Source organism: Porites lutea, chromosome 4 (genome assembly GCF_958299795.1).
Source record: "Porites lutea chromosome 4, jaPorLute2.1, whole genome shotgun sequence".
In the NCBI taxonomy this organism is placed as follows: Eukaryota; Metazoa; Cnidaria; class Anthozoa; order Scleractinia; family Poritidae; genus Porites; species Porites lutea.
In genome coordinates, this window is record NC_133204.1 from 13,475,781 (window position 1) to 13,545,780 (window position 70,000).

General features: G+C 38.9%; 5 protein-coding genes across 5 annotated transcripts in view; 1 reads left to right on the forward strand and 4 right to left on the reverse strand.

Annotated features, from left to right (window-relative positions):
- Positions 1 to 4,582: 4,582 nt before the first annotated feature.
- Positions 4,583 to 12,419, reverse strand: LOC140936038 (uncharacterized). The gene is made up of 4 exons (XM_073385615.1): positions 12,261 to 12,419; positions 10,420 to 10,504; positions 10,174 to 10,323; positions 4,583 to 5,261 (listed from the first exon to the last, which is right to left on the reverse strand). Exons 1-4 carry the CDS (start codon positions 12,315 to 12,317, stop codon positions 4,738 to 4,740), a joined length of 816 nt encoding a protein of 271 aa, XP_073241716.1. The 5' UTR covers positions 12,318 to 12,419; the 3' UTR covers positions 4,583 to 4,737.
- Positions 12,420 to 32,280: 19,861 nt separating this feature from the next.
- Positions 32,281 to 40,237, reverse strand: LOC140934232 (uncharacterized; the record flags this gene model as incomplete). Its single annotated transcript, XM_073383894.1, has 6 exons — positions 32,281 to 32,972; positions 33,350 to 33,499; positions 34,016 to 34,138; positions 35,440 to 35,562; positions 38,140 to 38,262; positions 39,934 to 40,237. Coding segments are annotated over 6 exons (1,344 nt in total), but the record flags the coding sequence as incomplete, so codon positions are not given.
- Positions 40,238 to 40,241: 4 nt separating this feature from the next.
- Positions 40,242 to 45,846, reverse strand: LOC140934233 (uncharacterized; the record flags this gene model as incomplete). Its single annotated transcript, XM_073383895.1, has 9 exons — positions 45,697 to 45,846; positions 45,303 to 45,399; positions 44,319 to 44,537; positions 43,006 to 43,382; positions 42,521 to 42,688; positions 42,028 to 42,138; positions 41,620 to 41,736; positions 40,674 to 40,764; positions 40,242 to 40,279 (listed from the first exon to the last, which is right to left on the reverse strand). Coding segments are annotated over exons 1-9 (1,305 nt in total), but the record flags the coding sequence as incomplete, so codon positions are not given.
- A 156-nt stretch (positions 45,847 to 46,002) lies between these two features.
- On the reverse strand, positions 46,003 to 51,751 carry LOC140934234 (uncharacterized). The gene is made up of 4 exons (XM_073383896.1): positions 51,642 to 51,751; positions 48,985 to 49,340; positions 48,494 to 48,658; positions 46,003 to 46,125 (listed from the first exon to the last, which is right to left on the reverse strand). Exons 2-4 carry the CDS (start codon positions 49,081 to 49,083, stop codon positions 46,003 to 46,005), a joined length of 387 nt encoding a protein of 128 aa, XP_073239997.1. The 5' UTR covers positions 49,084 to 49,340; positions 51,642 to 51,751.
- A 13,870-nt stretch (positions 51,752 to 65,621) lies between these two features.
- The window catches only part of LOC140934235 (uncharacterized), a 19,167-nt gene continuing 14,788 nt past the window's right edge, over positions 65,622 to 70,000 (forward strand). Inside the window, exon 1 of the mRNA XM_073383898.1 lies at positions 65,622 to 65,814. Coding sequence (XP_073239999.1) covers positions 65,622 to 65,814 — 193 coding nt within the window. The remainder of the gene's footprint in view (positions 65,815 to 70,000) is intronic.

Genomic DNA, 70,000 nt, shown 5'->3' on the forward strand with positions numbered 1-70,000 from the left:
TTGAAAGCTTTCAGCACGATTGATCAACTACAAGATTCTTTTGCGCAGACTATCTAGTTGTACCTAGCTCGTAAACAAGTAGTCAATAACGAGGGACCCACATTATATAGCAAGGACTAGGAGTTTCAGCTCCGTACATCGATCGCCGTTGAACCCGAGATAAAATTAAATGCAATAATGCAAAATTGATTTGAAATACGCGTAAATACCTAATTTTCTTTGCACCAGCTTCAATCAGTGGCAGAGAAAAATGCTTTAAATATAATTAATACTTTTACCTCACAAATTATTAAACTAGTGGTAGCGGTGGCAGCGTGGCGCAGTGTTGTTAGGAGCTGACGTCATCATAGTGTTGGTTCAAATACCGATGAAGCTACAGTCGAAGCTCCCGTAAGCGACCAGCTCTAGTTATGAACACCTTTCTTTACGAATTATTAAAAAGTTTCTTAGACTCTCGTAATCGACCACCCTCTATTGTTTTACCATGCGTTTGCTTACGAAAGCTCATTCTCGTAAGCGACCAGCTCTAGTTACAGCCACTGTTTCGAATTTCCGAGGTGGTCGCTAACGAGAGCTTCGACGGTATTTTCTTTTTCTTTGTCCTTTTTTTATCTTTTTAGTTCCTCTGTTTTGTTTGTTTATTGAACTTTTTTTGTACGCTTTGGGTTGTTTCCCTTTATTCTCACTGCTGAATCTTTCTAGGCTCGCGAGGTTTTTGAGATAACGTATTTGTTGTGGTTGTTGTTACATATCAATGTAGAGAAGATCATCACAGTCAAAGACTGCCAGGCTTGCCAGGATTTGAACCCTGACCTTTGCGATACCGGTGCAGGGCTCTAACCAACTGAGATGGCAAGACAACTGGGAGATGGTCATTAAATTGGTTTATAATACACCCAGGAAAAATGAATTATATCAATTTCACATATTGAAACTACCGGATGAAGAAATAAATGTAAGAGGATCATCGCAACAACTGGGAACTGGTCATTAAATTGGTTCATGAATTTCGTATATTGAAACTTCTGCAGTTGCAAAAAGGAGTACCAAGAAATAGGCTGCAAATCAAGAGATCTCATGTGCAAGTAGAATAGGTAATGACGTCATTTCGTTACTATGTCAACTCTGATGTCATTGTAACACTGATCATAGGAAATATTCATCCTTGTTTAATACAGCTTTGGTGATCATCTTTCCAAGTCTTTGTAAAGGCAACCTAGTGTATACTCAAACTTAGGAGGTTTTGCCGCTGAAAAACCCTATCGAGCCACCTGAACACCGGTCAAATGAGTACCTATAACGCTACCGGTATGAATTCTACACGAATGTCATATCCAACCAGACAAGAATTAGTCAAGCGATCATCCCGTGGTAGTGGTCCAGGAGAAAATCCCCCGTCAATATTTATTTAATAAGTCGCTTGCGTGACTAAACAATGTCTCGTCTTCTTCATTGTCTGCTTTCTGCCTGATCGCAGGTTAGTGCAATTACAGTCGAACCATCCGTAAGGCCACCAGCCAAAATGCGAAGATTTGGTGGGTCGCTTACGAAAGTCAAACTGCAATTGTCTCTTTCGAGAAGAGGTGACTAAACTGGCGATACACTTACTTTTTGGAAGAGAACTTATTGCATGTAAAGTTATGATATGTGTTTTTCCGTGTTGTCACTAATTCATGTAGTTCTTCGTATACTCCGAGCAGCGTAGTACATACAGTGAACTTAGAGATCTTACATTGTGTCTAGTGATCGCTTAAAGAGATTAAAAGAACGGAAAATTACGTAACCGCCACCCTAAATAGTGGTCGTTTACAAGGGGTTCTAACCATAGGGCTTCCTGTGCAAAAAAAATTAGTGTTTCGGTTAGATGTGTCGCTTATGGGAGTTGGTAGACTAAGAGCAGTCTCTTATTTCTCTTTTGAGTCACAGTATATCGAGAGCACATTTGAGAGGGGATCCGGGGGGTACTCCCTATAATGGCCTGTACGGGGAGGTTCCGCCCGAAGGGGACACCTTTTTCAGGTTCCAGGTATATGAAAGGGTAGGGATTTCACGAGCTGAGGTACATGTGAGGGTAAGTAAATCTGATATTCGGTGTATAAAGGACAAAAAGGGCAGTTAAAAGGGATGCCGCGCTCTAAACAAGGAAGGTGAAAGAGGGACCATTTGTCAGTAGAAGGTATAGGAAAGGGGTACCTTTTCTGTCAAAAATGGTATATAAAAGGACAAGGCCTTAACACTCTCTATGGATCCTCCCCGGATAAAACATAATTAGGTAGCCTCCCGTCCCCTCCCCCTCCGGAGATGGGAGAGGCGAAGGCGCGAGGAACGAGGCAAAATTAATTTGCATAGTTTTCCTTTTTCACTCGTCGCGCGTGGCTCTTGGGAGTTCGTGTCACTGGTTACCCTAGATACATATATTTTTAATTTTTTTTTAGAAAGGTAGACAGTTTGAAATGCCAGCTTAATATACGGGAACCTTAATTACGTCCCTTAACTCAAACGATAGTCCATCCCTTGGGGTCAGTAGCAACTACTTACAGGAAAAAGATTTACGATGAATTTTTTCATCAATCTGGATCATCACTTATTTCCTGTTGATCGGTGGGGGAGAGAATGGAGAATCCCCTCGGAAATACGTGAGGAACTTCAGGGCGGAAAAACGTTCTGCGCAAGCTTCTGCGCGTCCCCTATCGCAGGTTCAAGGCGGGCTTTTCTGTGCGTTGACTGTGTTTGTTTGTTGCTGGAGTTCTGAGCGAAGTGCACGAGGTGCGAACGTTTGCTCGCTGTAAAGCATTTTTATTTGACGTGTTTGCTTTTTTTTCGTCGCTTGAAAATTACTTTGGATTCACAACAACCAATGTTAAAGGAAAAACGGATAATTCCGTCAGTCTGAGGAGGAATAAAAGGTTATTTTTAAAGAGGCGAGTATGTTTTCTGATTGTGCATCCGATTAATTTATCAGTTGATTTCGCCGGGTTGAATTCAAACCCGCTTGTATTCTGTTATTAGTAGTTACGGTTACTTTTTTTACATCCCCTGATTTATTACCTTTGCAGAACCGGCTTTATCTTTGTCTTCAGTCAAAGAACCATATTGCTGTTATAACGCATCAGAGTGAACAAACTTGTGCGCTTATTAAACTTTCTCGGAAAAAGAAGGCCAGCAAGCTTACTCAAGATCATTTTTCTGTTGCTCAAGTAATAATAGTCAGAGTTTTTTCATTTTTCATTACATTGTTTTGTTTTCCAGTGCACTGTGAAAGTTTCTGTCCTTTATAACAATAACTTTCTGTACGCAAATTGTCCTTTTCACTCGCTGTGAACTGAGAGAACGACAACTGCCGGCAGTGACTTCAAAACAATTGACTCTTTTCCCGTAAACAATTGCTGCAGCTTGATTTGACTGAGGCGAGCAAAACAAACCCTTATGCGCAATTTTCTGAATTTTCTAATGATCGGCTGAGTTTAATTTGCTTAAACGAAGACCCTCGCATGGACCAGTCAAGCTTATTGAAAATAGCTACATGGTGAATCATGGCTTGGCTGCCAAGTTGCAGGTTGTTTTCGTACAGAAAATTCATTTCTTCATTGTCAGCAAGAAGTTTTGAAATAATGTAACTTTAACTTTGTTTGAAGGAAATCCTATTTACAAGTAGGTTTTTGATAGATGTTATGCGTGTTCAACTTGACAACACAAAGCCAAATTTATATATCCGCGCGAAACGAGCAAGTTTAAAAACTATAGTTGCTTTGAAACCGATTTTTGGGAAGATTTTACTAGATAAAGATTGACCTTTTTTCTGCCCACATATATCAACGCAATAACTTCTACATTGAGGATTTTGCTTATATTTTAGTGATCTGCGAAACTACGAGTGTCCGATCGAACCAGGGTTTTAAAATATCAGCTCGAGTGCGACAAAGTTCAGTGACTTCAAACACATTGTGGGCAAGCGTTAATTTTTTCGGGCAAATCACTGTCGAAAGGTATCTTGTTTTTGTGTCCACATTGGAGCTCCGGACCTTATATATCCAGGAACTTCCTTATATGAACACATTTTGTGAATGCATCTTGAAAAAAATCGGACCTACGCATGCACATTTCCAGTACAACGCAAGGAAATTAATGCCGTTAAAGTCCGTTTTACTATGAGGTATTCTTCGAGAAAATTAAGTAACGACAAGGTTATAACCACAGCTTGCAACTTTTGAAGACAAATTGCCTGTTCTTTCCAGGTTATGAGTGGAAACATTTTATTTTTATGCAATAAAATATTTGAAATCCCGCCAGTTTTTCAAACCCGGTCAGGGGATCTGGGCAAAAAAGTTCACGCATGCTCATTACGTTTTTCCGCCCTGAAGTGAGGAACACGGATATAATTACAAACATGCTATGGAGCTAGTTTGACTGCTGCAGCAGACTATTTAGGTAAAAAGCTGTCTACGTTAAATTGCATATTTCTATGATTTTGGGGGTAAGAAGGAAAGCAGACACTATTGAATTACCCACTTTCTTTGTTTTTATTGTATATAATACCATGCCACGCCACAGGGTGTTATTTTAATCCCCTTTCACTTATATGACCATTCAGGAACCCATAAGCTCCTGGCCATTGCAGTACCTCTTCCTAGTTCTTATCTTACATCATGGTGTTGAATAATGCCTAGTACGCGTTAAGCTTCCTTAAAAATAAAACTACCCTTAAACCTTGAGGACGACTTCCGTTATGGTGACTTCCTATCGTACAAAGACTTTCCAAAAATCGCCAGAGGACACTCCCACACTAAAATCGTCGCATTCCCACCTGCCAGATGGTGTTAGAAGCCAGTGGTAAGCTGAAGCTGCAAAAGCAGTGTGGTCGTATAATCTGTTCTGATCTCTCTCGGCGCCCCATTTGCCAACTTTGAAAGAACCTCTTTGGTATCCCCAATCCTTGCAGACTCTTGCTAACCGCGAGTTATCATTGCTCATGATCACAAACGAGCCACAAGAGGCAGGCATTACATCTGTCTCACCACTGAGGTATTTCACAGCAGCTTCACCTGTACTGTTAGCAGCCGTGGTGATGTGAAATGTACGACCTCCTCTTTTTTTGCAGGTGAATCTTATCCGAGTGAAATGCAAGTGATTTCTCAGCTCCTTCATGGCGCTTTTTGTGAGTACCATCTCTTTGCTGCTTACTCCGCGGTACGATGTCTTAACTGGCAACTGAGTGGGAGATGAACCGTGCGAAACAACGTTGGATACAAGAAGCCATCCCCCTGAAATTCGATAAATGTTTATCATTCGTTTATCAGTCATGTGGGCCAAAACAAGCAGTAATGTTTAGTTCAAAATAATTCACACGGCGGAAACCCACGGTGAAGCCTCCCACGGGCAGGAACGAGTGACGAACCCCTAAAAACTTGGGAGGCTACCCACTGTGAGCCTTATCAATGTTTTACAATATAACTCAGGTGAACTGTACAGTACCGCAACTGATCCCCGTGCACCGTAAATGGTCCTCAGACCGAAAATGATCCCCAAAATGGACCGCAAATGATCCCCATTGTCGACCACAAATGATCCCGAGAGGAAAATCCGAGAATGGTCAGGACTTAATAAAGTTACTGGTTCATCGTGTCACGTTTATTATCGCAACAAAACATTTTAATTCAACTGAATTAATTTAACAAATAAATGCCAAGACTGAAAAACAAAGAAACCGTAAACAAAACACAAATAAATGCAAACAAAAAAAGATTTTAAATGCAACCAGTAAAACAATAGCTCTTGCTTAATTGCTGGTTTTAAAACATTAAAACTTAACTGAACTAAATTTCACATACTGTAGTTCAATTAGATGTAATACAGTGTAAGAAGAAATTGCTCAAATCCGATCTTTCGGAAACTTCGTATCAACTTTAGAAAATGATAACTTTTGTAACGGCGAAAATCTCTGAAAACGACCCCAGATAAAAGCTCGCTCTAGTACACTGAACCCCATCAGGATAATTCTTTGCTTATAGGTACAAAATTTTCTACTTAATCGTTCCTTCGTTTCTGTTTCCCTAATTTTGTATCTTTGTAACTGTCTGTGTCTCCAGCAGCCAAGACACGGAAAATGAATATACAGGTTTGCGCCGACAGGGTCCTTAGCACTAGACGCAACATTTTCACGAGTTGTAGTTGCTTAATGTATTTCGAAATAAACCAAAAACCTCTATAAAGTGATAAATACAGGGGTCATACTCCGGGGTCATATTTACCTATTCCTAGGCGTTAAAATGAAAGAAAAATTTCTTTCCTAACGTCTTTCCTGTCCTATGTGTTCCCAGCAACGAAACATCAAATGCTTGAATAACGAAAGAAGAATAAAATGCCAGAAGAAACAGTATTGTTCATTGATTGTTCTACGCGATGTGCAAATTCTCAGCACTTTCACCATCCATGCCTACAATATATTCCATTCCACTACTTTTCACTGGATCACTTACAGTCGACAATGGGGATCATTATTTTGATTTAGAAGTCGCATTTCACGTGCGACGAATATAATGCATTAATTATAGAAACCCTTATCCATATTGGATAACAATTTTTTTTTAGTGACTGGGAATATTTACAACAAACTGAGTTAAATTTGTCACCATTATATACGACGTCTGAATCAACTGCCGTTTATTTCATTATTTTCATCGACTAAAATAGGTGTTCGGCATTCATAAGAAATTCCATGTTTGAAAGGGGCCTAACATGTTTTCAGCTGAGTGGTTTGCAGGCTGTTATTGAGTTGTTTTTTTCTTTTCAGTGAGAGCAATTCCTATCTCTTTGTAAATCCATTTTATTAATCGGCTTGTGCCACAACTTAAGAATCAGCTGTAATGGCTGATTTTACTTTCCCTTTGACATGACTTGTAAATCAAAAAGAGCAATCAATTTTCATCCACTCATTTCAATAAAAGCAAATGGCATCACTTCTCACTATAACAGAAACCCATGAACGGTGACTTCGTCGTATAAATTTGCGGCACCGAAGAAAGACGAAAAAGCTAACCCTTTTTGATCAAATTATTTTAAGGTTTAAACTCGAAGCTTTATATAGGGTAAAATAATTATAATTTACTTTTACCGGTAACACTTGCAACAGCAATAATAATAATAATAATAATAATAATAATAATAATAATAATAATTATTATTATTATTATTATTATTATTATTATTATTATTATTATTATAAACTCCTAAGCAAGGTACCAGTTAGGGGGAGAGGGGAAGCCACTGAACCCTTCAGTTACTGTTTATGGATGACTTGAAGCTGTACGGGAAGGATGAATGTGAGCTTGACTCATTTTTCAATACAGTTCTGGTGTTCAGTACTGATATAGGTATGGAGTTTGGTATTAAGAGGCGTGGCGTTCTCATCTTAAAGAGGGGAAATGTTAAGAAAAGTGTGGGGATTACCTTGCCTGATAATTGCAAAATGAAATCAGTGGAAGAAGATGGTTATAAGAACCTGGAAATTCTGGAATATGACGATCTATTACAAGGGCACAAGAAAAAAGATTTGAAGGAAGAATATTTCCGGAGACTAAAGACAGTCCAATGTCAGTGGGAAAAATACGATACTTGCAACAAATTCATGGGCTCTGTCACTCGTGAGGCATGGAGCTGGAGAAGTAAACTAAATTAAAGCTGAACTAGAAACCTTGGATAGAATAGAAACAAAAAACAGATAACTGTTTATAGAATGCTGCATCCACAGCTTGATTTTGACCGAACCTACTTTCGAAGAACTTCTGGGGGCCGTAAATTGATTGGCCTGGAGGAGGGTGTTCGCGACGAAGAGATGGGGTTGGCCTATTACATTCTAAACAGCACGGAACCACTGCAAAAAAAGGTAGAACGTGAAGAGGTATTGAAGAAAGAAATTGAGGAAGACCACAAACAGACAAAGAGAAGAAGGAGACTTTAGAGAAGATTGAGAAGTGGAAGACCAAGCCCCTTCAGGGCCAGATATTGCGTCAATTAAACAGGACAAGTCAGAGGTGAGAGGTCATGCGATTGGCTGAAGAAGGGCGATTTGAAAAAGACTGAGACTGAAGGTCTTATAACTGCCTCACTGCCTGCGAGCAAGCTCTCCCATTTGGGCGAGCGAAGCGTGTCTCGCGAGAATGCACGAGCGAGCGGCGAAGCCGCGAGGGGCAGCGGAAAGGAGAGCTAGCAACGATCTCTCATAAAATTTCATTTGTACTTCGCCCAGACGAAGGGAAATACAATTGGCTGAAAATGACGTTCCGGAAAACAAAGTTGATTGATAACAGGCCAAGCTGGCACCCCCTTCGTCTGTGTGACAAATGTGGTTCTCAGGGGGATCAGATTGGTACCGAGAACTTGTTTCAGCCCTCAAAGCAGACGAGGGAGCTCGTTTGATTTAGTTCTCGCTAAAAGAATATTGCGAGCCGAGGATAAGTTGGACCGAGTTTATAGTTCTTGTGGAAGGAAAATGAAAACCCTTCATCAATTGTATTCGTTTGTGTCAAGCGCCTTGTTTAGTTCTGAAAACGAGAATGAAAGTGAAGAGAAACTCAAGCGCCTTGTTTAAGTGCTACCTTCCAACGTCTGTTTCTTCGCCCAATTGAATTCCACTGGGTAGAAAAATTCAGAAACATGTACTTGACACTCGTGTAGTTTGACCGTAAAGAAGGTCAAGAGAAAGAGTTGGAAGCAACTGGAGTACAACTTAAGAGAAGCAAGTCCAGGAAAACGCTATTCTTTAGTTCCGGAACGGACAAATATATTATGTTTTTGTCGGTGATTGCGACGAGGAGTAGTCTTTTACACTGCAGTATGGACGACGTTTCAAAAGTAAACGAAACGAGAACCAAAGTATTGAGTTCTCATCCCAGCGGACACGTTGAAGTTCGATGTCCCCGTGGAAAAATAGCATATCATTGATTAAAAACATTGCTTTGATGCTGTTGCAAAAGCAATTCATAAAATAAATAAATAATTCTACGCGCCCTCGGCTGTCTAAACTTGACAGGCGATTGTCACATTTCTACTCAGCGGTGCGTTTGCGGTGACCGTTTTCACGCTTTGCGGAGTCCCGGGGTTTCCGGGGTGCAAATGAAAATTTATGAGAGATCGTTGCAAGCTCTCCTTTCCTCGGCCCCTCGCTCGCACGACGTTCTAGCGAGGCTCGCTTCGTTCGCCCAAATAGGAAAGCTTGCTCGCAGGCTACTTCACAACATCAGGCACTGAGAACGAATGCAAGCAAGGCATCCTTTGAAAAACAGGAGGTGTCTCCGCTCTGCAGATTGTGTGGAGAAAACGATGAGACACGAAATCATCTCAATTGCGAGTGCAGTAAGATAATAGTAACAATAATGTTGCACGAATTATTCACCGGGAAATTTCAAGGAAACATATACAGTAAACACCAGCGAATAAGAACCTGATGGATTGAGAACCTTCTGGCAGAAATTTGCCTCTTTAATACCCCAAAACACAAGAACCTGTTTAGCCAAGCAAGATCAAGCAGGTTCTAATATGTCGGTTACAGTTGGATTATGATAAACAATTTAAAAAGTATAACAAGAAGGAACTTTTTAAAGAATTAGGAATTTAGGAATACGAGATTTTATTCTTTTTAACTCGTTTCTTTTTTTAATATCAGAGACAGATAATTTTCCTTAGTCATGACTTAATTTAAAACGCTGGACTACCTGCAAGCGTTATTGATCGCATCTGTGCCGCAAGGAGTGTATTTGGGAAATCGTTATTGACACAGTGATTGTATTTTTAGAATTTATATAATTTTTAATGTTGTTTAGTGCTTAATCCTTCATTAAATATTTTTGTAAACTATGTACATATTTTTAATTTGAATAGAATTGTTGTTTATTATTTAAAAAAGAAAATACTGTAGTACTAAACTGTAAATAAATTCTGTAATCAGTTTTGTTAGGATTAAAAAATTAAATTGTGACTAAAAACTGCAGTCTTGAGGACTAAACCCAAGTTAATTTACTTTTCTGGTAATCAACAATCTATTATCTCCTTCATAAAAATAAAGAAGCAAATTAAGAATGTACTTAGCCTAAATTGCAAATTCTGTATGAGGAAGTTACGTGGGTTCATCTGAAGAATGTGTTACAACAATTTCAGACTTTCAAGAACAGATCTCACCTCCGTCAATTGTCATGTCGCAATAAACGTTCAACGGGTTTCCACTGTTCTCAGGGTCAATCCAGTACCTCCCTTCTCCTTTAGAGTCACCAGAGTCCCGGATGCTCTTACAGGAATGAGCAGGCAGCTTGGAATTCCAACCCCACCTTGCTGCAGCAAATAATAAAAAAATGACTATATATGGCAAAAATTCACTCCGCCGTGAAGCGATTGTAACTTCAAATTAAATAGACCAGCGTTACTCACGAATTTCGCATCTTTTTCCTTTGTAGTCCGGATGACAATGAGCGGGTTGTTTCTTCCTGTTGGAGGGCGAATCGTGGCAGGAAACCTGAGGAATTAATTTGAAAACCGAATTGAATTTAGAGACATCAAATAATATCTGAAAACTATGGATGACGCCATTATATGCTTTAGTTTTCACCAGTTTTGTTTGCAATATTAGTAAATATGTTGATATATATATGTATACCTTTTCTCTATTTCCTTCCATAAACATTATTTACCGTGTGAGTAGTAACAAACATATACTTTAAGCTGCTTCAAGCCACAGGCAAACCGGTACGACAAATCATATTATTGAAAAGAAAATGTTATCAAAAGTACTATTTAAGCAATAGAAAACGTTTTCCGTGTTTGCATAGCCTGATATAAAAACGAGAGGGGTTGGGAGTATTCGAGACAGTTATGCAAACCCTCGACTTCGTCTCGGGTTTGCATAACTGTCGAGAATTCTCCCAACACCTCGAGTGTTTATATCCGGCTATGCAAACACAGGAAAAAAGATTTCTATTGCTTTTATAAAATAACTCTCCCGAGAAAAAACGCTAAACTCTCTGTATGGCACTGATTAAAAGAGAAATTCTTACCAGGCGCAAAATCTCGTCCACGAAGTCTTGCACGCGTAATCAGTTCTTGTTTTGCAAAAAGATGCTTTGCAAAATACGGATTTTTCTCGCTTAAAATTTCAGCTTAAGCGAAGAAAAATTGACACACCTTCTTTGTAACGATTTTCCAATTTTCAGCCGACAAAGGAATGGGTAAATAAAGTAAACTTGTCGAGTTTTAAACTCGAAAACTTTTTCAAATTCGTGCTTGCGTGATTAGCCCGCGAAAAGCCAAACAACTTGACGCCACAACCATGTTTACATACTCTCATGCAAACACTCCTCTCGGCCAATCAGAGCGCGCGTACTATCTTAGTTATTTTATAATTACGATATCAGAGTTCTGAAAACATGACTACTAAAATTCTTATAATATCAGTAACTTCATAAGGACGCCTCGAAAATCAGAGATTTTAAGCCGGAAGTTTAAGAACTTAAATATTTGTCTGTTACTGTTTTGAAATACGATAAAACCGAACAGGGTGACCGTCGTAAACAACAAGTTCTTAAGTTGTTTTTGGTTAAGGTTTTTTCTAGAAGTTTTTTTTATAATAAAGCTCAGCTATAACGCGCACTCTGATTGGTTGAAAAAGGATAGTTTAGGATAGTATAAAACACGGAGCTAACTGCCGTCTTAAGGACTAAACCCAAGTTAATTTGTCATCATCGCGAGACTACAAGATCACCTCTGCGAAGTGGTCGGCGGATCTTATCTTATTTTCAGATTCAGTTTTTTTCGATCGGAAGCTAAAGCAGTTGTTTTCAAATTGTCAGTCTACCACGGCTATTGAAAACTTAAGGTTTGAAATATATTTTCGTTTTAGTCGAATTCAAACATACAGAATTTTTCAATTCTCACGGAGATTGTTTGCTAAACACCAAACTTTAAGTTCCTAGTGTTGGATTTTCAGTAGCTGGTTAATTATATAAGATCGCACAAAATTCGGCTCTTATCAACTGTAGTTTTTTGTTTATTTTTGTCATAGTAATATCGATTTTCCTTAAAACTACATTTCGACAAATTTCAATCCATAGCCAATTACTGGTGAAAATTTTAAAGCGATCCGACAAGGAAAAGCCCTCTTTTAAGGGGATTGAAAAATATCGATATGGCCTCAGGAAAACTGTATCGAAACACCGTAAGGCTTCTTTATTTGTTAAGTGAAAAGCCATGGTTGATGTTCAATCATTAGAACTGACCTTTACAGGTCCATAATAAGAGGATCCGTTCATCTTTTTGAAGCTTTCCGGCGTCATCTTCCATGTTTTGTTGTTCAGCTCACAAAGTCGTTCTGCAATATCTGCACCAGGATGAACATTAAATGACTTGCAGCTGTTATTTCTGTGGCATTTTTGGTGACATTCAAACTCGTCAACAACGGTAGACGTATTCATAACATGATCAACTAAAATATGGTCTGAAAGACAAAGTAATGAAAAACGAAGGAATATGAAACAATCAGTAGGGTTAAATATGAACCAGGGACATAGAGTTTTTTATTGAATTAAACTGTACATTTTATGATAAAGTATATTCTTATACAAAGGTATTGAAAAAGGTCTCGAAAAACGTTTTATAAAGCCGCAAGTGTTAACTTACCAGTCCGAGTTTCAAAAACGCTCGCACAGTAGTCCGAGTTAGATAACACCAGCAAACTTGCGATCAGAACGTTAACAGTCAGAAAAAACAAATGAGCCGCGAAGTTGCCATCGACAGAAAATTTTTTGCTGAACTTCACTGTAGCTACATGTAAGTGCACTATTACGTTTCAGCCTTATACTTTGAGTGTTCCGTTTCAGTTTGTTTTAACTCTATTGCAGTGGCAGTTCCCGGACGGCGCAATTTGTTAATTCATGAGTGTATTTGGAACGGCTAAATCAAAATTTGAAAATCGAGCTTAACTATATTTTCAACTAAGCCTGTAAAACAAATGAACTTTTTTGTTCAAGGGAACGTCTCATGAGTTAAAAAAGCCGGTAATATGAAAAAGCAATAATATGCAACGAACGAATTCTATTAATAACACGCCCCAGAGAACATTTGCATTACCGGCTGTCAGAATCCAGGACGGGTATTCTTACATGTGACTGCCGAGCTAAAAGATATAAATTATTCTGAAACACTAATGCCGATTTACGGCCAGACTCAATCGAAGCTCAGGGAAATAAATTGGCTATTGCTATGGTATGTCTATTGTGCATTCATAGGGAAATAGAGTGGGGCAATTGAACCATAGGGGTAAAATTAAAGAGATGGATGACTGAACCAGTTTTTGGCCTGAATCCATCAGCTAAGTGCAGTGTTGATATTATATTTGATTATTGTCTCTTTTCATCTTTTTAGTCGAGGGATTCTTAATTAATCGACCGCCACTAAGCTAGCCCAAATACGCTGCGTGAGCAGGTTGCATTTCCCAAAATGCAAAAATTTAAGAATGGACGGGGGAAGATCGATCTATGGTTCAACTTGGACGTTACGTAAGCGTAACGCGACTGTTGTCAATTAAACCCTCTATCCTCCGAATTCCGAGTGACACTCCACGCGAAAACCAATTTCGTTCTTCCAGTGAAAAAGGGGTAAAGGGTGTTTTATTTGTTGTTGTTATGTGGTTTGGTTTTGTTTGAATTCGTTACTGAATTTTGCAAAGCGTTTTTTGACATTTATTTAGGTTATAGATACTAATGAAATGCCAGGATTTTTCCTCTTACTAAAAAATCATATCTTCATCGCGCGCAGTGAAGATAATATTTTTATTTTTCACGTGTGGGGATATTTGGTGTCGCCATGGTTACTAAAATGATTAACCAATTACAAGAGAGCTTCCCGTTTTTAATAGAGTTTTCGAAGTTTTCACGAAAAGCTGAACTCGTCCGGACCCTGTGGAACAGGCTAAACATTTTTATTTTCTCATTGGTTTATTGATTAAGGCTTAGTTCACACACCAGATAGCTTTTCGTGTCGACACTCTCTTCCCCGCAGATGCATCCGCAGATGAGCTTTTATGAAGGAATTTCATCACTATCTATAGAATAAACAGAACATTAAATGGCCGCTTGGGGATACGAATTTTATCTTCTCGTGCTGAAGTATCTCTCACTCGTTCGCTTCGTTCACTCATGAGAGATACTTTCAGCACTGGAAGCAAAAATTCGTATCCCCGCGCGGCCATGTAATATCCTCTATACATAGGCTTCGGTCACCATTAAATACGACAAAATAATTAAAAAAGGTCGCGAAAGAAATCGCGAAAAGTTCGCAGACTGAAAAAAAAAGCGTAAATGTGGATCGCAGCTAACACAGGCTCCGTACGGGTACAGAGAGCACAAATGAAGCGTAACGCCACCGTTCTCAATCAAACCGTCGATCCTCCGAATTCCGAGTGATACTCCACGAGAAAACCAATTTCATTTTTCCAGTGAAACATGGGTAAAGGGTGGTTTTGCATTAATTCGTCAGTGAATTTTGCAAAGCATTTTTGTTGGCTTGTCATTAGGTTAGGTTCGGACCCCATTAAGTTCAAAATAATAATTAAAAAAGGTCGCAAAAGAACTCGCGAAAAAACAGGCTCCATACGGGCACAGAGAGCACAGACAAGACTTAAAAAAGCTGCCCTAACCGAGTTAAATGGGGAGAAAGATCGAAGATGTTGTCTAATTTGGATGTTGATTGTCATTGGCTAGGAAACTAAGAAATCACTCGGCTGGTTTTGCAATTTAGGCAGGGGGAGAAGTTGAAGTTTTTGTGAGACGAGTCAAATTGCTATTTTGGTCGACCTTACTTCAGTTTTGGGTCACAACCGTCGAACTTGGCTAAGCGTCTAACTAAGTTCAAAGGTAACAAAGGGCGTGAAACAATTTTACAGTCGTCGGTAGAAGCCTGCTTTGCAGAAACCCGTTGATAACAGACAATTCTCATTGTTCCGTTAAATTGCACAGTATATTCTTGAATTTGTAATGAATAAACAAGAACAAACGGAGGCATATGCAGAAAACAGTAGTGTTTAACATGAACCTAGAACATACATTTATTCAGTTTTATAGCAGAACAATGTTATGACCTTTCGTGATAAAGAGATGTACTGGCTTGCAAATTGCGATTTGATACAAGCGCGAATCGTCAAAAGTAAAAAAAAAAAGTGATAAAAGTTGTAGGTAAGTTTAACACCAAATATAGTCGGGAAAAGGAAATGGATTTAAAATGCTTATTGTGGGAGTTCGTCATTTCAGATTTATTAAAATGGCTAGTATTAAATAGATGGAATAAGAAACCGTCTACTTTAGAGTAAACCCCGTTAAATAACGGTATTTTGTTTGCGCCCAGAGACACGACAAAGTTTTCGAAAACCGTTCCGTAAAGCCACACGTTTTAACTTACCAGTCTGAGTTTCAAAAACGCTGGCACAGAAGTCCGAGTTAGATATCACCAGTACCACTGCCATCAGAACATTAACAACCAAAAAGACTAAACCAATGAGCCACGAGGCAGCCATTGACGGAAAAATGTTTGGCTTAACTTTGCTGTAGCCACGTCTGTTTGCACCAGAAAATACACACCAGCCTTATACTGTGGTTGCTCAGTATCAATTTGTTTTGTTTTTGAACTCCTTTGCGTTGGCAATTTCAAGCAAAGCAATTTATAATTCATAAGTGAATCTGTCACTACTAAATAAACATGCTTAAAAAGATTTTACTTATAATAGTTGAGCTAAACTTCATTATCAGGGAGGCCTATAAAACAAGTGTAGTTACTTTTTTGTTCAAGGGAACGTCTCATTTAAAAAGAAGCACAGTAAGATGAGAAAGCAGTAATGTATGCACCGGGTGAATTCTAGTAATAATACTGATTCCCTCAGGGAAACCTTGCATTACCGCCTGTTAGAGTCTAGGACCGGGGTCCTTAAATGTTACTGAAAATTGAAAAGTGAAACTGATAATTTTTCATTATTCTGAAATACTATTGATTTTAAGTCAGACTCAAGCGAAGCTGAAGGAAATAAATTAACTATTGCTTGTGCATATCTATTGGGCATGCATAGGGGTAAAATTAAAGCGAGACTTGATTGAACCAGTTTTTGGCCTGGCTCCATCTGCTAAGTGCAGTATTGATATAGTATTTACAGTAATTATTAAGAGCAGTTGTCTGTAAGATTCGAACTATATTGAAAAGTCGCTGCCACACTATCTCGCCGAATTGGCTAAAAATTGGCATGTAGACTTGATTTGGGGTCTTTTATAAGGAATAGGTAACTTTAGGTTCTAATTCCTCCTATTTGGGAAATTATCGACATGGCCGGTTTTTGGGTGCCTCGGACCGGCGCCATATTGATTAATAGCAGATGTTTTTGAGCCTTCGACTACAACCCTGACTTCAAAGCTAATCTTCCTCTGCCGATACACATTGAGAGAACTATCCCTCTTTATTGTATTTTTAGAAACTACTTCGAAATTGATAACGTTTTCGCAACGATCGATTAAACTTTTGCTTAGTATACTTTTTGAGTTTTTTACGCCTGCAAAATTTCACAAATTCAAAGGCGTATATCTCCCTTGCCACATCGCATTGAAGCTTGCCACTCTGCCTGAATACTCATTGCTTGTAGTTAAATCGAGTTCGTTAATAAAAAAAATTGGGCAAATTTAACCGAGCAGAAACAAAGTAATGAATGGAAGAGTGTTCTGACGACTTTGTCAATAAGCTTTGCACCGAATACTCGCCAGGTGTTGCCAACATAATAATCGATAATGGAGTTTCTGTCACTAAATCTGAGTGATCTGTATGATAAAATTAGCCTCTGTAATATTAGCGATAACTCTGCTGCGAAAAACAGTAAAAAAGGGCAGATTGTATAAGGAAAAGGAAAATGAATTTGTTATATTTATGCTACGACGCGTAAACAAAATGCAACCATCACAGTCGAACTGGAATTTTCCTGATTTTCCTCCAGTTCCTTTATCGAAACCAGAGCTTTTAAAATTAACGATAATAATGAAAATTGAAATGTATTACCTTACTCGACGACAAAGATGCCAATTTCCATCTTGATCGAAAAAAAGTAATACAGTATTTTCCCACGCATATCGCGGGTCGTCACGTTCCTTGCATTGCGTTACAACTCACGTGAAACCGCCTGCCTTTCAAACAACTGAACTGAAGAATCCGTGAAAATCTTAGCCAGGCAATAAATAATCGAAGTTGATATAAGTTTTCTTTATTGTAGTGAGCGAGGATGCGATGATAGTTCCAGCTACATGTGTTTACAGCGTTTGAAGATTCGCTCAAAACTCATAAGACATGAGCCGTTGAAATAAACATCATTACTTCCGGTTTTACAAATTGAGCGTTGGCAAAGTAATAAATAGACTCAATCCATCTTGTACACCATTATAAACGGTTTCGTGCAAAATTGTCAGGTATTTTGTTCCAGTCACGAAGCTCGTTTTGAGGAGATTCTTGGTTTTTCTATAAAGTGTTTTGTGATAAACGGGAAAATTGGTTTGGAATGGGTTGAGAAGAATGAGGGATGAGCACAGGAGATAAAAAAATCCAGTCATCCCACCGAGGGGCTTTGATACTGTGCGCAAATGCCCCACCCTAAGGACAATTCCAGATTTTCGTTTTCTTGAAAAAGCTTAAAATCTAAGTAAAGAAAACAACAAAGAAAATTCAGTTAGCGACCAGAGTGCCGATATCGCGAACAATAAGGGTGTTCTTTCATGGAGTGATTGAAGTTGTGTCTGCAGTTTAATGCAAAATCATTCACCATGCTCACGTACCTTTCGACAACATAGGTGTACCGATCGACGTAATATCAATGGTAAAAAACGAACGCTTTTTACTGTAGGAAGATGACGTCATTATACAAAAGGCGTCTTCACTTTGGCATCCTCAATTTCAAACCGTCAAAACCTAATTTTCTCTGCTTGTCAACTGAAAAACGCCTCTAAGGACAAGCAGTGGTAATGTGCTTGTTATGCATCAGTCAATTCCACCTGCGCCCAGCCCCCCCCCCCCGGGTAACTGCGGGGCATTTGCCCGCCTTGTCAGTCCCGGGGGTGGGGCATTTGCAAATGTTGCACTGCCCGGGGGCCGGGCATTTGCCAACCTCCGGGCCAATCCCGAGCTTTTGTCACGCACGCGGTTTCCTATCAGAATATAAGGTTTTACTGGAAGAAAAGCAGATTGACTCATTTGTCAAGGACAGAAATAAATTGTAGAGGGTTGTAAAGGCATTTTCTCGATTTTAAATGTATGTATGCATTTCTTCATTGCTTATCAAGCCAGAATTACGTAGCGAAATTGGAGCTATCGATGTGAATCAACGTTTTTTGGTTATTGAATCAAATTTCTGTTGATATTATTTGAAGAACATCCTTTCATATTTATAAAACTATTCATAACATATAACTTTACAGCGCTCTATTAATTTTAATGTCAATAATTTTATACCAATACTAAAACCATATTAAAACTGGTGCATGTCGTCGCGGCGTAAAAGTCTTAATTAGAATCCTCGCGCTATTACAAAAGAAGACGTTAATTAAACCAAAAAAATCGCATATTAAAATGCTTAAAACAGCACTATTTGACTGTGCGATCAATGAAAAATGTTGCAGTGTTGACGGAGGACGGGGCATTTGCCCTCTTTTTTCGTCCCCACCCCGGGGAATTTGACAGCTCAAGAGTCCCCACCCCCGGGAATTTGCCATCCAAGGCAAAAAAAGTGCTAATGCCCGGGGGTCAGCCCGGGGGGGGGGCCTGGGCGCAGGTGGAATTGACTGATGCATTAGTAAGACGTCCAGCCTAAGGAGACATTCATAATTAACTTGAATTGGTCAATGCATCAATAAACAAATACTTTCTCCTTTAGCCTTAGGGACAGAGTTCAAAAGCCCAAAATATTTTTATCTCAGCTCTAGCATGTGTTGTCTAGCGATTTGCCTTGAGCTTCTCTGAATTTTCCAGATCAAACAAGCTGTGCCCATCGTACATAATCTTGCCTGCGCTCCCTTGAAAAATTGCACCTGATCAGAAGCCTTCAAGTTCATCGTCTGCCGCGACAACTTCATGATCTATTTTAAGGGGTGATTTTCTGGAACTATCCTGTGGTTTGTCCTTTCTGGTCGTCACTATATTAGCGTGCGCGTTTCAATTTCTCTCCAGCAAAAGTCTCTATCAGGAGCGTAGCCAGGATTTTCCAGGTGTGCGCACAAAAACTTACCCTAACTTCACACTTGGTTCTCCCGTAACGTTTCACCATTACATTTGCCAATTCTGTTAACTAGGTGAGGTTATGCGTGGATGGAATGGCACTTGCAATCGGTGAGAAAATTAGGTTAAACACTTTGCCCTCAAGGACGGCTCCCCCGTTTTGCTGACACTTTCTACCTTAGAAGGGAAAAGTGGAGCTTTGCCTTCCCCACTCCCTGTAAACAATGTCGTTCGGCTGTTCAAACTTAAACTACCCAACTTTAATTTTTAATAAAAGTATAAAGGCAGGAATCCAAACTGTTTGCAAATGTTCTTCAAAATGTACGCCATTTAAATGGCGTCTTTCACTGATTTCAACACGAAGATTTTGAAGCAATGTCTAGTGAGTACGGGGGCTAATGCTCCATCGCAAAAATTTGAAATTAAAAAGTCTGAAAAATCTTGTATAATAGGAGTACACATTTTTACTTATTTTATAGAGTTGTGAAAAAACACAAAATTGTTTCTTCTTGAATTTGTTATACTCTCATTCAGTTTGAGTGTTTTCAGTCTTTCCGATACGCCCGTCAGGTATCGGAAATTACTGTAAATGATCGATTAAGCGCCGCGGCGCTTATTTCATTTTCCATGTTAAGGCCGAGCGCTTATTAGGGAGCGGCGCTTATTTCAACTACAGGTGAAACACAAAGGGGAATATAGAGAGAACTACGAGTTGGGCAAGAAAAATTACAAATATGCACACCTCGAACTGTTATATGAACCAGGTTTCGAAAGTTTCCGTACATTAAAACCTTAGAACTCACGAGTGGGTCGTGGTCTTGTTTGTCAAGCAATATGGTTTTGATATCTTTTCATATCAAGCGCCGTAACAAAGGTGGGGCGTTTATTTGTAAATCAAATTAGCGCGGCGGGGCTTATTCCAGAGCGGCGTTTATTCGAGTAGCGGCGTATAATCGATCCTTTACGATAATTTCCCTTTTCTTCGGAAAAAAAGGAAAAAAAAAATGAAAGATTTCCCCCTAGTCCCCGTCTTAGACGCTTTCATGTGCATTGGTTAAATTTTCTTTTCATAATAACCTACTATGCTGATAATCACGCATTCTGACGTCATTCATCCTTAAAACATTGGTTTATTGAAGAAAGAATGGAGTAAAAGTCTCTTGAGGCGTTTGTGATTTTATAAACTACTTGACGCGGTCCTTCTTTTTACGGCTTTTGTCCGTTGGTGAAATTGCTACTCGGCTTTTCTTGGATTGAAAAGGCCGGGCTCTTTCTAAACGTGGCGTCGTTTATGGGACCTCAGTATACAGAACAGAATCAGCCGATGGCAAACAACGACAAGGCTTTTATGTGGTAAGTTACAGTGATGAAACTTGCCTTGAGATGGTCATATTTTTGTACGTACACTGGACGAAAAATTGAATTTAATGATATTTGCTTCAAAGACAAATCTAAGACAAATCTGATGTCAGATTTGTCCAGCCATCAAATGTCCCAAATGTGAGAAAAATCTGTTATCACATTTGTCTTGAGGAAATGTGAGACAAATGTGATTCAAATATGCCATTATATTTGCCCTTGTACAAAGATATCTTAAAACAAGACAAATACGAGAAAAATAACTTTTTGACTTCTCGTTCCAGTAAAATCGCTATATGATTTTCTGAATTGTTTAGAAACAAGGCTATCGTTTGTCTCATTAATTAATTAATTTATTTATTTGGTTGTTTTTGGCGCAATTGGTAACCCTTGTCAAGTACTCGTAGATGCATGTAGGTGTAGATATGTAGAAATTTCAATGAGGGATTTTCTGGCTAGCTATTATTGCGCCTTACTCACACTGGATCAATGCTCCAATCAACTTACCGTACTTTATACGCTGATTAAAACGTTTACAGAGGCTCGTTATATCGAGGTTCCACTGTATTCAAGTAAAGTCAAGTCAAGTGAACTTTATTTAGGCAGAGTGGCCCTATCAGCCATTGGCTGGTATCACTAGGGGCCCTGCGTCTGCGTAAATTACGACTACACGATAAAAATTAAAAAATTAAAAATTACTTTAAGTGAAGTGAATAAAAGGAAATAAAAGGGAAATTAAAAATTACTTTAAGTGAAGTGAATAAAAGGGAAATTACCGTCTCTTCATAAAAATCACAATTTGTTTATATCCATGTATTAAAAAGGAGTCTTTTGAAGTTTTAGCGTATGCTAGGAAGTTACCTTGCGTTGCAAGTGTGAGGCTCACTAGCCTTTTTTATTACCAAGATTTGAAAAGTTGGATTAGATGTAAAAGGAAAAAATTCCTCCTCCCTTTAAAACTGATGAGTTGTCAGTGTTTTGATCATTATGCTGTGCCACTGAAAATATGAAAGTTCAACTCTAGTCAAAAGACCAAAATTATTCAGCCATATGGTGGAATCTTATTTGCACTACCACCCTACACTGTAGGGTCTAAACCACATCACCATATATACCGCTAGACATAATGAAAGGCCAAGGGACTAGAAAAAATGTTCTTCGTTATTTCGGAGTCCCACTGTACAATCACTGAACTCTTTATGTCATGTTTAAGCAATAACAAATATAAGATAAATAAGTAAATAAGTACTGTGACAATTTTGAAAACTATACCTTTTTTTAATAATATAAAGAATACTTCATTAAAATCTTATAAAAACTACACACAAAATTTCAGTAAAATATTCATATAAAGAAAACGTCCATATCAATAGAGTTATAAAAAATCAATTCAAAAGTCCCAGTGGATGGCGTAAAAGTCAATGCGCTGATTTTAATAAGATATGGTTCTGATCCATGAGGCGAGATATAAATCTATTGCTGTTAATTTTCCGTACCAATTTCCCGATAAAAAGACCTAACTATAGAAAAAAAATAATAATAATACAGTGAAACCTCCATTGAGCGGACACCTTCGGGACCTTCCCAAGCGTCCTCTTAAAAGAGGGTGTCTGCTTAACAGGGTTTGTAAAAATTGCGCAATGTTTAACTTTCAACGGTTACTCTGTACTGTGATAAAGTTCCATGTTGTTAAGGAAGCTAAGGAAGCCGTGCTGTACTTTCTGCAAGACTCTCGGTATAATCTACAGTTTATCGACAGCTAAATGTATTGATTTACCTTTATTAATCGACTACAGCACGTTTTTCAAGGACGTAATCCAATACTACTATTGTTAATTCGGTCCGCTGTCCGCTTAAAACAATAAAAATTAGCCAAATACAATTTATTTTAGTGTCCGCGTCCGCTTAAGAGAAGTGTCCGCTGAATAGGGGTTCGTTATAAAGGGAAATATAAGACGTAATTAAAATTTCGGGACCCGGTTTAGTGTCCGCTGAATAGAGGGTGTCCGCTTAATTGGGGGTTCGCTTAATAGAGGTTTCACTATAACAATAATTATAGTAAATATCAGTATTACGTGAAATCCATTCCAGAATTTATGCTTAAGTCCAGATAAGTGCTGCTGATAAGTACACCCTATTCTCTAATCCCTTCATCTTGATCGTCTCTTTGAATGAACGCGCGCGCGAATGCACGAAAAGTACTCGCGTTCAGATATTGTGACGTTGAAGTTACGTCAGCGATAGAACGCCAATCAAATGTCCACAGCTACACGCGCGGTATGTTTGATCACCCTTTTGACAGCGTCTTCAGTTCATTTCGAAAAGTTCTTTGTCAGCTTGGCCCTTAGTTTTCGTTGTCTTTAGACTCGTATTTTCTGGTTCAATCATGGCTACAAGCAGTCCTGCTGAAGAAAGACAACTTTCCCTGATGGAAAACATGAACAGGAGACTAGATTCTATTTTAGAGAGCCAGAAGAAACTGAAAGAAGCAAACGCAGCGGTTCAGCAAGATAACGTAACTGGCAAAACAGGAGCGACTAAATAACAGCAAACGCGGCTCAAAACTGTCACGCAGAGAATCTAAAGGAGAAGTTCCAATGGATTTAAGGGTAGGTTTACTTTCTTGTTGCTTTGATGATATAAGAAATGCTTTTGATCGTGAGAGTTTGTGCTTATTCTTTGGAGCTGAACTGATAGCGTGTCTTCAAAGGCGCCGACTTGCCTGCGTTGTATCAAACATCACAGGAACCTACAACTTAGCTTAAAGCGCCCAATTTTTGAGGGACAATGTTAGTCTTTGAAGTGGGGCATATTTATTTCTTCTTTAAACAAAACGAGATCGATGGCCTGGAGAAAGTGGCTGTTGGAAGTAACCAAATACATGTATATTATGGATGATTATTGCCTAATTTCATACCGCGCGGGAGCCTGGCACTACCGGATTTTCCCGGACTTTTTAAATTCCGGATTCAAAATGGCTTCAAAAACAGAGGGTAAAGCAGAGGAAAGCAGAGGTCACTGCTTGCCGTTGAAACGATATTAAGGGCCATATTACTCCAGAAAGTTAATATTTTACAGCAAAGAACAGTTGTTTTACTGCTATGAAGAACTTCGATTAAAACCTTGAGAAAAGAAAGATCAAATCGGAGACTTTCGCTACTTGAAGTATTGGAAGGATTCCCGAATTGTTCGACAAAAAATTTGAACAAAGAACCGTCGCATTTAGCTTTTTTTACAGTGCTGGATCCGACCGAATATTGGCAAATGATAAGAGAGTGGGTGTACCTGTTTTTACAAATCGTAAAATAAAGACTACGAAAAGCAAAACACGCCAGAATGACCATGAGTCACTGAGTGAAAAGGCAACATCGTATTAGGTCGGCAAGGCTTACATTAGGTTTTCTCTCCGTCCCTGCGTACGGTCTCAGTAAGAAATCCTAAAGATCGGACCAGAGACAATTCTCATTGAACATAGCTAAAAGCAAGTATACTTCAGTCTTAAAAGAGAGGCATTTCTCGTCCGGTAACACTGAAGTTCCTGTGACCAGACCTCATGCATTGAGCAATGTTATAATACAGAAGTAATTTTTCTTGGGGGGGATAAATTGTATATAGTATATAGTTATTTTTTGACTGAGGCCCCTGCGTGTGATTCTGTACCTTCCAGTTACATTGCATTACATTATTTATATAGACACTACTCAAGACATGTATAAATTCATTGGCAAAATGTGAAAAATGGCAATGGCTTACAAGGACTCACTTGTTGAGCTGCCTCTTTTTGGAACATATTGGGTCTACGAGCATGTTTACAATTTGGGGTAATCACCTTGTAATTCAATCAAGAATGTCACGTACATCTTCCTTTTTGGCTAACATGTACTGAGTATAGACAAGTCCCTTGTTCTGTGCGTGTGATTTAAGAACACTAGGTTCAACGTACATAACTCCACAAAGTTCACTACACTCAGTACCTTTCACGGACATTTCTCTTTTCCGCAACGGGAATAATCCAGGTAAGCCTTCTGTACTGCCCTTTTAAGTCTCTGCTCCAGCATACTTAGGTTACGATCGGTACGCACACATTCTGTGTTCTTGCCTGCAATGATCCTCTACAATACAGAAGCCGGTAGAATTAAACAGGGGATCCTTTGCTGTCGAAAATTTGTTCATCGAACAATTGCTTGCACTTGCAGCTGAGTGTCGGCTCCTTAAGTTTAGCTTCAGGGCATGACAAATAGTGTATCCTTTCCTTACTAAGTTTAGGAAGATTCTCTGAGGGAATATTGATCAATGTTTCTTCGAAAAAGAACGCTTTTGTTCAAGTTTTTACTCTGACTATCCTCTGACTATCCGCCATTTTGAAACTGGACTTTTTAAAAAGTCCGGGAAAATCCGGTAGTGCCAGGTCCCCGCGTGGTATGAAATTAGGCAATGGTTATCTCAAAGCAGAAGTCCTTATCAGGGTTATATGCTTCTCTCTCAAAGCTTAAGTTTAAGCTTATCTAACATTGCACTTTATTTGGTAAATTTACAACTATAATTTTTGTTTTGTTTCCAACATGCAGAAAGATGGTTGACAAAAAACATGACAAGTGGCTCTAAAGTGGAAGAGGAGTATGTTCACAAATTTATGTTTTATTTTTTTACCTCATGAGTGTTAAAATGTTTTTCTAGCCAAATGGCTGTGCTCAAAGAAAATTTGAAGGGACTGAGTCCATTGCTATGAAACTGTGAAATCCACACTGCTCAAGATATGGTTCCTATGAAAAACGTTCTTTTAGGCTGGTTTCAAATGTCGAATTTCACTTGAGCCAAACTTAACGCAAGAGTTAAATGCATGTTAAGTGCAACGTTTGAATCAATTAAATTAAATGCGATGTTTGCCGTATCTGCGACTGAAACAGTCGAAGATTCAACTAAGGTTCAACTTTTGATTCAAACATCGCATTTCACATGTGCCAACTTAATGCATAAATTTTGGTAAATTATTATTATATTACTGGGAATATTGACTTTTAACAGAGTTAAATTCAACAGAGTTCAGGGAGTTAAATTTGACGTTTAAATCAAATGCCACATTTAACTATTTAAGTAGACTAAATTAGGAATAAAGTTCTGCGCATGTGAAATTTGACGTTTGAACTGGGCAAGACACTCAGGATTAAAAGTCAGTTGCCATGGGTGACCTGGAGAGCACAGCCTCAGGTGTTGTTTACCTTAAGAATCTTATCCCTCATGCCAGAGCTATGGCAAAGCCCAGGTTTGAGGGTGGGATATCCGAGAGGCCAGCACCTGACGGTCCATCATGAGCCACATTCAGGCCACTTCTCAAGGCCTAGGCCCAGTTGTTCAAAGGCTTATTAGAACCCACACAGGGATAAATTTTTAAATAATTTGGTTTCCTTTTTCATTCGTTCAATAACATTTTCACACTTAATGTGCTCTCCTTTTTTAGAGCATCCAATCATCAAATTGCAGACAAAAAGAACTTTTAAAGTGAATATGTTTATAAGCTTTCCTATCTCAACTCAAAGTTTGCATAAACCAGCATTACACAACCTGGCCTGACCTTGTTTATATGAATTCATGTGAATTTAATGAGAAAGAGAGTAGAGATAATAGAAAAGTATATGTTATTAGTAGTATGAGGCTACCTTCCACAGAAGATAATCAACTGTGGCATTTTTTTGTCTTAATAGGGTAGCTTAATTTATCATATACATCTGGGGTGCAAAGAAAGTCAGTTTTACAGCCTGCCATTCTGGCAAGCTGTAGCTACCCCATACTAGCCCACAAGTCATTTCAACTAGCCCCCAAACCCTTTTTGATTAGCAGGATTGATTACAATCCTTCGGTAATTTGAATTTCTCCAAAAAACAGCACTTGCCCATCAGGCAAGTTAAGAACAAAAATCACTAGCCTGATAGCAAAATCCACTAGCCCCGGGCTATCGGACACGACTTTCCTTGCAGGCTGACATCACATAAAAGTACCAACTTTGCTTTTCAAAGACAAAAGAAAACTTTTCAATGACTCTTTCGAAGATGTGAAGCCAAAAGAAAATCAGGCTTAGGTTTACCTTCTTGTTTATTTGCAATATTCATTTAAGAAATCTTTGACCAGAGGAAAAGTTGTGATAATCAAAAAGTTGGTTAATTGAGGTCCAGATAATCAAGGTTTAACTGTTGGCTTAAATGTCCAAAGTCCCATTATTTGGTTATAGATTTTAATAACAGTACATGTTATGGATTTTCTAAGAGCTTATATAAATGTAACTTGGATTATTTGGTTAACTGTGGCAAAAATTGAAGAGTGCAAACGGTATAGTCTTTGATTACCCAGGCTTAAACTTTTCCAAATTCTCAAGCTATCAATAAGATGCGTGAACAAAAATATATTATGATATGTGAAATTTTTGCTGTTTACCAAATTTTAGTCAAGTCTTTGTAGCATTATTGATTAATGACAAATGTACATTAAACCCTCTAGCAGTCACTCCAGAAGTCAGCTATTTCATTAGTTTTGTTGCCTTTGGCAAGTATCAATAGCCCACCAAAAAAACCTTGGCAATTGTGAGGCATTTGCTTTTTGTTATTGGTATTTCCTAAAGTGCATTTAGATATATTTTTAATATAAGAAATAGGAATATTTTGTCTGGACAGTCAACTCTCTTTAAGATGGACACCTTTGGGACCAGCACTACTGACTCAGTATATCCGTCTTATGGAGATCCAAATAGAGTGAGTTATGAAGAGAAACAGGGACCATCTCAAGGTGTCCACTTAACAGAGGTGTTTTTAATAGCTATTATTTAAAATTACATACCGTAAATCCTCTATTTAGCCCCCCCTCTCTATTAAGCCCCCCCCCTCCCCCTCCCCCAATCCTTATTCTTCACAAAATAATTAACGATTAACGTGGACTAATCAGTTATGGCTTATTCACGCTGAAAGTTCGTATTGTGTTTGGTCTTTGGCCGCATGACCTCCAACTTCATATGCTTAACTTTCTCAACTTTGCACTCTAGTTCTCTGTGGAGAACATTTTTGAAGAATAAGAATTTTGTTTTTGTTACTTTTAGGCTCCCACAAGTGAAATAAATACTTTTGACAGTGACTTTAATTGTACAACGCGTAAGTCTACTCTGTCTCATACCACGGTATTTTTGCTACAGGTGATGCGTTTTGCTAAATTAAATAAGCCCCCCCTCTCTATTAAGCCCCCCCTCAAAAGTGCTTGAAAAAAATAAGCCCCCTGGGGGGCTTAATAGGGGATTTACGGTACTCTAATAACAGTGGAACTAAGTGCAATGAAGATTGTTATCTTTCCTGTGGTAATTAACTAAAGATACAGTTTGTTGGATGTTGTACCAATGGTACCTGAAGGGAAAGTTTTATTTAATGGTTAATTTTTACTGGGTATGTGCTGCTGGCCTCTCAGTATCCCTATCCCATTACTGTATACCGATAGTCTACTCTGTGGCCATATTATAGACCCCATTTCAGTCACTTTGGAAAAAAAGTGATTTTTGCAATCCCAACTTGGTCACTTTCTGTTTATTTATCTACCTAATAAAGTCTTTTGACTTGGTCATCCTGAAATGAACTGACACTTGTTAAACTTAATGTTTTAGTTTTGTTTTACAGTTAATTGTAAGATCAGGACAAGCATTGTGAAATAAATGAGAATTGTCAGTTAAAATTCTTGAGTCATTTTTCTTTAAATATTGTAATCACCTTGCGCCCTTTACAGTGGAACTCTGATATTTAAGAAGTTTCAAGGAACGAAGTGCAATGAAGATTGTTACTGTTTTAGCAGTGTCTTCGTTATTTCAGGGTTTCAGGTAAGGGTTGTGATAAATGAGGGGGAAAGGGATCGAACTGATGGTCTTTCAACCTGTCCTAGTTGAGTTCAATGAACTTCTGCAGCATCAGTCCACTTTAAAGAAAGGTTGAAAGCTAGTGTTAAGTGAAAATTGCAAGAAGCAATAAAGGGGTAGATGCCAGGGAAGAAAAGAGAGAAGGGTAGTACGTACGTACTGGCCTGGCATGCTCACTGTACAATATAAAATTTGCTCTATATTTGTCCATACAAATATGTTATTTGACAAAGTTTGAACACATTTGTTTGCAGTTTGGCTCATTTATCTGCATTTGTCACAAAGCAAATGTTAAATTTGTCCCACATTTACACAGCATTTGTTCACATTTGTCTTAGACAGCAAATGCATCATTATCCTATTTGTCTTAAAGACAAATGTCTAATTTGTGCTTTGCACAAATGTGAACAAATATGACAAATTTTATATTTAGACCACATTTGTCCCACATTTATCTCATTTCAAATCTGTTTTTTCATCCAGTGTCAGAATGAGTCGTCCTCGGCTATTTCGAATGTGACGTCACCTCCAAGCCCTTTTTCGCACACTCGGATAGCGCGAACAGTCATCCAACGGCACCATTCCTGCTCCAATCGTTTATGACTACTATCCGGACTTCAAACACGATCGCATGACACACAATTGTACAGCCACAGTCGCACCACGAAAAATTCTGGAATCAAGGCCAGACATCATTCCTCTTGATCCGCTCCTTGTGCTTCAGCATGAATCAATCAATACATTAACAACACTCTTTCGTTTCAAAACGCGGTAATGGTATCAATGAGAAATGTGCAATTACAGTCGAACTGTCCGTAAGGCCACCACCCAAAATACGAAGATTTAATGGATCCCTTACGAAAATCAAACCGCAATTGTCTCTTTCGAGAAGACGTACCGAAACACCTACTTTTGGAAGAGAACTTATTGCCTGGTTATGATGCGCGTTTTTCCATGTTGCTTCTAATAGTTCTTCTTATAGTCTGAGTAGCGTATTACGTACAGCGAACTTACAGATCATTCAATGTGTCTAGTGATTAAAAGCAATGGGAAATTGTGTAACCGTCATCCCGAATAGTGGTCGTTTACAAAAGGTTTTAACGATAGGAATTCCAGTGGACAAATTTGGTGTTTCGGTTCAGTCGCTTATGGGAGTTGGTAGACTGAAAGCAGTCTCTTATTTCTCTTTTGAGTCACTGTATGTCGAGAGCACGCGTGAGAGGGGATCGGGGGGGGGGGGGGGGTACTCCCTATAATGGCGTGTACGCGGAAGCTCCACCGAAGAGGTCACCTTTTTTCAGCTTCAGGTATATAAATGGGTAGGGATTTCACCAGTAGAGGTACATGGAAGGGTAAGGCAATCTGCTGTTCGGTGTATAAAGGACTAAAAGGGCTAACAGAAGGTTTTAAAAGGCTTTGTAAAAGTCAAGAACCACTTCCTACTTTAGTGACAGCGAAGCTCCATGCTCGGGCGAAGCGCAAGCACACGCGAGCGTCCTATATCTAGAAAAATTTGGTAATCACTCATCCGAGAAATTTGGGTGATCACGTGACCGTACGCCTGTCCGTCCCTCCGTCCGTCCGTCCGCACCACAGACATACCAATGTAAAACAACTCAATTAACAGGTATTACACCACAGGCAACTCGAGGTGTTTTGGCGGGAAATTGCATGGCCACCCGGACTTTTAAGGAGAAAAAACAACAACAAAGTCGAGTCTTTTTCGACGTTATTTTTAATGTCTACACTCACGTGGATAACAGAGAAAGAGCTAGAGCGAGTGATTAAAAACAAAGGCGACGAATTTCGTGGGAAGAAAAACATGAAAATTTCATAGCGGCGGTGAGAAAATGAGAAATGCTAGCGGCCAGCAAGGTGAAAATGAGCGGCAGTGAAAAAGTTAAAAACGGAACAGGAACACAAGCAAGAAAATTTTGGGTGAGCACATACGACAATTCCTCCATAAAAATAGTGTGTAACTTTGAAGTTTCTCGTTTTAGTAGTGCAAAACAGCATTGTAGTCGTGCAAAACAACGGCAAAAAATGTACAAAAAAAGTGTCCTGCACGTGCAAATTTGTTTATTTGCTAATTAGGGGTGCGTTACTTTACTAAAATCCAGATCCGGATTCTTAATCCGAAAACTGATATTTCGTTTCTTTACTGGAATCCAAAAACGGATTTTTGATCCAAATCCAAAACCGGATACGAAGCGTTTCTTTACTGCAGATCCGAAAAGAGTGAATACCTCCAGCGGTAACACGGAACAATTTTAATACATACATCAGCTGTTGGACAACACTGCTCATCTTAAGGGCCATTTTGGAAACCGAGGTATGGATTAAACGATCGATTTTATGCGTTTTATCGGGGTGGTAAAATCGTAATACAAACAGGCCCTGCATTGTTACTAGTTCACAAGAAAAAAACTGCTCCTCAATTTCGCCCGCAAGTGTTGCAAGGCTACTTTTCCAGTACATATCTTATAGCAACACTCGGTGCTTCATTTAGCCCTTCTAAAGCAGTATCCTTGAGTTAATCGTCCAGAATACAATCAACGGGTCAGTATCCGTGTAATTCTTTCGCCGGGATACCGTCGATATTGTGGGTCCTTTCTTTGGAATTGAATGAATAATAATACTTTTTTGGATAGAACGTTTCTTCTCTCAACGAAAAATCCTAGCGATCCGGATTTTTGATCGGATCTTGGATTTTAGTAAAGAAACGCACCCTAGATCTATTTATTTTGTTGCCGTTCTCATTGCCGTTGCCGTTTAGCATTACACGATTTTATTTTTTTGTTTATAACAAGAGATTCGCTTTTGGCCCTGGCTAAATCCATATATTTTATTCATTCATTTTATTCAAGAACACCTGGCTTTGGACTTTGGAATGGGAGCTCAAGGCCCTACAGCAAACCCTGGGAACCGTTCAGAAGCTGGCCCAGAACAGACAGGAGTGTAGATCCTTTGTTGCTGCCCTACATGCCTAACGGCATTCATGGGCATGAGTAAGTGAGTAATTGAGTGAGTTAAAAGACAGTGCATTCATAGTAGTTAAAAGGGAAGGAAAGGTTAATTAGGTATGTGAAAAGGGGCACCATTTGTCAATAGAACGTATACGGAAGGGGTACCTTTTCTGTCTATCGAAGGCCAAGGGGTTGAAACTCGGGACGGAACCTCCCCGTATAAAACATAATTGGGTAGCATCCGCCCCTCCGGTGATGGGAGCGGTGAAGTCGCGAGGAACGAGCCAAAACTAATTTGCACGTGGCTCTAGGGAGTTCGTGCCACTGGTTACCCTCGATACATATATTTTCAATTTTTCAGAAAGGTAGACAGTTTGGCATGCCAGCTTAGTATCTTGGAACTTTAATCACGTCCCCTAATTCAAACGATAGTCCATCCTGGGGGGCCAGTAGCAACTACTTACGGGAGCAAGATTTACGATGAATTTTTCATCAATCTGGATCATCACTTATGTCCTGTTGATCGGTGAAGGAGGGAATGAAGAATCCGCTGGGAATTCGAAATACGTGAGGGACACGGATGTAATAACAAGCATGCTATGGAGCTAGTTTGACTGTGCAGTAGGCTTTAGCCTGCGAAAACATCCGTTTCTCCTCTCTCTTCGCCGCTTGAGACGTTTCGCGCGAAACGTCCCCAGCGGCAAAAAGCGAGGAGAAACGGATGTTTTCACAGGCTACAGTAGGCTATCTACGTTAAATTACATATTTCCATAGTTTGGGGGGTAAGAATGAAAGCCGACGCTATTGAATCACCCACTTTCTTAGTTTTTATTGTATCTAATACCATGCCATTTAATACAGTACCTCTTACTAGTTCTTAACTTAGTTCCTGGTGTTAAATAATGCCTACGCGTTAAGCTTCCTTAAAAAACAAAACCCTTAAACTTTGAGGAAGACTTCCGTTATGGTGGCTTCCTATCGCACAAAGATTTTCCAATAATCGCCAGGGGACACTCCCACATTATAATCGTCGCATTCCCACCTGCCAGATGTAAGAAGCCAGTGGTAAGCTGCCCATACAAAAGCAGTGTGGTCGTATAATCTGCTCTGATCGCGCTCTGCACCCCATTTGCCTATTTTGCTAGAACCTTTTTCGTATCCCCAATCTTTGCAGACTCTTGCTAACCGCGAATTATCATTGCTCATGATCACAAACGAGCCACAAGAGGCAGGCATCACATCTGTCTCACCACTGAGGTATTTCACAGCAGTTTCACCTGTAGTGTTAGCAGCCGTGGTGATGTGAAATGTACGACCTCCTCTTTTTTTGCAGTGGAATCGTATCTGAGTGAAATTCAAGTGCTTCCTCAGCTCCTTCATGGCGCTTTTTGTGAGTACCATCTCTTTGCTGCTTACTCCGCGGTAAGATGTCTTAACTGGCAACTGGGTTGTAGACGAACCGTGCGAAACAACGTTGGAAACAAGAAGCCACTGCCCTGAAATTTAATAAATGTTTATGGCTCATGTGGGCCAAAACAAGTAGTCATAAGTTCAACTTAGGGCCTGTTTACATGGAGTGGGGGACCCCGGTCTAGTGGGGTAGGTTTCTTTTGTTTTGTGTCCCCCAGAGCGTGAAAACAAAAGAAACCAACCCCACTAGACCGGGGTCCCCCACTCCATGTAAACAGGCCCTTAGTCAAACGAGGCGGAAACAGTGCATATTGTGTCATAAAGCCTATTGTTACAATCAAGGAACAATAAGTGTGAATTTTTTTTGACACCTATTTAGATATTGAGAATTTCCTGAATTTACTTGATCTAATAACTGACGTACCAGCATAAAAGCAAGCGTCATCTTCACCTCAAACCTTACCTCCGTCAGTTGTCATGTCACAATATGCCTTTAAAGGCCTTTTAGTCCTTCCAGGGTCAATCCAGTACTCCCCGTCTCCATTGGTGGTACCTAAGTCCTTGATTTCTTTGCAGGATTGAGCGGGATCGTAGGAAAACAGACCGCGTGTCGCTACAACAAAATAGGCATCAACAATTTAATGATCCACTTCAAGGAACGCCTCGCTTGAAGGCAGTATCCTAATGTAATGTTCCTGTAAGCTTTGAATGAAGAAAGCAAAACGTGTTTGATAATTATAAATGGCCAAGGATACCACAAGGGTCAATAACCTTAACAATTCGAATACTGACAACAAAAGAGAAGAGTTTTGCAAAGCTCTGTTAATCAGTCAAGCTTGCAATCTCTTCCAAAGGAAATAATGACGACAATATACACATGCTATCGGTTTCCAGGAGAGGACCTTGAGTCTTGCTTCATCCATTCAGACGAGAGGTGATTCCTGTTAAACTGGCTAATGAAGAATATTATTTGAATATTTGCCTGTGAACAGAATCCCCCCGCTTAAGCTTAATTGTACTGCAGGCTAGTTCCAGTTCATAGCTAAGACTCCCTTTAATTAATGTGTTTGACTAATCAATTATCACTGAAATGCATCGAATACGAAGATTTTGGTACTGAGATATTTACGTTTACACTTCTTGCCATCTCTCTTGAAACCAGGTTTACAGGTGCAAATGAAAGACCCCTTAGTGTTTTTGCACAGCAGATTTCTGTCACAGTTATGGGTATTACTTGTGCACTCGTCTATATCTGAAAAAAGAGAGAAACATAAATTGCGTTTCTTTTCTTTATTGTCATTTTCTTTTCATTCTACGTTACAAAGGAAAGCGATGACTGATACGAATATGGCAGTTTTCTCAAATTGCTAAAAAAATGAAAAAGATGAATGCGTTAGGCCCCGTTAATTCGAATTGAGGCCGATCCACATTATTTAGACAGGCTGAATTGATTCAGATGCCGATCTTAATTCCAGCCGAACTAAATTAAAAAGGAGAAATATGCTCATTTCCGTCAAACTGCTTGTAACATACGTTATAATAATTTATGCATTAGGTTCGGCACACGTAAAAGTTCGGTGTCTGAATTAAAGTCGCTCCAAAGTCGCTCCAAAGTCGAAACTCCCGGCCGAGCTAAGCGGGAAGAGCGGCTGAGCAGTTCCAAATTGAAAAGGCCGTTGCTAAGGCCCGGTTCAGAAGCCGCTCCACTAATTAAGTGGAGAACCTAATTGAATTAGGTCCGACTTTGGAGCGACGTTGGCGCGGCAACTGATTCAGACGGCGTACCGTGTGTCGATCCTAATCTTTATTTCATGTATGGAGAAAGAGAAAGGCCTGGGTTCGATACCATATTTTCACGCCATAATTGATCTCCACTTTGTAGAACACCATTCTCCTTGCTTCTGTAGAATCTCTATTTTTGCCAAATTCATTTGAATCATTACATTCGATCTTTTCTTGCTCCTCCATAACTTCTCGGAAACATGGCCCACAATATGCGACTGAACTGCCTGCTTTCCAGCCGCTTGACAGCTTGACCTTTCATCATTCTCGAAGACAGAACAAGGGATACAGAAGTATCCCTGGCACCGTGAACAAGTATATTTTGCACTCTTAAAGCAAGAGGAGCAAGATTGTTCTTTTTCACCCGCCTTTTTTCTCAATTTAGTGTTCTGGGCATGGCAACTACGTAAAAACGAGCGGTATTGTGGGAAAAATTATAAATTCAATGTATGCATGTATGCATTAGGTTCAGGCACTTGAGCGCCGTATGAATCACATGCCGCTCCAATGTCGAATAATACGACAGACTCTGTCGACCTTGACGTTTCTACCGCACCTAATTAAAACGGCCATAACCAAATTGATTCAAACGCCGCTCTTTTGCCGTACTTAATTTATCAGTTAGGTTCGGGACATGACTGGGGGGGTGTCTGAACCGGGCCCAATTGATTAAGACGCCGAACTTTTCATGTACCTAATTTAACGTATTAGGTTCGGCTCATGAAAAGTTCGACTTCTGAACCGGGCCTATAAGAGCGCTAGACTGGATACCTTTACAGTTCTTCCCATCTCCCTTGTAACCGCGATTGCAGGTGCATGTAAAGGACCCCTCAGTGTTCTTACATAACGCATTTCTGTTACAGTTATGGGTCTTGCTTGTGCATTCATCTATATCTGAAAACAAAGACAAAAATTATGACGTACCGATTACACGCTGTAAAGCTCCAAAAACAACAAAGCAATTGATATTCTATTCCCTTCCGAATTTTCTTTATTTAGACCCCCTTGGGGCTTTTTATTGCCTCTGAAATAGTTTTTTTTTAATCAAATCAAACTATGTTATTACCGATGAAATTCTTGTTTTGACTGAAGGAATGAAAATCCGTATAAAACGTTGTTAGTAAGTAAGTAAGTATGTAAGTAAGTAAGTAAGTAAGTAAGTAAGTAAGTAATAACTTCATTTAACCACGGAATCCTTATCACTAAAAAGTGGTCTTCTAAAGAGCCGTGCACATTAAACTAAGACTTAAAAAAAACAAACATTATTGAAAAAATCCTATAATAAATGCCTACTAAGAAAATCTTAATGTACAATAGCGGAATAAAAACAATTTAAAGTAGTGGCCAGCTTAGCCTCAGCTGACAGGCTGTTCCATGTTACTGCGCCCCTTTAAAGAAAACTTTTCTTTAGGACCTCAGTGTTCGGTCGCGGAATAAACAGGTTATGTTGCGCACCTCGAAGATTATGCCTGTGAATGGTATTAATGCTGGCGAATTTATTAGACAGGTATTCGGGAACAAGGTTATTTACAGTTTTAAACATGAAAGATTTCAGTTGCTTATCACGTCTGTCAGCGATGCTATCCCATTTAAGGGCATGAAGAATCGGGGCAGAGCTGGCATCCCAGCTAGACCCTGTAATTATGCGTGCAGCCCTGTTTTGTAGTTTCTCTAGTTTTGGGCTGAGACCATTACCGATACAGCCCCAGACAGCGTTGCAATAATCGAGATGCGGAAGAATCAATGACTTGTAAATAGTGACAAGGGTACTCTGGGGACATATTAGTCTTAGCCTTCTCAGGGCAGCTAGTACTTTTGCAACTTTACCGATGACTTCGGAGATGTGAGCCTCCCACGAGAGTGTTTCATCAACCTGAACGCCTAGGCATTTGTAAGTATTGACTCTTTCAATTGCATGAAGGCCCGTCGAGGGATATGTGTGGATCGCTAGGGAGCAAAGAGATTGATTGCCTCGTGCCTGTAAACAGAAATTTAGTCTTGAGGACATTAAGACTTAGACGGTTAGAATTGAGCCATTGCTTCAGATTGCCCAAATCATGAGTCAGGGATGAAAACAACTCATTAGGGTCTTTGGAGGCAAACGTGAGATTAGTGTCATCGGCGTACATCCTCACATCCGATAGAAGGTTACAGTTAGGAGATCATTAATGTATAATAGAAATAGTAGAGGGCCGAGGATTGAACCTTGAGGCACCCCACAACTTATGAAGCTAGTTTCGGAATTTACGTTGTTTATAACTGTAAGCTGAGTTCTATTTGAGAGGTAGTCTCGGAAAAGATTCAGACTAACACCTTTAAACCCATACAGCTCCAATTTTGACAGAAGGATCTCACGGTCAATAGTATCAAAAGCCTTTTTTAAGTCAATAAACAGAATGGCATTTGTCAAACCACCGTCGATATTGAGATACCAGTTGTCTGTGATGTCAATAAGAGCTGTAAGGGTAGAGTGCATAGGTCTAAAGCCAGACTAGTATTTCAACATTCACAAAAACTTAACTTTTATTATAAAATCAAAACGAATTATAGCCCTTCTGCCTACCTAGATTTAACGAGAAACAACCCTTCTAGGAAAACATTAGTGAACTGAGAATAAGCAGTCACAAACTTAGGATTGAGACAGGTAGATACGACAATATACCGCGTGACGAAAGGTTATGCAATCTCTGCAATTGTAACAGAATTGAAGATGAAACTCACTTTCTATTAGATTGTCCAAGTTTTTCTTCGATAAGACATATGTTCTCTCTAAACTAGAACCTAAAATACCGTTTCTACGACTACAATCACATGAGTCCTTATTATCACATCTGATGAATTCTACTATTTTATTAACATCCAATTAATTTCATTTATATCAACTTGCTTTGAATTGAGAGACAAACTTATCTCCGGAATAATTAATCCTACTGATGGTTAGAAATAAACAATGATTAATACGTTTCAAATTATTTTAAATATTTAATTTACAAGGAATCAATGATTAATTTCAAGTAGCTTTTGCAATACTGTAATTTTTTTGTTATGGTCATGCAAATAAAGCTTATTGTTGTTGATATTTCGAAAGTAACTTATTATCATTGAAATATGAATAAACCTGATTAAAGATGTTTTTTTCAAAGAGTTTGGCAAAGTTCCACACATTAGTGCAAGTATTCTTATACTGAAATAGAGCTGCTCAAAATCCATTAAATACCCAATAAGGGTTGATGGCTTATTTTTGCCACCTTGGACTGGAATCTTATAAGAAATCAACGACTACAATAGATAAATGAAAAACGTAATTACAGCACTGTAAATACGGTATGATGTCCTTAAAAAGATACTAAAGACACGGAAACTACTTTTTTTTATTAACAAACAACATCTTTATTTAGTCTATACTGTATATAAACTCGACACAGAGAAAAATTAAGTCAGAAGATGTTTAAAGCAAACTTCGGTACTCACCAACGCATTTGCGGCCATTTCCAGAGTATCCAGCTTTGCAAGTACATTTGTATGAGCCCACGGTATTCTGGCAAGCAGCATTCACATCACATCTGTGATAGTTAGTTTTGCATTCATCAATTTCTGGAAGAAATTACGCTTCATTCAATCACCTTGTTCTATAGTCAGTTATAACGTTCTATATGAATATTTACCGAGAGTACTATATTCTCAACTTGAACTTATGAATACTCTTGAAGAGAAAAATGGAAATTACTATAAATCTAAAACCAAATTCTAGAACTAAACATTCAAGATTTTCAGTGCTTAAGTCTTCGGAAATTTTATAGTTTAGGCTACACAGCACACACTTACAAACACCACCTCCATTGCACCCGTTCTCCTTTTTCTTTCCTTATTATTTCAAAACCGGGTAAGTATAATTTCGTTTCATTGATGTAGAGTATATCAATTTCAGACTTAGACATAACTACGCGAAGCTGGTCAATATGCGCTAACAGGCTATTTATGTTAAGGGACGCCATCACCAAGCCTCGGCCGAATTAGTTGTTATCAATATTATACGACTTACGCCGTGTCGTAACATAACACTTATTACCCTTCAGCACTTGTCTTTCAGGCTCCCAAACGGTAGTATCCTAATCCTCAAGCTAAATAAGTTTTTAAAAATTACGAGCAAGTTGAGATGTTCCTAATTTATTTAAATGAAGGTCATTATGATTGCGATGCCGTTCTACAGTGATGTTGCAGTGGTCAATCAACTTCCGTTGGTTTTTCTCTCCAAAACGTGGCATTAATATATTCAGCCGGGGGGGGGGGGCACTCCCATACATTACGTATACGGGTATGTGCCGCCCAACGGGGTCGTGATTTTGAAGCTCCTGATTTAGAACAGGGTATCCATTTCAAAGGCGTCTTCTAGAACGGGGTATAATATTTCGAACGTATGAAAGCTCCAGTTTTGTAAGCAGCCATTTGAAATTATTTATTTAATTGCTGCTGATTATGAAGAAGTATTTATTTGATGTATAAGTCGAACAAATAAAGAAATACCTTTTTAAAAAAACAGGGCTATTTCAATTTACAAACTTTCTAGAACGGAATATAAAAAATTGGCGCATTTCTAGAACGGGGTATCAGTTTTAGAGCGAATTCTAGAACGGGGTATAAAAAATTGGCCCGTTTCTAGAACGGGATATCAATTTTAGGGGAAATTTTTTTTAGAACGAGGTGCCAATTTGGAGTCCCGGGCGGCACGTACCCACCCAAAAAATATTTAAGTGCCCCCCCGGGATATTCAGTTACAATTATTTTGTGAACAACAAAAAAAGAAAAGATTGTACACCATCAGGGAGCTCCAAGCATAAACAGCAGTAGCGTTGTTTTTATCTTCGAAGTTTGCCGGATTTCATAACCTGTCCGTTCTGCTAACTACGTCCTACATTTCTTCAAGAAACATTTGACAAGCTGTATCAAACACTCGACCTAGTGTTTTCACCCTACAACTGGACACCTCAAAGACTATCTAAAAAAACGGCCTACCATGCTTCCTTTTAAAAATCTACTTCTCCAGTGAATGGGTATCAGAGTGTCAAGTTGGAAACATGAAATCAAAAGAGGCAGTACAGTAATGTATTGTTTTGGTGACATTACCAACTTTCCTACAAAAAGTAGCTGTGTTGCAGTGAATAACAACCCCCTACGTTAGTTTAATTCAGTTGACAACTTCAAGGAGAAAGCAGAACCGTTTAATGTAAGTTGCTTTTTGTTAATGGACCTGATGACCGCTTTTACCTTGAACACAAGTATAGTTATAACAGTTATCGCAGGAAACATCGTTCCAAGTGTAGCCATTATTGGCACCCAGAGTGTGAACACAGTCTTCGTTTTTCCAGTTGTTTGGTTGTTGCAGAGCCCAGAACCGAAAACTGGTTATTTCCTTGTTTGTCCAGACAAATGATCCCTCAACGCTTCGGTCATTAAGTCCAATCCATGATCGCTCTCCATTATGACGGTGCTGTATGTAGACATTTTCTTCTTGGTTGTGCACTGTTACCAGATGTGAGTTCGTAGTTGAACAGTTGGACACAGCAGCTATAGCAGTATCCATTGAAGTAATTCCATCCAGATGGACAGATGTCTGCGCGTATACAAAGTAGGAATTAGTGAAGTGCAAAATGACATTGCTTAAAATGTATATACATGTATAGCTTTAGGTGCAATTATGCACTTCGAACATTTTTGTTATTTCCGGTTTTGCGATTAAAAAAGGAAATGGAAAAGTTGTTCAGGACGAAATAAAGGCATTACATAAGAGAAAGACCAATGCAAGTATTATAAAGCACTCTATTATACACATTAATATGTATTTGGAAAAGGGGATGAACGTTGTTTTTCATCACCACCCGAATGCATTTTCTTCTTATTTCTTCCAGTTTTTGTGCATTCCTTTTGTGTATTGCTTGTATTTCTCTTTCGTTATTCACAGAGTTGGTAAGTACTGAAGTTTATGATTAGTTTTGTAGCAGTAGTACCTGACAAAACTGTGTACGTTACTGACAATGGGTCATATTTTGCTTCATATAATTCTTTGACACAAGCACGAAAGCCTGTCTTGTTGATGTACTGCAAGAAAGGGATGTTTATTAGCTCAGTACGTAGTTCACACAGACGGCGGACAGCGTATTTTCTCCCTTGCTAGCAGAAAAAAAACTAAAGAACAGTTCAGGTAGGTCTTGACCAGAAGACTTTCCATATTTCCCAGTTTGACGCATATTAAGAAGTGATCAACCCTGTTCAACAAGTTTGCATGACAGGGCTTCAAAGGGAAGAGGAAAGAGAACAATTGAGTGCGCGTTATTACATGTCAACAACGTAAACCTCTCATGCGATAATTGCTATAACTGCTGTCAAACTTCAAATGTTTAGAGGCGAAATATTTCGCGTTCACGAGAAAGTAGACCGCGCGGGTCACGGAAACAGCAGATAAAAATAACCTTCATCGCACGCGTGCGAACTTTCAATAGATTTCAATAATCATCATGGGGCACAGGGATTCGCTCTCTTAGCTCATTCTCTCTTGCTTAACATCAATTTTAGTTTTCTCATTGCTTTTTGTTTGACAACATTTGCTTACCCTCTGCTATACAGCTACACAGCTTTTTTTAAAACACAGTTTTAACGACTTTCCATAATTCATAGCCATTTTACTAGCCAAGGGTTATGCCTGATCGTTAGTTAAACGGATAAGATTTAACTTTTGTGCTGTTTTTCGCACGATCTGTCTTTTATAAGCTGTTATTCTCAATAGAACGCATTCTGTATTGTAAAATAGGGAGTGTTAGTTACAGTCATTCGTATTTTGAAATTCATAAGGTTTCTAAACATGCACTCAACACATGTAAGTGTGGTTGCAAGTGGTATGTTACAGAAATTCATAAAATAAATAAAAAGTAAATAAATGAATAAATAAAAACATACCTCTGTCCACTCAGCTATGCTGTTATGAATTGGACTCTGACTTCCATTTTTGGTGGAATGATTGGCAGAAACAAACACATGTGGAGTTGAGTTATAAACTTTAGTAAAAGTAGCGTCCTGTCAAAAGAAATTACATAATTGTAAAAATTCAGTCACTGACATTTATATAAAGGCTAAGACTTTTTCCGCATTAGGGCATTTATAATCTATATTTCATTTTCATTTTAAATATTCACTGAAATATGAAAGGCAGCCTGCTAAACTGACTAAATGCAACTACCATCACTAGAGACATGATAGGGGAACCGTTTTCTTTTGCTCTCTGATAGTAAATTAATTCAATAAAATTAAGTGCACTGTGACGGGAATTGAAACCCATAAGACTAATGAAAGGACTGGAATACTGACCTTGCAGAAGGCATTATAGTGACCCTGCGCGGGGGGTTTATCATTCGAAAAGTAAATCGAATTGTGTTCTGAGAAGGGAGGCTCGTCAAGATATGAAAAGGCTAACCAATTCTGAAATAAAGTAAATAAATAAATAAATAAATAAATAACAATAAAAAGAAAGAATTCTCTTTCAGTCTCACGTCCTAACTACCAAAAGATCGTGTCAACGTCGAAAATAAGATGGTAATCTCTCAACAAGGTTTATATAAACAGCCACCGACATCTTAGGCTACAAGGAAGCAATAACATGGTTGGGTTGACAAAGCCGGATGAAGAGGAAACAGATGGAGGGAAATATATTTTCAAGCAAAAAATCGTGCATCTCTGCTGGACCATCTACTGGAAGCGTAAAAAAGCGAAAAGATGAGATAGAGAAAGATACCAGTCTGCTGCAATTAGTTTCCAACGAAAAACGCTGTTCGTTCGATTCCATGAGATTAGCGTTACTTACAACAACAATGTCTTGGTGTGATCCAGCGTAGTTTTGCAATTCTCTCAAGCAAACTTTGCAGGATGATTGTGTGACATCTTCAATCCATACGCTTGCTGCGTCGCGTTTTAATCCTGGATTGTAATGTTTGGCAGTCACAAATACCGACGGTATCACAGAGAATTTTCCCTGAAAAATAAATCCGAAATAGGCAACTCTTAAATCTTAGAAAGCCACGAACAGGAATCAACTTCGTATTTTTGCAAAAAGGAACCCATGACATTTGAGATATGCTGGAAATTGGTAAAAGAATAATTTGTACTACCATGACGTTGTTCGACTAATGGTCATAAGTGTACGGCTGCACCAGAATGACAAATCACTGCTGATGCATATTAAAAACGATCTGTTATTAACTGAGTGACCTCAGTAGAAGTGAGGCGTTTCAAAAGATATGATCTTGAAAAGAATGGAAAGGACAAGAAAACCCAACAAAGACCACTCACAGTAGGAAACATGACAGTCGCACAAGTCGTACCAGTCCACCACTGTGACATGCCCTCTTCACCGGTCACGCCACCCACTGGGGCACCTTGGTACGCCATCCAATCAACTGTCACGTTAGCATACGACTTTCGTTCGTTATATCCTGCCGCCATCACACAAGCAGTGAATCCGTCCTTATTCACATTTTCAACCCACGATACTGCCGCGTCATGGACATACGATTTGTCACTGGTATCCATATGATTGACAGTTATCTGCACTTGAATGGGTTTCTCAGGGTAAAACACAAACGGTTTGAAATGAATGGCATGACAGTGAGAGTAGCCCAAGGATGGAATATGTGGCATTTGGCGACGACCACGCTGAAAAGGAAATCCTAGAAAACACATTACAAGATGAACTATAGATTAGTATGACAAGCATGCGGAGCAAAGGGCATTTACCCAGAACTTAAAAATGTTAACAGAGCAGCAAATGAGTGGTTCTTATAAAGAGGGTTGTTACTCTCTACTATAGAAGTCCAGGGAAAGTTCACAGTGGACAATGTATCGCTTGTCACTGCATTAGGTAAATAGCATGGCAAGCAGTGGAGAGATTAGAACTTACATCCTGAGCAGAGCTACACGGTGGCAAATGGTCAAGCCTATTAGCGCTAAAGGAAAGGAAAGTGAACATTCACTGTAACTAAGATTCAGTTCCAGTTATGCTTAAAAAAATATAACTCTAGGAAAGGTTATCCAGATATGTTAGGCAGAGCTACGTCCGGGTACGAAATGCAAACGATTACTACTATTACTACTACTACTACTACTACTACTACTACTACTACTGCTACTGCTACTGCTACTGCTACTGCTACTGCTACTGCTACTGCTACTGCTACTGCTACTGCTACTGCTACTGCTACTGCTACTGCTACTGCTACTGCTACTGCTACTGCTACTGCTACTGCTACTGCTACTGCTACTACTACTAATCTCAGAGAGAAGAATCAGTTTTCAATTTGCTTCAGTGATACATATATAAAAGAAAACAAATATTTTCGTTGAGGATTAACTGAAAATGCTTAAAACATATAATTAGTGTATCCGCCACTTTTTCCGACCAGTGTTCTTATTAGCATTGCTCCGTATCAAATGTTTTAGCAAACTTACGTAGAATTCTGAACTTCACGCATCTATCGCCGTTTTTCCCTCCAGGCTACATGGGTAAGTAAATAGCTCATTCGAAAAATTCGCTAAGGGATTAATACTGAATTCTAATAACACACAAAATCACTTTTTAACAGATTCACAAAAACAACTGTACTAACCTTCACAGCTGCCAGGATGTTGCACGGTTAAGTTTAGTCGATGTAGACAAACTTCTCTTTCAAACAAACATCTGTTGTCGTATGTTGTGCCATTTGATGAGCAAACGGGTTCTTTGTAAGATGGGCAGCTATTCACACATACACAGCGTGCATCATGGGGTCCAAACGCCTTACAGAAGCTGTGATAATAACACGTAACGTCTATGCAGGGATCCAAGTCTGAAGATAATTAAGCAAATAACAACAGATTAGATTTAAAGTGCCCATACCTTAAAAATTATTTTTTTTCAGAATTGAAAATGCACATTACTATGAGAACGTGTGCGAAAAAAAAATAGCTTTGAACACAATGTTATTAAAGAGAATTTTTTGACACATTGAAATTTACCGCCATTTTGGCACACCATTCGTGCAAGTCTTCACTCGGATGCCTCTCGGAAACAAAGGGGCCCTGACGTAGATTAAGAAACTATAACGTAAATTAAGGAACACGTGACTTTAGATACAAGAAAACAAGTATAGATTCTACAAAAATTTCGTCCAATTTGCAAGCTGAAACTGTTTTAAGATGCCAATAAGGTGCATTGCAGTTAGATGCAACAACACTGGCGACTCTAAGGAAAGGATAAGAATGTATATGATCCCGTTTTTCAGTTCCTGAATTTTTGTCTTATGACATCACATATGAGCCTGTTAATTTCGTGATCAGGAGAAACAGTGTGCCAAAGAAATTTAGACTTTAAAGTTTTCTAAAAAAATCTCATTTTCTTGAATACACAAAATTATTGCGACGAAATTATAGTAGTAACATGTTTTTTCAGTCAACAAATCTACAATCCCCCAAAATAGAGACAACAAAAAATAGCCTCAATTAGAGAAAAAAAAGCTCTCCATGAAACAACTTCAAAAGATTATGTCATAAAATGTACTTGATACACTGCAGCATACAGCCTTCACCAAGGTTTTGACATATTGTTTACGTACCTCCAATCACCAGGTAATCCAGTTGTACGATGTCCTTATAATTGGCGTTATTGCTGTATCTTCTCATACACACCTCGGTTTCGTTTGTAAAGGTATGCTAGACACAATCATTAGAAGTATCAGATTATCAATCATTAAGCGTCATCAGGTATTTTCTTACCTTAACTGCTATGTCACTACCAAAGGTCGTTTACAAAGCGAAACCGTGGCGTGCACAGGTTGGTTGGAAAAATTGGGAGAAAAAAAGCAAAAAAAAACTTTTCTGGACTCCTTAAACGACATGAAAATTTGAAACAGAGACAATGCTAAAAGTAAGTTCGAAGGGAAAAGATAAGAAGGCAGCCCAAGGACGCAATGGACTAAGAAAAATGGCTCCAAGTTTCATATATGTTACCTGAATCCACGCAGTAACTGCGTTACAAGTTCCAGAAGCCGAGAAACGGGAGTTGTTGTTGTGGTAACTGAGTCTTGGTGAAACCATTACTACCGGAGGGGCATAGAAAGCATCAGTGAACTTTATTATCTAAAAAAACAAGAAAAGAATCAGCGTTCTTAAGTTTTTCTACACATATGCGGTATATCATGGATATATGTCGTTTAAATAGTTGACGACAATAATATTAGAGCGCCATGAATTTCTGAAAGATTTTCTATTTATGAATATAAGTGACTGACAAACCAAAACAGTATAGTTGATTAGTTACTTTACCTGACAGAGAGCGTTGTCTTGTTGCTTGTTTAGTGGTGAGTTATTCTTTGTTGTTACAAGGCCATGGATCAAGGTAGAATTCAGCGTCATCAACTTAACAAATGCTATCCAGTCCTGAAGGATAAGTGAAAAAGTAATATATAGATTTAGCCAGGGCCAAAAGCGAAGCTCCTATATATTAACTCGAATTTATAATTTAAATCAAACAATAAACTTATTTTCCACAATTCAGTTAACTTTAGAGCACATTCATGTGACTTTTGAGGGAAAGGTTAAGTGATTTTAGAGAAAAGTAATTTGCAAACAGTCCAACCTAAGAGTGAACTTAATCTTACATCGAGTTGATAGCCTTATATGTACACCCAAAAAATAGCAATTGATCACAGTAGATTAGGCCTGGAAAACAAATTCTTGGAAAACAAATCAGGCCGAATTTTTTGCGTTCGACAAGTTTACTTTACAAAATCTTCCCAACAAGTCAGGGGACATGTAACCCAACCTTTTATACTTTTTATACATCACATCTGAGGTGAAACAGTACTACGAGGCGCTGTTTTTATCATACAGACCTCGGACAGAATGCAGTATTTCACGATTTTGCAATACAAATGGCACTCACTCAATATTGAGGACGATCGAAGCACGTGTGGGCTTTTAGCGAAACCGTTAAAAAAATTTCAAAAATCACCTATACGGCTAGCCGGTTCTCACTTTTCACAAGCGCCAAAGTCGACTTTTTAAATTATGATTAATGGAGATATACGCTTCAACATAATATAGAATTTATTATGTTTATTTTTTATTTATCAAAAGCGTTTGATACGCGCGGCATTTTGACTACTCCTGCCTGCTAGCGATGTTCATGAGCGACTGAAAACAAACGGCACAGCGATAAAAATTGAAAAAGAGACTACTAACAATCAATAAAAGGAAAATAATTCGGTGAAACATATACAGAGACAACAATTTTCATTCACGAAGACAAGTATTAAAGTGCCTCTGAAAATCCTTGTTTATGTTTTTCATTTTGTAAGCCGGTTCCCGGTGTTTGCTTTTTCAAAGATGAACTCGAGGCAAGAAAATCACTCGAAGCGTTCTTTTACAGCCATTTGCGGTGAGAAAATGTCTAAAGGCTTTTTAAAGTTCTATAAGCTTATAATCAAACCTGATACTCGGTCAGATCAAATCTTAGAATTAAAAACGTGCATAAACTAAATAGCCGCATAAACTACGCTCGACTTCATTAAATTAGATATAAAAAAAAACGTCAAATACAATAATTACTCAGGCTTACCATTCGAGATGCACTGAAAACTATCAAGTAAGGCCAGAATCGCTTCAGACTTTTCAACCCTCTTACGCATCAAGGAAGGAGAAAAACGAAAACGATGCCATCCGAAATCGGATTTCCGACTTTGACAAGCGACGTATTTCTCCACCACAAACCCAATAAACAAACTAGCCATGAATAACAGAAGACACTTGATAGCAGGTGAATTTCATTTTGTACATTCAGTGGAAAAAGACAGTTAAAAGCATCACAAGTTGACACAAATCTCTGTCAGCTTCAGCAAAGTAAACTAGTTTCAAGATGCTGCATAAATTTTCCGCATGAACTCACCTGTCAAATTTTGACCAATCAGAGCATAAAAATTGGACGTAGAGCGTGAAAAACGCGTGACCTTGGTGAGAAAAGTCAAAAGCAACTAGCATGTCTTCCCTGCCTGTAAAAACTGGCTGAATTTTATCGTCCGAGGTCAGTTTGAAATCAACATTTTATTTGTGCGACACATACAAAACACAACATACTTCATATGAATTAAAAAAAATAAACTTGAGTCTGCGATCGTTTGAAAACTAGTAACTTGTCAGCGGACAACTTCAAAAAGATATTCAACCTCGATGGGTCGACACCTAAGCCCGCGATGCGGTCAGGTGATACTGGTCAGCGGATACCCTGTTTTGACAGCTGTCAATTGATCACAACATTGATGTGAAATATATGTGTGCAATATCAGTCTTCCTGTGCTCCCAAACTGGCTAGAAAGTGTGAGGATTAAGCACTGGTTTCCCTGTGGTGCGGACGGACGGGCGAGCGGTGTACGGTCACGTGATTACCAAATTTTCTGGGATGAGAAGATTTACTTACCCATGGTGCTCCGCAGGCGCGCTTCGCGCACCAGAGCTCCGCTATTAACAATGTTATCAATATATTCTTCCTCAAGTCAACGTTGTTTCTAAGAGAAGGGAGTCCATTTCTCTGAACCCGTGTAAATCAAAGGGTACCCAACTTGGGATCTCTATGAAAAAAGCTACGATTTCCTAGTAGGCAAAGAGCAAAGTTAGAGCGCCAGGAACAACTGGGTTCTGGTAGAGCACAGCCCCTGTAAGTTGCAGCAAGGGAGGAACCGTTTAGTTAATTATCATCTTGTCGTGTGTCTACTTTCAAACATGTAACAGGTAACAAAAAGAATTCACTTACCACTTTGATGTTTTTATGCAGCCCATCAAAAATCTTCGTTTCCCTGAGGCAAACCTTGAAACTGTCTCTGCGTACATCCTCTACCCACAATGCCAAGGCGTCCTGAGGTCTCTTGAGAATTTGGTGACGAACTGTTACATAGATGCTCGGAGGAATTGAGAAACGCTGAAAAAGTAAAAGAGAACGAAATAAATAATCAATAACATTTCTTCTTCACACAAACAAGGATCTGATATAAAACGAGGGAAGTGTGAAAGAAAAAAATCATTCTAAAATTGAAAGAAGCAAATTGGGTAGAATTTTTGCAGCTGAAAAACTAAGAAGAGTTTTACGAATTAAACACAGAATTTGTAAATAGAACGATTATTATAAACTTGGCCATGTACAAACAAAAGGAATCGAAATATCGACTTTCTCACTAAATTTTTTAAAGCAAAAATTAGCAAAAAATATGGATGGGTAAACCTTTTTAAAGATGTATAAATGTTAACCTTTTCAAAGGCGATCCTTTTACACTTTTCTCCAGTAGTCCAAGAATCCAACGAGACGGTGTCTAGTTGAGCGCCAACAGGAACAGATTGCAGTGCCATCCAGTTCACTTTCGTAGTCCCACTAGAACCATCTCCGTACTCCAAAACACAAACTGTAAATTCTTTATTATCCACAGATTCCACCCAAATAGCCGCGCTATCTCCACCACTATAACTGTTTGTTGCGTGGCTTTTGGAAACGAAAACTTTCACATCCAGCCTGCCATTGAAAGGATTCTCAAAGGAAACCTTTTCAAACGCAAACAGACCAGGAGTAGTAATGGTGACATTGCATATTCCAGTTTTGATACTCAGCGCTGGGAAATACAGAAAAGGAAAAAAAAAATAAAAATAAGTGTGAAAACAAAATACAGAGATGAATATTCTCTTTTATACCTTCAACGTCTTGGTAAGAAAGTGCAGCTACAAAGAAGAAAGCCGACAACAACTGCACACGGACTTCTTTCTCGGTAAACATCTTGCTTCAAATGAAGAATATCCACTCTGTTGAACATTATACCTCTTAGCAATACGTGGCAATATAGTCCAACTTGTTTTTACGCGTTTAGTAGATCTCATTTGCTTTGTTTGAGGGGGGGGGGGTAGGGAGTCAATTGTAAGATTTATGCGGAAACTGAGAAGGGTAGGCACGTAGGTTCATTCACTGCACTGTCACCATTACCATGGCGATGTATTGAAAAATGCTGGAGAAGAGGTTCCTCTGTTCTTCTGTTTCCTTTAGGTCCTAAAATTATGTTTTCAAAAAATAATTTTAGGACTTAAAATTTTAACTTTGAAACGTTTCCAGTTGATCTGTCAGGATATTTTATACTATATATAATAAAGGCAAAAAACAGAACAACCCACTGAGGAATACGGGAATTTGTGTGAACCTAGAGCACTTATAATCTTGAATAAAAAATAAACCAAACGAAGATTATATCATTTGTTTTATGTGGCCCAAAATTTCACGGACAGTTATTAGTTGAGGTCTCAGCCACGAAATTGAAGCCGGCTTCATCATTTCCATGATGCAAGCTGCACTGAATTATTTTGAATCCGAAAAATTATTATATGTACCCCCGCCACAACAAAAGTTAATATTTTGATTTAAAGATAATCTAGGGCGAATCTCGACCACAGAAAACTGTATTTTGTTTTTCCTTTCCATACTTTGATGATTAAGTCTTACGAACACGCACATTCCATCGAACTCAAGCGGGCAGGAAGGTTCCCTCTTGGCCCCGGAGGTGTAGCTTATTACATACAGCGAAGGGTTTACATCACCCTGGCCAGTTAATAGAGCAAGCTGTGAAGCAAGAGATATTCATTGAAAACATTTGCGAGTTAGTTATGTGGCATTAACAAGTTGTTCAGATTTACATTTCAATATTCAGTTTATCGAGTCCGCACACTTTTTTATTCCCTTGTATGTACATTTAGGTTGCTTATAATTTCTGAGTATTTGATTAAAATTAAAATTTTCATGGCTTTTATTAGAAGCAACGTTTGCGTCGAGAAATTAACCAAAGTATTAAAAGACAAACACTTTCCTCTTACTTTTGAATGCTTGATATTGACACGCCGAATTTCATTTACCCATTTCAGACCAAGCCAATTATACTGAGATCCGAAAATTGTAATCAGGATACTTGATTAAAATTTAGTTCGCAGAAGATCACACAACGATCCTTAGAATTCTGCTTAGTCAGCGTGTTATACTCTGAAAAAAAGAAAGAAATTTCAAGGACTCGGTACGGTATGGCCTCTAGTCGTATTTGAGCCTTGAGAGTAAAAACCTTTATTGTTTAGACTCATAGTGGTCCTCTAAATTGTCCAACCTCGACTTAATTTAATGTTTCGCTATAAAGTTTGCGATTCAAGGGAATTATCCTCTTTCACCGTATTTCTCCTTCATAGCGACCTCAACATAGGTTTGTTACCCCATGTTATCTGAAGACAAACGACTTCCGCGAGACAAAGGTAAATAACTATTCTCATTCCAACGCGTTGTCTATCTCAGTAACCATGAAAGGGTCCAATGATTTTGTTATTTTCTTTTTCTAAAAGGAGGAAATATTGATATAGATAACCATGGGCTACAAAAGGTACGTTTTAAAATCTTAGAGTTATTCTTTTCAGTGGTAAATCCAAGATATGCCGGAGTTAATTTTCCCTTTTTTACAGATGTTTATTTTGCATAATGACAAATGGCAAATTATGTAAGAATCGCTGCCTAAACATTTGTTAAATTTCTGTTAAAAGATAATGTGTTATCTAATTTCCGTTCTTTTCTTCTATTGTAATATTATTATGACTTAAACTTCCACTTTTGGGCTAAAAAAATTGATTATTGCAGATTATAGTGATAATTACCCGATCTATTTATATATTTGCGTGACATACAGGACAATTGGCTAGACCGTGGATATATACTACTGGTATGAAAAGTGAAAATATGAAAAAAAAAAACAAAACAAACACTGCAAAAAAACCTTCTTGATCTATGAGCGCTTTACATTAGGTATAAATGTAGTTCATTTCTATCACCAATACAACTAATATCAGCACTGAAAATCACAGTTACACGGTTGGTTGTCCCTCAAGATACCACTCACCTCATGATTACTTCCTGATATCTCTGTATAGAACTTTGTAATAAAACGAAGAATAACCTTCGTCTTAACTGATACCCTGAAAAATTAACTTAAACTTTCTTGGTCAGAACTAATTTTCGGACGTTAAGTGTAGTCATTTCATCACGCAGTCAAGAGTATACAAAACGTCACGGTGAACTCAACCTGTAATATGCTCATTTTATACGTTGAAATCAAACATTTGTTTAGTCACGAAAAAAATTCAAATTTAGGGTATTTTCACTATGTAAATTCAACGTGCCATTTGCTTGCTTTTTGCTTTGAAAAAGGTGTCAGTCTAGATTTCACAACGTTTTGAGTCATTCTACTCCGGTAAAAGATTGAAAGTCTGTGGTGTTTCAAATATAAGTTAACAAAATGCAAAAAAAACTATAGAAAGGATATTTTTTTACAATAACTGAATTATATCTCGCATGCTGATTGGCTAATTGTAATTATCGTTAAGAAGACAAACACATAAAATTTTAAGTTTTATAATGCAAGACGCGGTCATTTGCCGAACGAATGCCGACCTTCGGTGTTTTTGCTTAGTTTAGTTTCATAGAAGATTCACTTTCTGTTCTCTGAGAATAATAGCCAGAAAGTTCTGATGCAAGACTTGCATCCCGTTTGGATTCTCTGCTAAAAGCTTAAGCAGAGGAAACTAAACAAGACTTTTAGTTTCCAAAAGCGGGGACCACTTGCTAGAAATGGTACAGTTTCAAAACTGCGATTTAATGTTTAATGTTTTTTAATGTTCGTAAAAAGTTAAAAAAGTAAGGAAACAATTCTGAATGCCGACTAGTTTATTAAAAATAAGCACATTTATAACGGTAGTTTTCTTTTGACAAGTACTGAGTGTTTTTTTGATCCTTTTTTCCGAAAGCAAAACAAACTTTTTGTACAAACTTTATGAAACTTTGTAAGTACCTGGTAACGAATTTAAAACTTCATGACTATAATACCCACCTTTCGGTTTGATTGTACACAGCTCATATAGCTGAATGGCATTCAGGACGACAAACAAGTCGAGAACTGAAGTAAACAACCAGCCGTACACGATTTCTGTTCGTATTGATCGGTTAACAACTCTTCTAAACTGCCAGGCTAGTTTGATCTACAGAAAGTTTAACCGTACATTGCTTTGACTTGTTCGTTTACTATAGCGGCTCCAAAATCTTTCCTTGGAATAATATTTAACCTTGGGCCTGTTTACGACTTCATACAGCCCAAAAATGCCTCCGTTTTTCTAGGCAATAAACATCGCTGATCTCATTCTTGTTTGAAGTTTGCAAAACAAATTTATGCAGGGCAGTGACGTGACTCAAGCTGTCAAATTTTTAGCCAATAAAACTCCGTTACTTGTTATCAGTAGCCAATCACCAAGCGAAAAAAGGTGTTGACAATAACATTGCGCTAGATTTTCTTGAGTTGTCTTTATTTTTACCGGCAATATTTGACTTTTTCGAGCTTTTGTTATTGTATGCGGCTCGTGGATCCACAACACTTTGACAATGTTATGATGTCATTTTATCATCAATAAGAAGACAGACAATAAAAAAACTGGTGTCAATTTGTTAACTAGAGTACATAGAAACAATTCGGTCACGTGACGTTGTATTTCGAACGGAGTAGCCGAGTTCCAACTGTTTGAGCCGGAACGCCTGGTAACTACTTTATAGCTTCAATTCGAGGCTTAAGCGAAAGGGTGCCTATTTTTGAAAGCACATGAACTAGAGCTGGAGAGTCTGACGAGTGTTAAAAATGATTAAGTCATGTTCGTGTGTAAAAATAATCTAAAAAGGTCAGACTTCCCTCAACTCTTTCGATTTTTCGAGTTAGAAGAATCTTATAAAGATCGCCTTTTGTCCTAGCACCGATAAAGAGTTTGATTCTATGTATCTGCACATATGCTCCGAGCATTTTAAGATCGAACAAATCATGAAGACCTTGTCTGCAACTAAAAAGATAGCAAAAGGGAAGGTCCCGACGATTTGCTAACCCCGAAATGAGTCCCTCGAAACCCAACTGTCAAAGTGAAAAACGGATGAATTACCAAAAAAAGGAAAATATAAGAGTTCAAGTTGGCATAACATTGTAATCGTCAAAAAAATACTACTTCAGGATTGAAAAATCATTGGGAAATTTACAAACGCTGGTATTTTTTGTAGGTAATTGGTAGATAAAAAAATTATTCCAACAGTAGAGATGAATTGGTTGATTTTTGATACAATGACCATTACATAATACTAAGAATTATAACATAACAAAAGTAAATCGCGCGCTCTGATTGGTCAGTTATAATTAGCCACTACCATTTGCCCGTGGGGGCACGCCAAGAAACTGAGCTAACGCTGTAAAATTTAGGCAAATTCAACAAATCTCCTCTCCTGACGGTAAAATCACCTGTAAAATACACCGATGAAATGCACCGATGAAGAAAATACTAAGCTGTTGTTTTGATGGAAAAAAGACAAAAGATCAAGCGACAAATTTGCCCTGGATGAATTAATCACTGTTTTCCTCATGGCTAGAATCGGCTGAAGGAAAATCGAGCGAGCGAAGATTTAAGGTACATTTTGTGTGTTTTTTTTTTATAGAAGAGAAAGTCTGTTTGAATTGTAAAATTTATCAATTAGCATTGTGTTATTGACTTTTTGTCAAGCTGATGCTAAATTCAAGCAAATATCTTAGGAAACACGCTCAAATTCGAGACAGCTTTGATGTGAAGTTTCCATCTCATCGATTAAAAATTTTAGTTGAGTTTAAACGGGCACTCGCATTACGCTGGAAGAAGCGAATTTCATTTGAGTACAGAAAGATTTGGGTTTTCAAATAAATTTTTCAAAAATAACTTCTGTGTGTATTATTTTGTTCCTCAGTGTTCATTCATAACAGTCGTTCACAGAACGGTCAAAAAACAACAGCTTCAGCGCCGGCGAATTTCAGTAGCAACTTTGACTTTCATAGCTGGATTTCCCCAGACAGACTTCGATACAAAGTTAGTTAATTTCTTTTTAAAATTATTGTTACCTGTTATTAAAGGAATGACAGTCAAATTTTCTCATTTCTACTTTACGTTTATTTCAAAAATTGTCACATAAATAAGCTTGATAATTATTTCATTTATTTAGTTTTAGCTTATTTTTTAGAGTCCTTTTAGTTGATGTTTATAGTTACAGCTATAGCTTTCCCTCAAAGTTTTTACCCTAATATTAAGAGCAAGTAGACAGATGCCATTCAGAATAACAACAAAAAACGTTTTGCAATTTACCTGAAGACGGAGAACGGTTGATTCAGCAAAAGAAAAACTCAAAGGCAAGTTTTTGAAAAACAAAGAACATGATTTGTTTACGCGCGGGCAGATGGCAGCATACATGAACTCGGACCGATGACTCAACCGAAGGCAAATGGAAAATAATGTTTTTCTCTTTTGATTATGTTATAAAAGAAATGGTAAACGTTGCAGCTGTGCAACCATGGAGTTATGGATGCACTTGGGAGGTTTGCTAAGCACTCAAGAAGCTAGAGTCGCACTCGGCTATCGCCTTATGCGACTCTTATACGCTTCTTTCGTGCTTAGCAACCTCCCGCGTGCATCAATAACTCCATGGTTGCACGCTGCACATTTACCATTTCTTAGTTATCTCTATTACGTTTTAATCAGCCATACGTTATTCTGCTGCTTCTCGACCTGTTGAAAGCTTTCAGCACGATTGATCAACTACAAGATTCTTTTGCGCAGACTATCTAGTTGTACCTAGATCGTAAGCAAGTAGTCAATGTCTAGGGACCCACATTATATAGCAAGGACTGGCAGTTTCAACTCCGTACATCGATCAGCCGTTGAACCCGAGATTAAATTAAATGCAATAATGCAAAATTGATTTGAAATACTCTTAAATACCTAATTTTCTTTCCACCAGCTTCAAACAGTGACAGTGAAATGCTTTAAATATAATTATTATTCATTCAAAATATTTCCCTGATTCTGATTGGCTAAAAGCACACGTTTAATTCACCATAACCAGTTACTGATGACCAAATTTGGCAGAATTTTGACTTTAACGAGGAAATGACGTCAAAAATGCAGCGTTTTTGCAGGTTAAGGCACCGTTAACCGAGAAGACCTGGGGACGAGGTTGTGTTCTTTTGGCTGTGAACTTGAAAAAATGGCGGACATTTCACTCGTTTCAAGAGTAAGAACTAGGCGAAAAAATAGCTAAAAACAAGACAACAACAGCAAGAAGACAACTCGAAGGGCGACATCTGCTATTTGGAGACCAAACGTCTGAGGCTAGAACGCCAGCAAATCAGGCAAATATTACTGGACTTGGAGCAATTGACCTCTGACACGAGTTTCACATTAGAAAAAGTGTTTTTAAACCGAGCGGAACGAGATTTTCGGGTCGCGAGGCGGCCCTGCTAGCGACAAAATCGCGATGAGTCTTCGTGCCACGAGCCAAATTTTAAATAAGACGAAAAACTTCTTCGAAAGGCTAAAATATTACTTGAGAATGTAAACAACAAATCTCCGTCGGCGGTGCGGTCCGGAAGCAGGTCAACACTTATTTCCATCCGCCAAACTGATGTTGACAGATTAATGATTCGTACAAAAAGTAAGGGTTAGGGTTAGGGTTAGTGTTAGGGTTTTTGCCATATATATTCAAATCAAACCATTTATCGTCAGCAACAACAGTGGTGTAAGAGTTATAGTGATAAACTGCAGAGCCGATGCTCCGAGATCGAATCTTACTCGTGCCATCTTGAATTTTTTTTCCTTAAAAATTGAAGAGACTTAGACTTTAATGAACAGAAATTTCAAGAGACAGAGAAATTTCATGTACGAAAAGTGAATTGTCTTGTGAGAGCCACTGAGAGGAAAATGTCAGTTTGGCGGATGGAAACAAGCGACGACCCCGGAAGTAAATCTTGTCGAGTCAATATGACACAACCTCGTCCCCAGGGCTTTTCCCTCAAAAGATGGTTGGAGCGGGAAAAGGCCCTGGCATTGGCTGGTCACGTGTCTCCTCGTACATCCTAAAATCCTGGGTGTAATAAATTAGCGCCATGTGAAAAGCTAAAATTATGCGTAACATCACAGAGCGCGATCTTGGGCGACCTTTTATATCTCTTGACGATTAACGAAAAGTTTTAAAAGGTTTCCTTTTTGTCACAGATACTGGCTATGGTAATTTTTTGCTTTCCTCCTATTTCTATGAAGGGGACAGCAAGTAACATTTGTAAAACTTCAGTTTATAGAGCGGTATAAATGACAAACAAAGTATCGTACGTGCATAAAGGTTGTACTGGAAAAGTCCGCTTTCTCGACTCTTCTGATATTTTATTTCATTTCTTGCGAAGTGGGCCGCCGTACACAGCCTAGTTCTATTCACCTTAACTCTTTGCCATATCATAGCGACACGCGTTGGTTTAGACTTATCCTGTATGACCTGTATTTTTAAAAATTTCATTGACCTCCCAGCTCTGCGATCAAACGACTGGCAACAAAAAAAAACTTGGGTCTATTTAAAATTGACAGAGCTGTAGTTGATTCCAATCGATCAGTCAATCTTCCCTTTAATATAAGGAAAATCCTTTGTACTTATCCTCGGTGGAGAAAAGATATAAGAGTTCTTCAAATGTTTCAGATCGGCGACCTGTCATCGTTCCTGGCTGGAGGGCTGACTTGCATCCGGTGCGGAGATTTGTTTGTTTTAAAGACCAGACTTCATAAAGAATTTTGATGAACAATTCCATTTCAATTAAGTTCAATTTGTTTAAATTCTCTGCAGACCCTGAAGGCAAAGGCCCGCATTTTTGTTTGACATTGGACAAAATCACATCCCGCTTGATCGTTTAGTAATTCCACAGTCACGATGAAGTTTAGTCGAAGCCCCGGGCGAAATACTAGTCGATAACAGTGGGACATAACAGCTTGTCTCAACGCTGAAGCATTTGACATATTTTGTACGTGACAACGTAGAGCCGGTCTGTCTTTCATAAACTTCTAGCATTTGAATAATGCGCAATTAAATGATCTTAAGCTTCTGAATCGCACACACGCGAAACTATTGACATAGTTCGCGATGAATTATTTTCCATTGTTGCTCCCTTCTGTCAGCGCAAAACCAGCGGGTTGCATATCTTAGGAATATTTAGGCTGTACATGTGACCAGCCGATGCCACGGCCTTTTCCCGCCCCACCCATTTTTTGAGGGAAAAGGCCTGGGCACGAGGTTGAATATGACAGTTCTATTGTCTTTTGAAGAAAAAAACAGATGACGCTCGCGCGTGCGCACAATCGGGACACTGTCCCTTTTAGTGAAGCCCTGGGGACAAGGCTGCCAAACGACGTCACCCAACGTCACCCTTTGGTTTCCAATCGTTTCTACTTAGGGGGTAATTACATGAGACAAGTACGAACTCAGACCGGTACCAATTGGTAATTTGTGCAGCCGTTTACATGAGACCGGGACAAAATGCTTGTCGTTTACATGAGACCGGTACAAACTATAAAACAGGAGATTCTTGGAGCTACATAACTTTCACAAGTCGATTATTTAACATATTTCTACTAACGTTCCTAACTGGTAAACAATTTACGCCAGTAAACAGTGAGTAGACAAACGTAGAGTTGTACTGCTCCAAGAAAAGAGTTATAAGCTTTATCCAATATAATGCTCATCTGGACTCGCCTGTTAATATTTGCTGCACAGCAATTCAAAATGGTGCAATCCGGCATTAATCCAATATTCAATTGAAGCTACTTCTAAGGCAAAAATCGTGGAGCCATACGAAGAAAGATGCTATATATGGACCCGGTCTGAGATTCGTTTCCAATTTAACTCGTGTTGAGTCATCGACCGAGGCGAAGTTAAACCGGTCTGAGTTCATTTTTAGGCCGGTCCCTTGTGAACGCATGAAAAGAAATGTATGGAGACCGATACGAACTCATACTGGTCTGAGTTCGTCCCGTTCGACGACTATCCGGACTTCAAACACGATCGCATGACACACGATTGTACAGCCACAGTCGCACCACGAAAAATTCTGGGATCAAGGTCAGACATAATTCTTCTTGATCCGCTCCTTGTGTTTCAACATGAATGGGTCAGTACTACAACACTCTTTCCTTTATATTACAAGGTAATGCTATCAATGAGAAATATGCTATTACAGTCAACTATCCGTAAGGCTACCACCCAAAATGCGAATTTAGTGGATCACTTACGAAAATCAAACCGTAATTGTCTCTTTCGAGAAGAGGTGCCGAAACTGCCGATCTACACTTACGTTTTGGAAGAGAACTTATTGCATGCAATGTGTTGAGTTATGATATTCGTTTTTCCGTGTTGTCACTAATACATGTAGTTCTTTTTATATAATCCGAGTAACATAGTACATACAGCGAACTTATTCTAAGAAATCAAGCAGTGTGTCAAGTGGTCGCTTACAAGAGATTACAAGTGATCGTTTTGTGAAAAGTCCGAACCCAGTTGAAAGGGAATAGCTCCGGGTCGACTTCACAGAAAAGACACACGTACTCTAATGGTTCAGCAAACTTTGTATTTCTTCTAAAGCTTCAGCGTTGTTACAAATCAACTTAATCTCACACTAGCCTGTACTATCTCTCTCACAAAAGCCTGTTATAGCTTCTTTTAATCATTTGAAATTTAATCTTACTTCAGTAAAAACCCGATTGGGTGTAAGGAATATTATCATATTTTCCTTCGAGGTTATGACGCAGTCCGAAAATCAGCTTTGACTTATAGAATTCACTTATACTAAGTCCAGTTAATGTCCAGTCAAAACAAAATAGTCAGAGAGATATAAAGATCACAAAGAATGTATTTATATATATACCTGGATTTTTAAAAACCGGGTTAGCAAAAATATCAACTCATTCTACTACTAGATAATTTAAAACAACAAAACTCATTCAAAGGCCGATTAAAAGCCTTAAGTAGTTTCCATTAGAAAGTGAAGTGTTGCGAGTAAAACATGACATTTCAAATAATTTGCATCAGTTGCAGTTTATTTCAATTGTTTATATTTCAGATTAACCGTGTCAAATAACTTTGCATGTAACGCTACACGACACGAAGGTGATCGAAAAAAACTGAACTTTGAACCAAAATAAGTGTTTATATCACGCTACATTGTATGAAAGTCCGTGAGAATAAATCAGGGTATTATTTGTCTGAAACCTGTCCACGATAAAGTAAAGAGCACGCGAGCGTTGGAGTAAGTGAAGGAGTGAATTTCCAATCGACTTTAATATTAAACTGGTTCATAAAGCATCACGAGCGTATCAAATCATTTTCAATCTTTGCTTCCGTCGTGTATAAAACGTTTTACTACCAAGAGAAAACAAACTTTGTCACACTTTCTAGAAAAACTCTTAATAACTAAAAATGAAAGCAATTTATCAATTAAACAAATACAACAAAGCCTGGCTGAATACAAATTCAGCCAAAACACCGACTTCATTTACCGTAGAGTCCAGGAATTGCTTGAAATATTCTGAAAAAACGTATCGCTTCAATTCACGGGAATTTTTTTACCTTCACTTGCATCCATACTCGTAAACATAAACGTGCTGTCTATACCAAACAGGATTTGGCCTGGGCTTTAAGTTTTCCACATCACACTTTATTTGTGTTCTGAACGAACGAAAGAACCTCGATTTTGAGGGCCGTAATTGAAATCGAGGCAAATGCGGTGATATACATACATACATACATACATACATAAATACATACATACATAAATGCCAAGTCTAATCTCACGTTGACATCAGACAACCTTGATTATACTACGCTCTAGTCCTTCTGTTGAGCACTCTGCCGATAGCCGTGCATTTACATCAACTGGTATATTGAAGCTCCTCTACTGTTGAGCACTCTAAGCAGTGACTATCACAATGGAATCAACGAGATTTGATCACTCCACCAAAGACATACCTCTACCATCTGAGAAGGATTATAAACCTACGCTGATTGAAAAGACCGAGCACCTCTGCCGACAAATGAGATGGAAAGCGTTTTTCTACCTCAACCCTAGCGCAGACAGTAGTCAGAAAGAGACGTTTGGGTTTCCCTCTAGAAATTCGCTTCCGCAAATACAGGCGATGCAGGACTTTGAGAAAAGGCTTCTACATATGATAGAGAAGATCAAATTTCGGACAGTAAACTGTAAGTTTCAGCATAAGCTTTCTTCAGACATTCAGGAGAACATCATGAAATCTGACAAGCTCTTGGTACCCACGGACAAGACTTCCAACTTTTACAAAATGGACACACAATCATATAACGATCTACTGAAGAATAATATTACTAAGACCTACAAGAAAGTAACCCCGGACACAGCGGATTCCATTAAGCTGAAGGCCAAAGATATTACTAAGAAACTACAGCTAGATGGCAGGATAAACACCACTGCCAAACGTGAAGCCTTTATTACTCTCAAAGACCACAAGCCTAATTTCGCAAACAACCCCACTTGCCGCCTTATCAACCCAGCTAAATCTGAGATTGGAAAGATCAGCAAACAGCTCCTTGAATGCATCAACACTGCACTTGTTAGCAAGCTGAAACTAAACCAATGGGAAAACACTAAGGCCGTCTTAGCTTGGTTCACTGGCATACAGCATAAAGAGTTGCACTCATTTATTGCATTAGACGTGGTAGAGTTTTACCCATCGATCTCCATCGACTTGCTGGCTGCCGCTCTCGAATTCGCATCGAAGCATGTCACCATTTGCGACGACGAACGGCATATTATCCTTCAGGCAAAAAGTTCTCTTCTCTACAACTCCGGTGAGCCATGGAGCAAGAGAACGTCAATCAAACCTCTTCGATGTGACCATGGGCAGTTTCGATGGCGCCGAATCATGTGAACTCGTCTGCACTTACCTCCTCCACAACAAAAAAGAAAGGTTCGGTAACGCATGTAACTTTGGCTTGTACAGAGATGACGGTCTAGGCGTAACCAAGGCATCACCTCGGTAGGCCGAGCTTATTAAGAAGGAATTGTGTAGCATTTTCGCCAAGCACGGTCTGAAGATTACTATCGAGGCCAATAAGAAAGTAGTAAACTTTCTTGACGTCACACTTAACCTGGCTAACGGTAAATACTTGCCATACAACAAACCAGGACACATTCCACTCGACGTCAACAAGAAATCTAACCATCCACCCAGTATCATCGAAAACATCCTAAAGTCCATTAACAAAAGGCTGTCCGAAATCTCTATAGATGAAGATTGCTTTAGCAAAGCGGCACCTCTTTATCAGAAAGCTCTCGATGATAGCAGGTGCAAGCACAAACTTGCGTTCTCTGTTCCTACGGCACAGTCTCCGAACTCTGGAAGAAGGAACCGCCATAGAGACATCATTTGGTACAACCCCCCTTTCAGCAGGAACGTGGACGATCCTTCCTAAAGATCCTCGACGAAGAATTTCCGAAGGGCCATGCACTGCATAAAATCTTCAACCGGAACACAGTTAAGATCAGTTACAGCTGCATGCCGAATCTAAAGCAAAAAATTGATGCCCACAACAAATCCACCCTACGGAAAACAAACGCCGTACCACCTAAAGCTTGCAACTGCCGTCAACCAGCTCATTGCCCTCTGGACCGTAATTGCTTAAAATCAGCCGTGATCTACCAAGCCACAGTAGCAACGGAGGACAACAGGCCAGTCGAGACCTATGTAGGCCTTACTGAGAACTCTTTTAAGACCAGATACTCGAACCATAAGTCGTCTTTCAGAGACCCAAACAAGAGACTCAGTACGGAACTCAGTAAGCACATCTGGCACTTGAAAGACGCTAAGATTGGATTTAGCTTAACTTGGAAGATCTTAAAGCAAGCCGCGCCGCTTAATCCCGCTTCAAATCGCTGTAATTTTTGCCTGTGGGAAAAATATTTCATTATTTGCAGAGCCGATCTGGCGAGCTTGAACAAAGGAAATGAACTTGTAACTTCCTGCTGGCACCCGCGTAAATTCCTTCTTAGCAGCTTTACATCTTCCGTTGGCGCGCAATAGTTTTCCGCATTCAAATTCCGCGCGCGCGTTTGTAGTCCTAGCGTATGTTGTAACGAACTTTTTGTTGGCAATGTTATCTGAGGAGTGCCGTACATGCCGTGCGGTACGAAACTAAGTAGTAATAAAAATGCCAAGTCTAATCTCACGTTGACACCAGACAACCTTGATTATACATACATGCATACATACTTGTATTCTGGGTAGAACGTATTTCGTAGGCCACTCTATTCATTTAATTGAAGAGCATTGACTATTAATAATCACAGGAGTTCAGGCTTCAGGAGTAATCATTGATCGTTTATTGCGACAGTGCTGTTTAGTATGGTCCGAAATTGTAGGACCACACTCATCAAGCAACTTCAACGATTGACCGTTAAAATTAAAAGCTGGCAGTAAAATTCGGGTCAGTTGTTATAGGGATGCGTTGAGAGATTGTATCTAGGTAACAGATGGATTGTGTCTTAGTTACGTTACTCTAGAGTTCCTGAAGTACATATCTGTTTCTGTGGGGGCATGAACTCGCTAGTTCGTTTCATACATACATACATATTTACAATGAAGCTGGCTTCGGGAACAGGCAACCCAGGCTGGTCACGTACGCGACCTGAATTAGTATGCTGCGAAGCCACGCTGCGGAGCTTGGTGGCTTCGCAGCAATAAGCGGATAATTTTTTTAACGGCTAGATAGATTTTTTTAAAAATTTAAGATTCTTGAGATTAAAAATTTACAAGTGAAAGTCTCTCATTGTTCAAGGGTATTGTCTCCAAGCTTTATTTTCACGTGGACAGGAGTAACTAACAATGCACTTGAAATATGCAAAAATGTTAGCTATTGTTGTCCACGAAAATATGAAACTTGGAGACAATACCCCTGAATAATGAGAGGCTCTCACTTGCAAACACAACATTTCTGACAAGTTGTAGTCCTTATTTTGCTACCTGACGATATATCAAGAAACCACCCTCATTTCCAAAATGCTGTTTGAGAATTAAATGATGAAATGGGAAGGTAATATTCATATATCAAATAGAAAGTATTGTGAACTTTCTACCTAATTAAATAACTGGTCAATTGAAAACCCCTCCCCTCTGCAAAAAAGGGAGGAACTATAGCCTGCGTGGCGTGCGCTAAAAAGGGAAGGGAGAGAGAGAGGGGGAGAAAAGCGCAAATTTCCCCTCCCTCTCCCTCCCCTTTCGACGCCTGAGGCTAAGTGGCTTAATTCTTTCGCCTCATATGCGGAACATCAGCATTACACAGATTCTTTCTAGATAACCTGCTATCAGGGTTTTTTTTTTTTTTTTCAAACAAAAAGGGAAGAAGGACACCTGATCCCAGGTTACTCTCTAGACGACTTCCTGTGTTCAGTCTTCCTGAAGGATGGTAGCCTCCCACGCAGGCGTTTTTAGGGGAGCTCGTATTTCTTCCCTCCCCACCAATAACCAATGGGGAGGGAAGAAATACGAGCTCCCCTAAAAACGCCTGCGTGGGAGGCTAGAAGGATGGAGGCCCGCGCACGATTCCTAATCATCGATTCACGTATACAATAATTCAGTCTTGATTAATGTAATTGTGCTCAGTGATTCAAGAACCACCAAAATGACGAATCAGAGACTATAATTAGAAAATGATGCTATGAAAGTTCGAACTTCCGCTGTATTATTTTACTGTAATTACTTGTGTAAGAGTTGTTACTCCAAAGATAAAAAATAATAATATAGTTATATCAGGGGCACCCAAAGACAATTTTTGGAAAATATCTGTTCGGAAGACGATAGATCTAGAATTTTTGGAACATTTGTTGTAAAATTTCTTGCCTCTCTTAGAGCTTCCTAGGATTTTCGAACATCTAAAAAATGGTATAATTGCCCATTTTTGACGGATTTTTACCCTAGAAAGGTCGCCTAGAATTCTCGGGAGACCTTTTTCTGGCTGAAATTTTCGAAAAGGTAAGTTTTGATCCCTATAATTTTCGGATCACTAGACTTTCAGCTACGAAATGCGAACAGATGAAACATTTTTAGGGGATAAATATACCTACCGTTTAAAACTAAAATACGTTAAACAATAAAATTATAAAATAACTGCGATCGTACGCGCGCTCTGATTGGCTCAGAGGAGCGATTGCATGAGAGTATGTAAACATGGTTGTGGCGTCAAGATGTTTTGTTTTGCGCGCTAATCACACGCAAGCACGAATTGGAAAAAGTTTTCAAGTTCAAAACTCGACAAGTTTACTTTATTTACCCATTCCTTCGTCGGCTGAAACTTGGAAAATCGTTACAAAGAAAGTGTGTCAATTTTTTTTCGCTTAAGCAGACATTTTAAGGAAGAAAAGTCCGTATTTTAGAAGGCATCTTTTTGCAAAACAAGAACTGATTACGCGTGCAAGACTTCGTGGACAAGACTTTGCGACTGGTAAGAATTTCTCTTTTAATCAGTGCCACACAAAGAGTTTTGCGTTATTTCTCGGGAAATTTATTTTATAAAAGCAATAGAAAACTTTTTTCCTGTGTTTGTATAGCCTGCTATAAACACTCGAGGCGGGAGAATTCTCGACAGTTACGCAAACCCTCGACTTCGTCTCGGGTTTGCATAACTGTCTCCAATTCTCCCAACCCCTCTCGTGTTTATATTAGGCTATCCAAACACGGAAAACGTTTTCTATTGCTTAAGTGGTTCTGAACTATATTCTAGTTGGGTGCCCCTGGTTATATTACATTTACATTACGTGCTTAATCCACAGCAAAACAGACATCCGTGGCGAAAGGAAGTTATCGACAGATGACGTAAATATCCCTAGACCAATCAAAGTTCGGCTTTTAAAAACTGGATAAAAAGTATTATCATCTGAAGGGAGCTGTAAAGCATTTTGTGGCTTGCGGAGTCAAGTGGTTCATTACTAGGCGCCATGTCTACTGCTATGATGCAGTTCGATATGGAAGAACTCTTACCAGCTGCTAAGGATTCGGAAACCAAAAAGCATGGTGTTAAGAATCTTTTGAATAGTAGATTCACTTTCCGATTGTGGCAAATTCTCGTTTTCCTGTTCGTAATGACAATCATTACTGTGACTGGTATTCTGGCCGCAAAGTTTGGTCATGGTTTGGTTTTGCCCATGCTACAAAATCTCAACCAAAGAGGATAGAGGTAACTTAACTTTCCTCCTACTTCGGCACTCAGCATTTAGTGCTTTAATTCTGCACTCTTCTAGTAATCGTGCAAGCAATCACGTTCCTAAGACTACGAGAGAATTCAATTAATTCATCCGGAGGTCAATGAAACACCTTAGCAAGATATATAACTTTATAAGAAAACCTCCTAAGGTCAGGATTTAGTAACAAAATGTCGTCACATGAGAGGCTTAGGCCGGTTCAGGAATTCACAGCACGCATTTGCCCAAGGCGTTAAAATCCCACGGTCATTTGCCGCCCTTGTGGTTAGGCATATGGCAATCTGCTGTAAGATAGTTGATTACATATCCGGTCACAAGCAATTTGATGTTGCGTCTGCTATTTCCAATTTAAAAAAAAAAAATCTCTCTAAAAGTATTTCTCCGTTTCGAAAAGTTAAAACACAATCAGAGAACATTTGGATCTGTTGACGGTGACTTTATAAAAAGCAACAGAACAAAGAACACAAGCAAGATGCTGCGTTACTTATTAGGGTTAATTTATTACAGCAATACCATATTCGGAAATAATAGGGAAAAATGAAGTAATCTCGCTTTACTGCGCGCTCAAATGCAATAACATTCAAGACGAATTTTTTCTCGTTTAATTTTCGCTTGTGCACAAGCTGGCTATCTTGTGATCTTCACTAAAACAGGTAAATAATTACTATCACGACCGCAAGGTGAGGACAAATCTAAATGCGAGCGGACTGTTGTGTCAAAGACGTCACGCTATAAAGATGCTCAGTCGAGCTTGATCTTTATGTTCGCTGAAGTTCAGAAGTGGTTATGAGGACCAGCTCAGTCGCTAATGAAACTGTAAAAAATTATGGCGTTAATACCAATAAGGCCGAGGGGCTTCTAACAGGACAATCATTTTAGTCGTAGAAATGTTAAGAGTTTTTGTGTTATAAACCATGTAAATATAAGCCGGCCTATAAAACATCTGGTAAATAATTACTATCACGGCCGTAAGGTGAGTACAAATCTTTTCATAAAGAAAACGTTTTAGCTATAAATGCGAGCGGACTGTTGTGTCAAAGACGTGACGCTATAAATATGCTCAGTCGAGCTTGATCTTAATGTTCGCTGAAGCTCAGAAGTGGTTATGAGCACCAGCTCAGTCGCTAATGAAACTGTAAAAAATTATAGCGTTAATACCAATAAGGCTGAGGGGCTTCTAACAGGACAATCATTTTAGTCGTAGAAATGTTAAGCGTTTTTGTGTTATAAACCATGTAAATATAAGCCGGCCTATAAAACATCTGGATATTTCCTCAGAAAATATCTGTAAACTTGAGCATTAAATATATAGGCATGGTGAGTGATATTTCAAGCGAAGAATTGATCCTTATTTGCCTGGGTCTAACAAATACACTGGGGCATTAATTTACCTGTGTTTAACAAATACAGCAAATACACTGGGGTGTTAATTTGCCTGTGTCTAACAAATACCGTAATTTGTCTATGTTTAACAAATACACTGGGGCGTTAATTTGCCTGTGTCTAATAAATACACTGGGGCATTAATTTGCCTGTGTCTAATAAATACATAGCCTCCCACGCAGGCGTTTTTAGGGGAGCTCGTATTTCTGGGGAGGGAAGAAATACGAGCTCCCCTAAAAACGCCTGCGTGGGAGGCTAATAAATACACTGGGGCATCAATTTGCCTGTGTTTAACAAAATACACCGGGGCATTAATTTGCCTGTGTTTAGAAAATACACTGGGGCATTAATTTGCCTTTGTCTCACAAAATACACTGGGGCATTAATTTGCCTGTGTTTAACAAATACACTGGGGCATTAATTTGCCTGTGTTTAACAAATACGCTGGGGCATTAATTTGCCTGTGTCTTACAAAATACACTGGGGCATTAATTTCCCTTTGTCTAACAACAACACTAGCGCATTTATTTTCCTGTGTCTAACGAATAAACGTTTGAAGTATTTATTTCTCTCTAACAAATTTATTTATGTAATCCTTTACCAATACGATGGCAACTAAGATAAAGGCGTTTTAAAACTGAAAATTCCGGTGAGGTATATTTTTTAACCAAGCCGGCACGAAACCGCTAGCCTCGAAAAATATAACAGCAAAGAAAGAGTAGCCCTGTCCCATTGTTTTATTGTATTACACATCAGGCGTTCAAGAAAACTCGTATACCTTGTCGGGATTAATCCGGCTTATAACACCTTCGTAAGGCTTGTCTTTTAGTGTGGTTCCTCTTTCAGCTCCTACTGTGATTTAGTTAAAAAACTTTTACCTAAGCAGCGGGGAGCCAAATTCCTGAACCAGCCTAAGCTTGTCAGGTGAATTTCCATCCCAAGAAAGACCCTCAAAGTTTGCCACGTACGTGCCCCACACCCTGTCACCCCTCGACTAAGATTTGAACCGTTTGCTCGTTTGCATTTTGTTTAATCACCAGCTGAATCACCGACTTTCAGGTAGAAGTCAGTTTATTCGCGTCTCTCGTGTCTACCAAACGGAAGTTTCGTTACAGACGCCCTGGGGGTACTCCTGGGAATTCTTGGTGGTGGTGTGCCGCCAGGTTCTCCAAATCCTGACCCTATTTCAGAGCAAAATTGAAATTTTCCACACCCGTTTTTAGACTAGACCCCTAAAATCCATACCCCTGGGTTCCCCACGCACCTTGAAAATCCTTGAAAGTCCTTGAATGTTAAATGAAATTCAAGGCCTTGAAAGTCCTTGAAAATTGCAGTCGGTACTGGAAAGTCCTTGAATTTCAATGCTAACTTAATGGTTTAAGGAGAACTGCAAAGGAAAAGGAGCAAACACAAAGACCTTCGGGATAAAATTCTCTGATGTGCAAGAACTAACAAAAGACATAGACTCAAGGCTCTTGTTTTGCACTGAATGTAGTCATTGAAAAATGCGAAATGTGTACTTGAAAGTCCTTGAAAAGTCCTTGAATTTTTTGTTCTAAAAAAGCGTACGAACCCTGATACCCGTTTTCAGACGTGGCCTTTAGGCAGAAATTATGTTATCACTACTTTAAGATTAGAGCGCAAACGAAACATTCTTCAAATCCATTTCGAATTCGCATCAGTTTCTCCCCCCCCCCCCCCCCCCCTTCTTACTCATTTGGAATTGAAACGATAAATACGTTCATACACTCCCGTAGTTCCCTCGAAAACCATACCCGATTCCAGACCAAAATGGGAAAAGTGTATACTCGTTTTCAGACCGAAACGGCGCAAAAACCCTACCCGACGGGGCGGTAAATACCTATATAGCTTATATAAGGTAGTACCCCCCTCCCCCGGGTAGACGCGTAGTGGGTCCTTATTTAGAAGTCCGACCACAATTTTATATATAATTTCTTTTGTATGACCGAAATCGTGACTCGGGAAAATCGTGAAAAGGAAACAAAACATGTACATGTAGCGGGACAGTCAAGCAGTAAAATGATGGAAACAATAATTGATTAATCAATTCAGGTTCAGATCAGGTCAATCAGTTTAGTTTGTGAAATCATCGACGTCTTGAAAACAATACAAATGAATACATCTTCCATGACACGGTTCAGGACATTTGCCATTTTATGGCTGCTGTCATTCGGGACGTCTTCGGCAGGTCTCTTCAAATTATATAGACTAGACTGAAACGAGACTTCACATCATTTTGCCCTGCAGTTTTACTAAGTCTATATGATCAGGAGCTGTAGCTAAGATGTTTTTATGGGGGAGCGTATGAGTACCAAAGATGCGCCTGTCCAATGTTACAATGCGATCTGGGGGCAATTCTGGGGGCATGGTCCCCTAGAAAATTTGTTAGAAATTGGATTGTCTATTATAACTTGCATTCCAATCAGGTAACTTAAGTCAATACAGATGTTGCTGATAAAAAGGAAGGATCTTATCCTGGCGGGGGGGGGGGGGGGTACTGCCATATATGGGCTATATGGGTATGTGCTGCTGTGAAGTGTATGGTTTTCAAGCAGTTTACTCTAGGATAGGGTATATAAACCAGAGCGTTTGGGTCTAGAATAGGGTATCACTTTTCAGGAAACTGATCAGTTGGTTGAAGATTTTATCTAGACTGGGGAAACAGCTACTCTAGGATAGGGGGATTTGGGGAGTTTACTCTAGTATAGGGT

What these genes read in the sequence shown, in the direction of transcription:
- LOC140936038 (XM_073385615.1), bottom strand. Translation starts at nt 12,317, where the DNA reads ATGACGCCGGAAAGCTTCAAAAAGATGAACGGATCCTCTTATTATGGA. An exon ending in CTTATTATGGACCTGTAAAG is followed by an intron (nt 10,505 to 12,260) that starts GTCAGTTCTAAT and finishes TTAATTCCTCAG; the next exon opens with GTTTCCTGCCACGATTCGCC. An exon ending in AGGAAAAAGATGCGAAATTC is followed by an intron (nt 10,324 to 10,419) that starts GTGAGTAACGCT and finishes TATTTGCTGCAG; the next exon opens with CAAGGTGGGGTTGGAATTCC.
- LOC140934234 (XM_073383896.1), bottom strand. Translation starts at nt 49,083, where the DNA reads ATGGCACTGCAATCTGTTCCTGTTGGCGCTCAACTAGACACCGTCTCG. An exon ending in AAAGGATCGCCTTTGAAAAG is followed by an intron (nt 48,659 to 48,984) that starts GTTAACATTTAT and finishes TTACTTTTTCAG; the next exon opens with CGTTTCTCAATTCCTCCGAG. An exon ending in TGCATAAAAACATCAAAGTG is followed by an intron (nt 46,126 to 48,493) that starts GTAAGTGAATTC and finishes CTTATCCTTCAG; the next exon opens with GACTGGATAGCATTTGTTAA.